General features: G+C 48.7%; 2 protein-coding genes across 3 annotated transcripts in view; both read right to left on the reverse strand.

Annotated features, from left to right (window-relative positions):
• Positions 1 to 45998: 45998 nt before the first annotated feature.
• Commd7 (COMM domain containing 7) lies at positions 45999 to 57152 on the reverse strand. 2 transcript variants are annotated; one of them, XM_055618022.1, is made up of 9 exons: positions 56949 to 57152; positions 53635 to 53685; positions 53272 to 53374; positions 49250 to 49306; positions 49129 to 49166; positions 48539 to 48629; positions 48236 to 48285; positions 47075 to 47123; positions 45999 to 46357 (listed from the first exon to the last, which is right to left on the reverse strand). In XM_055618022.1, exons 1-9 carry the CDS (start codon positions 57030 to 57032, stop codon positions 46281 to 46283), a joined length of 600 nt encoding a protein of 199 aa, XP_055473997.1. In that variant the 5' UTR covers positions 57033 to 57152; the 3' UTR covers positions 45999 to 46280. The 2 variants fall into 2 exon arrangements, with proteins under 2 accessions (XP_055473997.1, XP_055473996.1); XM_055618021.1 differs by having other exon boundaries at positions 53635 to 53688; positions 56949 to 57151.
• Positions 57153 to 69824: 12672 nt separating this feature from the next.
• Positions 69825 to 70962, reverse strand: part of LOC129684766 (uncharacterized) — a gene marked incomplete at its 5' end in the record, with an annotated part of 2530 nt that continues 1392 nt past the window's right edge. The window contains 2 exons of the mRNA XM_055618011.1: positions 69825 to 70309; positions 70523 to 70604. Coding sequence (XP_055473986.1) covers positions 69882 to 70309; positions 70523 to 70604 — 510 coding nt within the window. The remainder of the gene's footprint in view (positions 70310 to 70522; positions 70605 to 70962) is intronic.

A 70962-nucleotide genomic window follows, 5' to 3' on the forward strand; every position in this document is an offset into this window, starting at 1 on the left:
GAACCTTTTGTCTTGGAGTTGACGAGTAAACAAACCTCCACCACAGACAACAAAAGTGAAAAAATAACAATTGGCAAGGTGGTCATAGTTATCTACGAGGGAGGCTGCCTGCTGCAATGTTATTATCCTAAGGCAAGTGGGCACAGCCCCAGGGCCCGGAACCAGAAAAGCCACAACAACCTCTTACTGCTTCTGGCTGGAGCCACTGAAGGAGTGCAGTTCTGGGGCCTTGTTTGTATTGTTTTTGTTTCTTTAGCCAGGTGTGCTGTTGTAGGACTATAATCCCACCTCTTCTGAGATCAAGGAGTTCAAGGTCAGCCTTAGCCACACAGTAAGTTTGAGGTGGGCCTGAGAGACATGAGGCAGTTCTCAGTAAAAATAAGTAAGTAAGTAAATAGGACGAGTAAGATAAAGGTGAAGGCACTTACCACCAAGCCTGAAGGCCTGAGTTTGACCCGCAGGACCCACAGGTGGGAGGAGAGAACTAAGTCCTGCAAACTGTCCTCTGATCATCACATGTTCGGGGACCACAGCACATGGGCACTCCATGTGCATGTAAAAAAAATACTTAAAAGAGTTTAAAAATTTTTTTTTAAAGTTTTAAACAAATGAAGTAAAACAATGGGCCCAGTGAGATGACTCCACTGGCAAGAGTGCCTCCCACCAAGTCTGATGTTATGAGTTCCAGCCCCAGAACCCACACAGTAGAAGGCAGAAAACTGACACCCACAGGCATGCTGTCTCCTCCATACACCCCCAGACACACAAAACAAATAACTGTTTAGTGCAGTCAATCAATCAATCAATCAGGGCCTGGAGAGAGTTAACCCTCTTAACTCAGGGTTAAGAGCACTGGCTGCTCTTCCAGAGGTCCTGAGTTCAATTCCCAGCACCCACGTGGTGGCTCACGACCATCTGTAATGGGATGTGATGCCCTCTTCTGGCCTGCAGACTTACATGTAGATGGAGCACTCATGTACATAAGATATATAAACAAATAAGCCTTTCTAAGTAGCTAGATAGATGGACAGATAGATAGATCGGGAGGCAGGCAGGCAGGCAGGTGGGCAGTCGGGTTGGTTCTCGTTTTGTGGTGTGAGACTTTGAAGCCAGGGTCCTGCACATGTCAGATGAAGCTCTACCCCGAGCCGTGCTCCCCGCCTGTACTGAGGAAGTCTGCCAACAGTCCCCTTCCATAAGCGAGAGCTTTTGCTTGTGTGCACATGGACAGACATCAAGAAGTGACCAGCCCTTCAGAGTGGCTCTCTCTGGTGGGCTGACCTCCAGGTTGTGTTTCCTTTGTTTTTTAATGTTTTAATTAGCATATATTAGTTATATATAATAATTGATTTCAGAATGATGTGTTAACAATAATCCGTACTATACTATGTTTTGTTTTAAATGTTTTTACTTTATTTTGAGTATTTTGCCTGAATTCATGTGTGTGTAGCTCATGCATGTCTAGGGACTTTAGAGGGTGCTGGCTCTCCTGGAACAGGAGTGATAGACAGCCATGTGTGTTCTGGGAATCCCACCTGTGTCCTCTGCAAGACCAGAAAGTGCTTTGGACCATTAAGCCATAGCTATAACCCCTGCACTATGGATTTTGTTTTGTTTTGTTTGCTTTTTTGAGATAGGGTATCTCACTATGAATTCCTGGGTTGCCTGGAACACACAGATATCCACCTGCCTCTGCCTTAAATGCTGGGATTAAACGCACACACTACCGTACCCGGCTCCTATACTGTATTTCAATAATAGTCACATCTCATTACCTTTTCTTGTCTCCCTCCCCCTCCAACTGACCCTTCTTCCAGCTCCTTGATACTTTTCTTTCTTTCTTTTCCTTTCTTTCTCTTTTTCTCCTTCTTTCTCTTTCTTTTTATGTTTTTCCTCTTCCTCTTCCTCCTCCTCCTCTGCCTCCTTCTCTTCCTCCTTCTTCTTTTTCTTCATCCTTTCTTGTCTCTTCACTTAATGGGCTCCAGAAGACAGTCATGTTCCCATCCTGGCCTCCTCCCATACTGTACAGCCTGAGCCTCAGAGTCTCTGCTATTCGACTTTCCTGTCAAGGGCACCCATCTCCCCTTCCATATCCTCTATGAAGCCAGGGCTCTGCTGGCATCTGCTCCCCTCAGCCACCAAGGTCAGCCTGTAGAGGACCCTCTCATTCTGTCTGCCCAGGGATGTCTCACTTTGACACTGAAAGTTTTGCTTCCAAAAACCCTCCCTGGTCTGCAAACCAAGAGGATTAACCCTCCCAGCTTCTACTGGGTCTTATGAGGTAGGTAGGATGTGTTTGTCTTACTGCTGGGAGACAGCAGCCTGAGCCACCCGGGGCAGGATGGGGTTGCCTCTGTACCTCCCTACCCCTGCCTTGGCAAGGCCACAGCCCAGGCCCAAAACCTAAGTGCTGAGCCTGCCTGTGAGTGAATGTATAGGTAAAGGAAGGAACAGTGACTCTACTTCCCAGGAATCTTTGCTGAATGCCTCCTCCTCTGAGGGAGGTCCCCTGGCTACCCTGTCTCAAAGGACACCCTGCCCGTTACCCCATCTCTCTCCCTGCCTTGCATCCCTGGCATTTCTCACCAGCTAACAGGCTGTCACTGATCACTCCAGGGCACCCTCTTGTGGGTCTCTTTCTCCTCTAGGGCTGTGGCTCTCAACCTTCCTAATGCTGCCACTCTTTAATGCACGTCACGATGACCCCCACACACAAAATTGTTTTCGTTGCTACCTCATGACTGGAATTTTCTACTGTTATGAGTCATAAATACCTGATACTTAGGATATCTGATAAGCAACCCTTAGCAAAAGGGTCATTTGTCCCCCCCCCTCAAAAGGGTGGAGACCCACCAGTTGAGAATTGCTGCTTTAGAGTACGGGTTCCATGGGGTCAGGGCCTTTGTTTTCTTACTGCAAACCCCTCAGTGCCTGGAAGTATCTGGTGAGAATGAATGAGTGGGTGAATACATAAGCCTTCCTTTTCTCAGCAAATGTGAGTTCATGTGTGTGTGTGTGTGTGTGTGCGCGCGCGCACGCGCGCACGCGCGCGTGTTCATGCTCATGCACGGGAGTGCACAGAGCAGAGTTCTAGTCTAATGGCAGGAAGAACAGGAAACTGGACAAGACTCAGAAGCCAAGGACCCAGTGCTTGGGGAAGACACGCAGGACCCTATTCTTTTTGTGACCATCCAAAAGGCCAAGATCATGGACCGATGGCAGCTAATATATCCAACATGTGCTCTATCCTCATCATCACTCTGAGCATTTCTCCTGCATTTCCTCAGCTAATTCCTAAATCTCTGCTGTGTTAGTGTGTTCCCCTTCTGTAGACACTGAGGCTAGAGAGGCTGAGTAATTGGCTCAGAAGATCAAAGCAAATATGTGGGATGTCAGAATCAGACCCAAGCTTGCCCTAAGCCTGCTGTTGGAAGCTCAGTTTGAGGAGGATGGATTAAGTTCAGAGAGGCACTGTCACCTGCCCAAAGTCACAGTACTGGACAGAGGTTGGGCTGGAATTCATGCCAGGGTCCAAGGACTCCAGGGGAGACTGAGGACCCACTGATAGGCAGCCAGCATGGAGGAGGCCTGAATAGGACTGAAGGGAGGGGGCAGAGTCAGAGAGCAGGGAAGGATAGGATGCCAGCCAGCTGTGCTTGCAAGGCACAGAGCAGCTGCCTCCAATGGAGCAGGGAGGAAGCAGGCCTGAGGGGAAGGTGGAGGCTCCCTTCCCCCTCTGCCAGGCACTGGGAGCAGAGGCCCAGGCTTCTTATCTCTAATGCTCCCCCAGCACTCAGGGAGATACCTCCTGGGCTTGGAGAGGAGCAGACAGGATTAGGCCACTCCTCCTTGGCTCCCTGCAGGCGGTGGACCTGAGGCTCACAGTCCTGTCACTGAAGGACAGTTGTTCCCAGATCAGGCTCTGCTGGGGTGTGTGCCGGAGGTACCAGCACATGTTCTCTGGAGTTGTAGGGTGAGATTTGAGATTTGAGATGGAGTTCAGTATTAAGGTGTTTGCATGGGAGAGGGCTTGGGTTTGAGCCTTGGTGCAGAAAAGGAAGAGGACTAATATATTTAATTCATGCACCCACCCATAGCAGGGCGGCAAGCAGAGTACAGACGGAGAGGTTCCTCAAGACCCTAGCAGGGAGTTATTTAAGTTTCTAAGAAGATGTACAGGCACTGAGGAGATGGCCTAGCTGTTAAGAGCACTTGCTGTTCTTCCAGAGGACCTGAGTTCAGTTCCCAGCACCCATGACAGGAAGCTCACAACTGCCTGAGACCTCAGCTCCTGAGGATCCAACTCTTTATCTGGCCTCTGCAAACAATTGCACACATATGCTACACACAACACACACACACACACACACACACACACACACACACACTCATACACATATATACAACACACAATCATATACACACACACACAAATACACACACACGAATACACACACACACAACATACACTCATATACAACACACACACATACACGAGGAGGGAGGGGAGGGAAGGGAGGGAGGCATAGTGGCACATACTTTCATAAATAAAAATAAATCTTTAAAGCCAGGTGCAGTAGCGCATTCCTTTAATGCCAGCACTTGGGAGGCAGAGGCAAGCGGATCTCTGTGAGTTCAAGGCCAACCTGGTGTACAGAGTGAGTTCAAGGTCTGTCAGGACTACATGGAGAGACCCTATCCTTAAAATAAATAACTAAACTTCTAAAAAGGAACGTGAGAAGACCTCCGAGGGCTAGGACAGTATTTTAGCAGTGGAGGCTTCCTTAGCCTATCTAGGCTTGAGCCCCAACAGAAACAAAACAAGCACAAGAAAAACCACCACTGTCTCAGAGGAGGGCTCAGCCCCCGGCAGGCATAAATGGGAGAAACCTTTATTTGAAATAATGGAGTGGTCACTCCCTGCCCTGCTGGGTTTCCCTTTGCCCAGGTCTGTGGAAGCAGAATGGAGGTCCCTCAAGTAGACAGCACAACCGCCTTTCAGCCACCAAGCGGCAACAACAGCATGGCTTTTAGCCGAGCCAGTGAGCCACCAAGCTGGCTGCCAAAAGGACAGCAGTTCTGACTCACCGAGACCTTCTGACAAGACTTTGTGAGATCAAGGCCAGCCTGGTCTACATCGTGAGTCCTTCAGAAACGACAATGCCAGTGTTGACCAAGACCTCTGAAACTGAGAACCTAATAAACTTTTTCTCCCCCACATTTTTTCCCCTAGGGGATTTTGTCACATGGACAAAAGCAAACAAAAAAAACCTGACATAGTTACCTCAATGATGGAGAGGCAAAGGCTCTAAGAGTCAAAGCCACAGTTGGTGGTCATTGTCCCTGGGTGACAGAATTCAAGGGCTGGACAGAAAGGCAAGCTCCGTGCAGTAAAGATGTTTGCCATGGAAGCCTGATGACCTTTGTTCAATCCCAAAAGCGAAAGAAAGAACAGACTCCATACAACTATGCTCTGACACCCACAAGCACACATAGTGTGCGCGGATACACAGTAATAATATATAGTTTTAATATTAAAAGTCTTATCATTTTTTCTTATCTGTGTTTCTTTCCTTTTTTTAGAAGGCAGATGATGGTTCTGGGGCTAAGGAATCAAACCCAGAGCCTTAGCTGGGCATGGTGGCACAAGCCTGTAATACTAGTACCCAGGAGGCTGAGACAGGAAGACGTCTAGTTCCGTGCCAGCCTGGGTCACTCTGAGAAACCCTGCTTCAAAAACAGATGTCTCATTTTTGTTAAGTAAAGTAATCTAGACTCAGAAAGACTTGTCTTCTCTCATGTATAGAAGCTAGATTTTAAAGAGAGAGGAGAAACGGGGCTCTGTTTAGTCAGAGGAAGAGGGACAGAAGAAGAGGGACAAGATCAGGTAATGAGGGCGTCGGATGTGACCGCGGCACCTGATGTGCAGCAGTGAAAACGTTGCAGGGAAACTCACTGTCCAGTTAACATATGGAGAAGTTAGACAGGAAGCGATAGAGCCGTGCCGACGATGGTATGGGGTTTTGCATGGAGATCTTTATTGTCGCTTTTTAGAATTTTTAAAAAAGATTCAGTAATTTTTATTTTACGTGTGCAAGTGTTTGCCTGCGTTCTGTATGCTGCGCCACATGCATGTCTGATGTCCACGGAGGCATGAAGAGGACATCAGATCTCCTGGAACTGGAGTTACAGGCAGTCGTGAGTCACGATGTGGGTGCTGGGAACCAAACCTGTATCTCCCTCAAGAGCAGCGAGCACTCAGGATCACTGACATCCAGTCAGCCCTTATCTGTACTTTTTATGCGTACGGGTGTTTTGCCTGTGTGTCTGGGCGTGTGCTTGGTGCCCTCAGGGGCCAGCAGAGGGTTTTAGCTCCCCTGGAACTGGAGCTGCAGGTAGTTACTAGCGGCGGTGTGGGTGTTGGGGACCAGACCTAGGTCCTGTGCCGCAGGAACTCCTGAGCCATTCCTCCAACCCTTGGACACGGGTTTTTGCATGGCGTTGGGTACATTTGGGGTACGATTGCTGCATCTTGTCAGGGCCCTGTCTCAACCTGGAGGGACTGCCAGACTGTCTTCTCAAACACCTACACCATCTCACACTTCCACAGACACATACAATGGCTGCAATTTCACTACATCTTTGCTTACACTTGTTATCATTCATTCAACTTTTTTTTGAGACAAGGTCTCACTATGTTATCTAGGCTGACCTGAACTTAAAATTATAAGCATGGGCTACCAAGCCTGGCTTATTATTATTTTATTTATCCATCTTCTTGAGTGTGAAGTGATCTCTGGTGGCTAATGAGAATGAGTAGTTTTTTATAGCCATTTATAGCTGGGTGTGGTTGGGTGGTACAAGCTTTTAATCCCAGTAGAGGCAGAGGCAGTTGGATCTCTGTGGGTTCAAAGCCAGCCTGGTCTACATACTGAATTTCAGGCTAGGCAGAAGACATAATGAGACCTTATCTAAAACAAACAAAAATAAATAAATAAATAAATAAGTAAGTAAGTAAATAAATAAATAAATAAATAAATTGAACTGAGAATAGCACTTGCCTAGCTGGGTTTATTTTCCAGCACCACTGTGGGGGAAAATATTAATGTATTTTTTTCCCTTGATGTGGGGTCTCACTGTGTTGCCCAGACTGGCCTCAAAATTTTTAATCTCCTGCCTCAGCCTCCAGAGTGCTGGCACTCTAGGTGTGGGCCACCACCTTGGCTCCCAGGACATTTTCAGACATCTGGCCTTCTGCCCCCACTCTCAGCAGGTGAGGCGCTCACAATGCCAGCCGCACAAAGCAAGCCTTGCCGGGTCAGGTTGGGCTGAACCTGCAACAGGTGCTCAGTGAGCGTGAACAGATGGACAGACAACACACAGCACTCTCTCTAGGACTAAGGGAGCCAAAGGAAAAGAAGAAGTAGGCAGACCCAAAAGTCCGAACCCCAATCAGGAAATGGCGGAAGCTTCCACAGCTGCCCATCTAGGCCTGGCTCAGCTCCCTTCCTGCCCCCAACAGCTGCCTCCAGTTCCCACAGACCACACAGAGCACCAGGATGCTGTCAGGACAGGGGCATCTGCTAGAGCACACTAGAGAAAGGAGTTGCCAGAAAGAAGCTTTGTGGATTGAGCCAAACCAGCCTCAGGCAAGGAAGGTGAGTCCCTGCACCTGCCAAGGAGCCTGTGACCAAGAGTCAGTGAGTAGGGTCAGTGCCACTTTCAAGTGGCCTCTAACATCTCCCTGCCCACACCTAGGCAATTCTAGCACTCAGCAACCAGACGGCCTGGGTCTAGAAAATGTGTCAATTAGCTAATCAGTGGAGGAGAGCGACACTTATTGAGCAGATACTATACATTGTATTCTACAGAAAAAGTCCTGCAAGTGCTAAGGCCTCAGTTCATCCTGATAATGTTTTACAGAGGAGGAAACCAGGGACTCACAGTGGTGAGGACACAGTAGGGCTGGCCTCTGAGTTCCAGCGCTAGCTTTGCCCCGTATATTTCTACTCCCACAGAGGGCTTTGCTGCCTGGGATGAAACGCACATAATCCAAGAACTCCGCTCCACCTTGCTCCTTAGACCCTGGCTCCATGCTAACCCACACTCTCAACACTTGGGATGCAGGAAGGGAATCGGTGAAAAAATGCTGTGCTCTGACCCTGAAGGATCTGGTCCACTTGGTAGATAAAGAAACTGAGCTGGGCAATAGTGCCGCACACCTTTAATCCCAGCACTCAGGAGGCAGGGGCAGGCACATCTCTGAGTTCGAGGCCAGCCTGGTCTACAGAGCTGGTTCCAGGACAGCCCAGGCTACACAGAGAAACCCTGTCTCGAAAAACAACTACTACAACAACAAAGAACAACCAAACAAAGAAACTAGCTGCCTCATGCAGTGAGTGGTTCATACCTCTACTCTCAGCACTGGCGAGAGGTTTATAAATTTGTAGCCACGCTGGCCTTCGTGAGGAGAGAACAACAGAAGGGGCTGGGGCTGCAGTTCAATTTGATTCAATTTGACTAAGTTGGTAGAGTGCTTGCCTGCCATCTGGGTTTGATCCCCGGCACTGGATAAAAAACCTGGGGCACCCCAGCCCTCCGGAGATAGACACAAAAGGGTCTGAGGTTCAAGATCACCCCCATCTACACAGCCCAGGGCCAGCCTGGGTTACAAGAGAGCCTGACTCAAAAAGAAGGAGGGAGGTTAGGGAGAGGGGAAGGACAAAAAGAGAAGCTGACATTCGGTTTTGTCTGTCAGCACCCTGGAGAATCAGGCCGTGGTGGCTGATGGTCAGGGGGCAAGCAGATAAAGTCAGTGTCCTGAGCATGCTGAGGCACGGCCTACCGGTCCACGGTCACCCTGCCAGTGGGAAGCCCTCCTGAAAACCTGCCCTGAATTGTCCCCTGATAGACCCCTTCCCTGCATCCGCTCAGGACCCAAGAGCATTTGAGAGTCCTGCAAGTTCAAGTTTGTACTCTACTATATAGAGTATTTGAGGCCTGTCTAGGCTACATGAGACCTGTCTCAAACAAACAAACAAACAAATAAACAAAAATGAGACTGCCCAGACAGAAGGAGGAAGCAAGAGAAACAGATTTCACACAAGGGGACAGAGCAAGATGTGGCAGGAAGCCGCTTCTGCTGATCTTGACAGCCCTACCCCTCACATAGTGGTAGTCTCCAGGGCCAAGACCTCCGGCTCCCAGCTTCCGAGGGTTCTGGGCCCATGGGAAGATTGACCAGGCTGAGGGATTTCGGGCAGACAGCTGCTCCACTCTTTCTCCTCGGGGCCTCACCGGTGCTTCTGGTGACATCCGTCCTTCCTACCTCCAGGAACAGCCACTGGAGCGAGATGGAAGGCCCACATCCCCAGCTCCAACTGCCCAGGGGCTCTACTGCAGTGAGGAGGTGCAGTGACTTCCTAAAGCCGGGCAGCCTGGCAGGAGCGGGTATCAAAGGTCAGGCTGACCCTGTAACAGTTTACTAATTAACTTAGTTGCTGGGGGACCTGAGTCTAGTTGCTCAACATCTCTGTGCCTCGTTTTCCTCATCTACATGTTATTAGAGATCCCTGGGTTCACATTCTGCCTGCTTACTCTAAAACAGGGCAGAGCTCTTGGCGGATGTTTGGCAAGGGATCGGCAAGAGGATGGAAAAGACATCTGTCTAAGGATTCCTGGCAAGTGGTGTCTGGAGGTCCAAGGGTCCTGCTGAGTGTTTTCTGCCATTATGGTTATCACTGGGCTCCCCAGGGTCTATGGTTTGTATGTGCTATCCCAGCCCTTGAGAGGCTGAGGCAGGAGGATTGCAACTTCAGAGTCCACATTTGTAGCAAGTTTGAAGCTAGCTTGAGCTAACTGGCAAGACTTGGAAAGATCCTGCATGGCAACAAAACCAAACAGAACAAAACAAAACGGGATCTGGAGAGATGGCGCAGGGGTTAAGAGCTGGTGCTGCTTTTCCAGAAGACTTAAGTTCAATTTCCAGAACCCACTTCAGATGGCTTATAAGCACTTGGCACTCCACCTCCATGAAGATTCAATTTCTCTGACCCTTATGGGCACCTGTGCTCATGTGAGCATACCTAGACACAGATACACTTACACATACTTAAAAATATTAAAAACAAACTCTCTCTCTCTCTCTCTCTCCCCCTCTGTGTGTTTTTTGAGGCAGGGTTTCTCTGTGTAGCCCTGTGCCCTGTGTCCTGAACTCACTTTGCAGACCAGGTTGGCTTCCACCTGCCTCTGCCTCCCTGAGTGTTGTAATCACAGGTGTGTGCCACCTCATCTGGCTATAAAAACAACCCTAAACAAACAAACAAACAAACAAACAATCACCAGGGTCAGGCTTGGTGGCATACACCTGGAGTCTCTGCACTCAGGAGGCAGAGGCAGATCTCTGTAAGTTAGAGGACAGCCTGGTCTTCATACAAAGTTGCAGGCCAGCAAAGGCCTACACAGTGAGAGCCTGTCTTTAAGGAGGGGCATGATGGTGCATTTCCATAATCTCAGCACTCAGGAGGGCAAGGGAGGTAGACATCTGAGAGTTAGAGGCCCCCTCTAGGGACACCCTGTCTAAACAAATAAGCCTAAACAAAACCGGGGGTGGGCATGTAGCTCAGTTGGAAGAGCACTTGCTTATCATATATAAAGCCCTGGGAGAGATCCCCCAACACTGAATAACCTGAGCATGGTGGTACTTTCAACCGTAATGCCAGCATTTAGGAGTTAGAGGTAGCAGGATCAGAAGTTCAAGGTCATTCTCAGCTACATAGGGAGTTCAAGACCAGCCTTGTCTACAGAAAAGGCAAGGCCAGCTATGACGTTGGAAAGAATGGAACCTGATCCCCAACAACAACAACAACAATAATGGAACCGCCTAGAGCAGTCTAGAAATAGGCCCGAGAAACAGATCCCAGGCTGGGTGTGTGGCTCAATGAGCAAAAGCCCCTGTGAAGCTAGTATAGGCCTAGCATTCCATCCCCACACTGAAGAACAAGGCAACGAAAAGAAAGCATTTCAGAAGCCATCTTCAGGGAGAAAAACATGGGGAGAAAAGGGGGGAGTGGGGGACCGTCTGAATTCGATGTCTAGTCATCATTACTCTCCCAGAGCAGATGACATAATCTTGCAAAGACCTGCCCCTGGCCTGAGCCAAGGCCTCATGGGGACCAGTCCCTTAGTGCCTGTTGGCCCATCCTCCCCAGCTCCACCTTGCTGCCCTGTCTCTTTCTCCACCTGAATGCTGACATTGCAGTCTCCCAGCAAAGCCCCAGAATCTGGAGTGGAGTCCCAGGACGAGGCTCTCTCCTGGGCTGCAGCTTCTCTGCCAGCTTGCTGAGCCTCTGCCTGGGGAGGAGGAAGAGGAAGAAAAGTGGGAAGAAACAGAACGCAGGGTCAACGCGCTTTCTCAGCATAGAGAGCAAGTGAGACAGAGATGCCTCCACAGCTTCCAAAGGGAAAAGCAGTCTCTAAGGGTGGGGCAGCTCAGCTTCAGACCCATTCAGCTGGAGGTTTGCCCTGGGCAGGGCCCTACCTTCGACCTGCAGGGGGCCAGAGAAGGAAGCTGCTGCTGTGCAGCTTGGGCACAAGGGCCCCAGCCCCACTGGCTCCTTGAGGTTTCAACCAGGCGGCCCAGCTGTGCCCATCCCACATTCTGGGGAGGAAAATGAGTATGGGAGGGTGACAGGGGACACTTGTGGTGGTGGCCACCTCTGTGAGGGAGGCAGTTGCTCGGCCAGGAGCTGGGGGAGGGGGCACCTCCTGCGGCTAATTAAACTGAGACTGTGATGAATCGGAGAGCTTGCAGCGCACTAATTAAAGGTGCTGTGTCTTGCCTGGCAAGGATGGAAGGCACCAGAAACTCTGGAACCACCACAGGGGCCAGGCCTTCGAGGCCTCCTACTGTGCAGGTTCTGTGTTGTCCTTCTGTCCCCCGCCCCTCCTCAGAGGGCCCCCTCCCCACTTCCCTATCTCTACTGCCCACCTTGGCCTTCGGGCCTCCAACTTCCCCCGCCTTCCCACCACCCCAAATCTTCCCCAGATAAAGGCAAGCAGTGGGGAAGTGGAGACCGTGGCCTCTAGCCTGGCCCAAGGGTGGGTTCTGTGGGCACTGTGCTGAGCCTAGGCGGGGCTCCTCTTAACCCCAACTCCTAACGTGTCACTGCTGGGCTCATGAGTTCAAACCTAACACTATTAGGAACAAGGACACAAAGCGGACTTCTAGAACCTTAGTTCTTTTTTTACTTTGTTTTGGGCTTTATTTTTATCACATTGAGAGAGAGGGAGAGTTCCCAAACACCCTCTCCGGTCTTAATGATATGGTCATGTCTGGGGAAAGTTAAACAAACGACCTCTGACCCTTGATGGTTTCCACAGAGTAGAAGAAAAGACTCCAAACTGCTCAGTCCTGCCCCAAGTTGGTCCCAGGTAGAAGTGTAGCTCAGTGGCAGGAGAACTGAGTCTGAGCCTAGGGCCCTGTACTCCACTCATTTACCAATTATGTTAATGGGCATTGGAAGCAGCTGCCCTGTGCCTTGATGCCGAAGAGGTAATGATCCCACCTGGAAGAGCCACTGAGAGGCCATCAAAGGAGACAACTTGGGTGAAGCAGTCTAGAATCAGCTCTGTATGGTGTGAGCCACTGAGCCCAGGAGCACAGGGTTGGCCTGACACCAGAATTCCCCCCTTCCAGCTCCAAGAGGCTGCAGTCTGTGCCCTGGAGAGGGTGATTAGAGGGCAGGAGAGACGGCTCCATGGTTAAGAGCCCTGGGTGCTCCTCCGGAGGACTCAGGTTCAATTCTTAGCACACAACTGTCTGGAACTCTAGTACCAGGGAGACCCAACGCCCTGTTTTGACCAGACATGTGCATGGGGCACAGTCATACCGCAGGAAAACACCCATACACATAAAATATAATAAAAGGGTAAAACTTAGGTTACATTATTTTTTTTTTAATTAAAAAAAAAAAAGAGTGATTTGAAGCACACACCTTTAATCCTAACACTCGGGAGGCAGAGGCAGGCACATCTCTGAGTTGGTGGCAAGCTTGGTCTACAGAGTGAGTTCCAGGACAGCCAGGACTACACAGGGAAACCTTGTCTTGAAAAACCAAAACCAAAATGAAATAAAATAGAGAATGAATAGAGACACTGAGTAGTACGCTCCAAAAAGGGTCCTTCCATTGGAAGAGGCTACTGGATACAGAATTCAGGATCAGGGCCCACAAAGGGGACCCAAGATGAACTTAGAACTTAGCACTGAGGTCTTCCCAGTCCGGAACCAGAGAAAAAAGTCATGCATCTAGGGATATGGCTCCGGGGTAGAGCACTTGCTTAGCATATAGAAGGTCCTAGGTTCATCCCCAGTATCACCAAAGTAAATGAATTTAACTAAAGGGAAACACAGAAAGAAAAAAGGAAAAGAAAAGAAAAAGAAAGAAAAGAAAAAAAAAAAAAGTCCGGCACAGAAGACACACATTTATAATTTCAGCATTTGGGCGACAGAGGCAGGAGGGTCATGAGTTCAAGGCCATCCTTAGCTGCATAGTAAGCGGAGGCCAGTCTGAGTTGCAGCGACGACCCTGACTCAACCCTCGCCCACCCAGACCCAATGACAAGATTGCAAATACCAGGCCCTTCTGAGTGAGGGCTGCAGGGTCTCTCTATGCAAGAGCCTGAGTGGAAAATGCTGCTTGTTTTGGAGGCCAATCCGCAAATAAAAGTGTGAAGGCAACTTTCTCATCTCCTTGGAGAGAACTGCCTTGCCGGCTCTTGCGGCATGGGCTTGAACCCTTTGAGAAGTTCCCAGAATTTCAGATGCTGTGGTTTTAAAGACTGTGAGGTCCACAAGTATATCTGTGTCTGTGAAGGGGCTATGCTATCCGTCTTCATAGCCAGGTATGCTGCTAAGGAACTCTGTGGAGGAAGGAATACAGAGCCATCCTGAGACCGAGGTCCATGAAACCCTGTGGAAGCTGAGAAACTCAAGGGTGTCTGCCCCGACACTGGGAACCCTGGGACCAATCAAAGCTGGCAGGGATCTGGGGATAGTGCGCCCCCATCCCACTATCCTTGGTGTTCAGGACTCAAGTACAGGCAAGAGTAAGGCACAAAGGTTCTGGGCTTATGCAAAACGAGCAGCTTCTGGAAAACACCCTTTGGCTCAGCGTCCCCCGGGCACCCAGCCCCGAGCTCAGCCAAATGCTGGTCTGTAGCACCCTCCGGTGGCTGTTCTGGGAAGTGGCGGACACAGAAGCCGCTGTTTGTTTAAGGTTGGGTGGGGCCGGTCATTATGGAAGAGCGAACAACCCTTCCCGGACACAGGAGAAAACAGGCCCAGGGAAGGGCAGTGGTTGCATACTCAGTGCCGGCTCAAAACTGAAACCAGAGTGCCTCTGTACCAAGCAGCTTTTCACGGAGGTCTTCAAACATCCTACACTCAGCTGCCACCGTGCTTGCTGAGCATGCACAAGTGCCTGGGTGCAGTCCCCAGAACTGCATAAAACTGGGCATGGCTGGCATGCACCTGCAGTCCCAGCCCTTAGGAGCTGGAAGTGGAATGATCAGAACTTCAAGGTCACTGTTAGCCACATCCGGAGGCCAGCCTGGGGGAAGGAGGGAGGTAGTGAGGAAGGAGGAGGGGCATAGAGTGCTTAGAAATAAAGTTAACATAAGAAGTAACAATCTATGCCCTGAAAACTAGAAGACATTGTTTAAAATGTTTAAATAACCCAAGCTGGTGACATAAACCATATTCTTGAATCTGGGGACCTAAGATTGTTAAGATGATTAGACTCCACATTTGTCTTCAAACTAACACAACCCCCATCACCATTCCGGCTTGGGTTTGGTTTATTTATTTATTGTTCATTTGTTTGTTGACATGGTGTGTGTGTGTGTGTGTGTGTGTGTGTGTGTGTGTGTTTGTGTGTGTGTGTGCATCTGTGCACATGTGTGTATGTGTGTGTGTGTTACTGAGGATCACACCAGGCTCTGTGTACACTCCTCGAATGCTCTAATACTGAGCTTCATCCCCAGCCAGAAAGTTGGTTCCTTTTAGACAAGAAAAAGTGAACGGTAAAATTCACGCAGACACTCAGGAGACTTAAATGGTGATCTTAAGAAGGAACAACAGTGAACAAGATACAGGCGCTGCGATCACAGACTCAGGCAGCTCTGGGTACCTGCACTGGCTCTGCCTGAGAGCCTTCCAGCAGGGGCCCGACTCCCCACCTCTTGGTACTGCAGGTTCAGGGAGAGGGGGAGTTATTGGCTTCAGTTGTGCATCCATTGGTGACTATACCAGGCTCCAGTGAACAACTCCACTGCAATGGTCCTGCAGATGGCCCTGTTTGTGACTAAACGAGTCACAAACCAAAGCCAAGGGTCACGAAGTTGGAGACAGGTGGGTAGGAGCGCTGCCTGAGGGAGAACATGATAATTTCTTCCTTCCTTCCCTCCTTCCTTCCTTCCTTCCTTCCTTCCTTCCTTCCTTCCTTCCTTCCTTCTGCTTTTTTTAAGATTTATTTATTTATTATTTATACAGTACTCAGCTTGTGTGTATGCATACACACCAGAAGAGGGCACTAGATCTCAGTATCGATGGTGGTGAGCCACCATGTGGTTGCTGGGAATTGAACTCAGGACCTTTAAGGAAGAGCAGACATTGCTCTTAACTGCTGAGCTATCTCTCCAGCCCCCTTTCTTCCTTCCTACCATTTGTTTGATTGTTTGTTTTGACAGGCTCTCACTATGTACATGTGGCTGGCCTAGAGCTTGCTATGCAGCTCAGGATAGATTTGAACTCACAGAGGTCCTCCTGCCTCCTAAGTTTTGAAATTAAAGGCATGTGCCACCATACCTTGCCCAATACTATTTTTAAAGATTGGTTGGGTATCATGTCTAGGCCTTTAGATCCAACACTGGGGAAGCAGAGGTAGGCAGATCTCTGTGATTCAAGGCCAGCCTGGTTTACATGAGTCCCAGACTAACTAGGATTGCATGGTGAGCCTCTGTCAAAAGACAAAAAGAAGGGCTGGAGAGATGGCTCAGTGGTTAAGAGCATTCTTTGCTCTTCCAGGGGATCTAGGTTCAATTCCCAACAACCACAAGGCAGATCACAACTGTCTGTAACACCAATTCCAAGGGATCTGACTAATGCACATAAAATAAATTATTAAAAAAAAAAAAACAAAAACACTGGCTGGTGTTTCAGAGGTCATGAGTTCAATTCCCAGCAACCACATGGTAGCTCACAACCATCTGTATTGGAATCGGATTCCCTCTTCTGGTGTGTGTGTGTGTGTGTGTGTGTGTGTGTGTGTGTGTGTGTAAAAACAAAAATAAATAAATAAATCTTTGAGAGAGAGAGAGAGAGAGAGGAGAAGACAAAGAAGAAGGAAATAAAGAAACGGTTTTGTAGGTACGATACTTCCCATTGCAAAATTTCTCAGGGTTCTGTAGTAACTGAAGAGACGACATGGGAGCTGGGCGTGGTGGCGCACACCTTTAGTCCCAGCACTCGGGAGGCAGAGGCAGGAGGATCTCTGTGAGGTCAAGGACAGCCTGGTCTACAGAGTGAGTTCCAAGACTGCCATGGCTACACACAGAAAAACCCTATCTCAAAAAACAGAGAGAGAGAGAGAGAGAGAGCCATGGGTAGAGATAAGTAGAGCAGAGAGAGCCCAGGATAGACCTTCTCATCTGAGGTCATCTGATCAACAAAGGCAGCAAGTCACTTCACCAGGGAAAAAGCTTCTGGACAAACAGAGCAGCAGACAAGAGTCACATGGGAAGGAGACCGGACCCCTACCTCACACAGCACAAAAATTAACTGATGATGGGTCACGAGTTGACTAAGTGGCAAGACCCTGTTTCAAGAGAGAAAAAAGAATCAAGAGAAAAGAGACGCGTTCACATAAGTGCTTCTGCAGCTGTTCGCAGCAGTATTATTCATGGCTTAAAAAGTCCCTCAAGTCTCTGGAGAGGCAGAGACGGGCCACAGTTAAGAGTACTTGCTCTTCCAGGGGACCCGAGTATGCTACTCAGCACGCACACGGCAGCTCACAGGTACAGGGCTCCAACGGTCTCTTCTGACCTCCAAGGGCACCAGGCATGCATGTGGTGCACAGACAAACATCCAGCCACAGACCCACACACATACAACTAGAAATTTTAAATTAAAAAAAAAAAAAAGTCCCTCAAATGAAAGCTGGGGAGACAGTGGGTGCTGGGAATAGAACCCAGGTCCTCTGCAAGAGCAATATGCCTGTTAGGTGCCGAGTCATTTTTCCAGCCCCTCTTCTTTGTTTTTCCTAGGCCTATCCTTTGGACCTATGACTTTATTTCTAGAAAATTCTTTGAGGAATCATTCAAGTGTGGCAGAACATACTATAAAGATTTTAACAGCAATGTAGTTTGTAACAGCAAAACCATGAAAATAATTTGTGGCTGTGAGCAGGTATATCCACTTCCACGGCAGAACAATGACATCATTTTAAAAAGTAGGAACAAGGGGCTGGACAGATGGCTCAGTGGTTAAGAGCACTATCTGCTCTTTCAAAGGACCAGGATTCAATTCCCAGCCACCACACGGCAGCTCACAACTGTCTGTAACGCCAATTCCAGGGGATCTGACACCTTTACACCAATGCACATAAAATAAAAAAGAAATAAATTTTTAAAAAGATTTTTTAAAAAGTATGAACAATAAAAGTAATAATGAAAAATAAATTTAAAAGATTTATTATTTATACAGTGTTCTGCCTGCAGGCCAGAAGAGGGTACCAGATCTCACTATAGATGGTTATGAGCCACCATGTGGTTGCTGGGACTTGAACTCAGGACCCTTTGGAAGAACAGCCAATGTTCTTAACCTCTGAGCCATCTCTCCAGCCCCAGTATAAACTCTTAACTCCTTTCATCTCTCTAGCTCATTCTCATTTATAAAAAGCAAATATCATAGGATCTTGTAGTTGCAAAAACAAACAAAAATTCTACTAACATGCCCAACACACCTGAAAGTTTGAGGAGTAGAAAACTGGTTTGTTGCTGCTGTTGTTGTTATTGTTTGTTTGGTGGTGGTTTTTGTTTTGTTTTGTTCAAGACAGGGTTTTTCTGTGTAGCCTTGGCTGTCTTGGATTCCCTTTGTAGACCAGGCTGGCCTTGAACTCACAGAGATCCGCCTGCCTCTGCTTCCCCTAGTGCTGGGATTACAGGCTTTGTTTGTTGTTTTTTGACAAAGTTTTAGGTAGTTCAGGCTAGCCTCAAACTTGCTATGTAGAAAGAGATTACCTTGAACCCCTGATCCTCCTTCCTCCTCCTCCCAAGGCTGGCTCTTTAATTTTACTGAAAACTTTTCCCCTATAATGAACAAGAATTACTTTTTATATCCAGAAAGAAAAAAGAAAAGTCATAAAGCATTTTGTGGGCCTTCTGTTGGAGCAGAGACAGTGTGAACAGGAACAGAAGGCTGTGAGACACTGAGGCCAAGGGTCATTGCCTGCCAGATGAGACCCTAGTGGCTAGCCACCATCCTGAGGCCCAGCCCCCACTGAGGCTTGCTTCCCAGGGGCCATCAGGGGAGCTGGTGGCAGCTGCTGAACCACCTCACCCTGTGCCAAGGACTCGGTTGTGCAGTTCTAGTTTGATGAAGGTTATGCTGCCCCTTCTGTTGTCCTATTGTGGTTAAAGAGGAGAAACCCTGGGCAGGCCGCCTGAGGCAGAGGCAGATCCTCACTCTGGCTTTGCTCCTACCAGCAAAAACCTCCACATAACATTGGCCAAGTGAGCAGTCTGTGTGTCAGACTCACACCCTGTGAATCACACAGTCTGTTTCTGTTCCGCGTGACCTGGGGCAAATGACAGCTCTCCAGCTTCACTGTGCAGAGGGCTAAGCTGAAGGCCGGGGCACCTCGTGACTAGCCAGGGGCTCACCATGCTGCACCTAGAACAACCGCTGTGGACCCAGCCAGACCTCTCAAGAGTGACCTCACGGGCATTTCCAGGAACCCCAGGAAGTAGCTGCCCTAGCTTCCAGGATGACAGGGAGAAGAAAGCCATAGCGCTCAGAGTGTACAGCAGGCCCAGGTACAGGGCCAGCCCCGGCTCTGGGCCAGAGGCCTCTCCTGTCCGCAAGGCAGTATTGGGTCATTTCACTGTAAGTGTGAGAGCGTGAGTGACAGTGGCCAAGCTGCCACCTCTAGGAGGATTTCATCCCCTCCTGTTAGGGAACTTTATCCATCCCCTATTTGAAGCCTGGAGTTGGAGGCAAGGCACCTGTCAATCCCAGCACAGAAGGTGGAGCCCAGCTTGGGCTACATGAGCGCCCTTCGGAAAAGAACCAAGCCAAAGAACCACATGACAGATAAGTGAATAAGGTGAAGCCTGAGGGTGGGAGGTGCAGGGAACAGCCACACCACCACACCCCTCCCCCGCCCCGCCACACCCCATGCGCGAGGCCTCTGTGCACATTTGCCACGCAGTCTCTGGCCCAGCTGAGAGCTGGCAGAGCCAAGCAGAGAGGGCAGATGGGAGAGCAACTCTGCAGAGGAGCCAGGCTCCTCTCCCAGCTGGGCCCCAGGTGCAGCCTGTGCCCTTCCCAGCAGGAGAAGGGCGTGAGTGACAGAACCAAGGCAAGGTGCCAGGGATAGCTGCCAGGGTCTCAAGAGATCCCTCCACTGCCTCCCAGCTAACCTCAGCACAAGACCATCCCGTGGCCCTCCAGTTGATCAGTCAGCTGACTCAGGCTAAGGGAGACACACCATAGACAGATGCCAGGCCCTGCCGCCGGAGGTGCCCACCACCTGACCAAGCTAGGCAAGGTGGCCCTGAGCCTCACATCGGCCTCGTTTTCCAGACAAGATAACAGGCTCAGAGAAGGCAAGTAACTTCTATAAAATCACATAGCCAGGACGCTCCAATGTTCCTGGTAGTCATTTTGAGCTAGGAAGGAGAATAGGAAGGAACCAACACCCCCATCTGGTCTACAAACAATAAAATACTTTTTCAAAGAGCCACCGAGGCAAGTGGAGCTCACCACAGGTCTTCACCGGCTAATGTTTTGAGACAGGGTCTCTCTTTGTAGCTCTGACTGGCCTGGAGCTTTTTTAAAGAAACTAATCTTTATTTAACGTGTATGGGTATTTCACCTCCATGCACGTCTGTGTGCCCATATGGGAATCAGCCCCTGGTGCTGGTAGGATGCTTGCCTAGCCTAGAATGCTGCCGAGGCCTGAAGGGTCTGCACTCTTCCTGCCTCCGCCTCTTCAGTGCTTGGATTACAGGCACCACACCCATTTTTTACCATTTTTTTTTTTTTTTTTAGGGGAGGAGGCTGTTGGGAAGTAGCAATGCTGGGAATTGAACTGAGGCCTCTGTGTGTGCTACTCAAACACTCTACCATCTGAGCTACACCTCCAGCCCTTAAGTTTTTCAATTAATTAATTAATGTATCGCTTACTTACTTGTTTGTGTGTGTGTGTGTGCACATACGCCCATGGAAGCCGGAAGAGGGCATGGGATGCCCTGGAGATGGAGTTACAGGCAGTTGTAAGCCACCTGACGCTGTGCTAGGCAGCGGTCGTCAGGAAGATGGACAAGACCTCCTGACTGTTGATGCATCTTGCCAAACCCTTGCTTTTGGTTTTGGGTATTTTGTTTATATGCTATTGTTTTTTAGTCCATCTTAACCAATGATCCAAAGTGACCTTGAATTTGAGATCATCTGACCTTAACCTCTGGAATGTTGGGATCACAGATGTGTGCCAGTATGCCTGGCTCCTGGATTTATATTTTTTAAGAATAATTTTTAAACTACTAAATTCCTTTGGGGGAGAATTAAAATAGAATGAAGAAAAGGAAATAGGAAGATGGCTAAATAAATTATTAATAGACTATTATAGAATCATTAAATAACTTTAAAGAAAATTGTAATGCTGAGGCAAAACACTCCCAGAACGGCCAAGTGTAGGAAAGGCAGCTATGGCACAGGAGTTCCGTGGCAGTGCAAGGCGTCCTCCAGCAGAAAGCCTTCGAAAAGATGTCCCGGCCGCCCATCAGGCACCACAGCAGCCATCTCCATCTCCCGCCACTGGCTAACATGTGGTTTCTCCTTTCTACTTTCTGTAGTTTCCTGATTTTTCAGTAAGTGTAAACTGCTTTTATGATTGAACAGAGAACAATACAGAGAAAGATACATAGTCACAGCTAGAGAGGTAGGCAGATATAAATAGGTATGGATATAGAGATATAGATAAATGAATTGGGATGAAGGTTAGATGTTCCCTGAAACCTCAGGTGGGACATGACATCCTGGGCTCTGTCCTCATGGGCCAAACTACAGGAGACCAACAGCAGCCTCACAGAGGCCCAGGTTTCACCAGATGTCTCTACCACGGAGGATCAGCAATGTGATGCTACCCTGGAGGAATCCAGAGGCTCTGGGACCTCTGGGGGTCACTTGTGAGCCATAAATTTCCTGCCTTTCAAGGATAGGGATCTAGAATATTCCTCAGCTGTCTTCTTTGTTTCCTGCTTTGCTCTGGGAACTGCTGATGCAGCAAGAAGGCTGGGGAGAAGCTGACCCTTGTCTCCCTGGGAGGCATCAGGCCCCTCCCAGGCGCCTGAGAAGACTCTCGGCTTTTCAGGTAGAAACGGATGCCAGGCCTACCTGATCCCTGGGTGCTTCCAAACCTGACACTCTTGGATTCTTTGAACCTGGGCAGTGAAATCCAGCCTGAGGGCACTGGTTCCCAGCTTAGAAAAGCTACCTGGGGCAGAGGCCTTGGGTTCAATCCCCAGCACCACACTTACACAAACAAATGAGCAAATTGACTAATTGACTAGGCAAAACTCAGCCAAGGATGGGCCACGTAAGCTCCTTCAAAAGCAGTGTTCGGAAAAGTGAGGCCAGAAATACAGCATGTGCTGTTTGGTGGCAGAAAGGTTATCCTCCTGGGTTCCCTACCCCAGCCCTGCGTGATGGCACCCCAGAAAGCTTTTTCTTCCTGGGACGGGGGAGCCTAGGCTGCAGAACAAATTTCCAGAGGGTGGGCTCTCAGCCAGATGGAGTCCCACTGTTGGGTGTTGGGAACACCCTCAGAACTGTGTCCTTGTTCCCTTCCCAGTGACAGCCATCCACCCCTCCAGGCCCTGGAAGCTTCTTTCTGCCTGTCTCCTGCGTGTGCTTGTACACATGTGAGCTCACGGCACAGCTTTGTGCAGTGGGTTCTCCTTCCCCGTGTATGAACTCTGAAGCTTGAACTCAGGTCATCGGGCCTACCTGCCAAGTGCTCTTACCCACACAGCCATCTCACTTGCTCTCCAGAAGACCAGAAGAGACACCGTCTCTTTCAGATCTGGCCAAATTTGGGGTGAAGAGAGAGCATGGGGTGATGAGTCAGAGGGCCCCTGCCAAGGCTATGCCCTGTTTATGTACCCCGATGACCGGTGGGCCGACAGATGTGGCAGGGCACCAGTTACTGTGACAACCCAGAAGGCCTGAGGTCTGTGTGTCCCCAAACTTCATCCTGTCAGTACTGTCCACACAGCCTGCCCTCTGGTCCTCCTCATCTAGGCAATGAGGGACTCTTCACAGAGAATGGCGCTGAGCACCCTGTCAAGGTCACTGCACTGTCACAGCAAGGCTGAGTTAATTCTGGGGCTCCTCACTGAAGCCAAGTCCATGCCGGCCACATCCACATCACTGAGGCCCCGCCACTTGACACCAGAGGCCAAAGAGGCCTGAGGGAGACTCACACAGCAAGTTCCAGGAGTCTCTCCTCAGGCCCCATCCCTGTGGCAGGTCTTGCTTCATAACCCCTCACCAGCAGTAGGTGTAGCCTGGGACTATGGACTCGGCCCTTGCCAGGCCCCTGAACTTCAGGCTGAACAAGGCAGCTGCTCTGTCCTTCCTCCCTCCTGATGCACCAGGGATGTCAAATCATCTTGGCTTCGGGGGTCAGGTGCAAGAGCCAGATCTTAAGAGCCTCCTAAGAGTGACAGTGCCACTGAGGCACAGTGACAGGGATTGAAGTGAGGTTGTGAGCAGATCTGAGGGAAGCTGGGTGCCTGGGAGATCGCTTGCTCCCCCCACACTGACCACTCGCTCCCCCCCACACTGACCACTCGCTCCCCCCCCACACTGACCACTCGCTCTTCCCACACACTGATCACTCGCTTCCTACCCCCGCCACACACACTGAGGAAATTGGCTTTCCTACAAGGCTCCTCTGCCTGAGGCTGGGAAGAACTAGTTGGAGCTTGTGTGTACATGGCGATGCAAGGGAAAAAGGACTGCAAGCCAGTGAAGAAAAATTCAATTTCTAAAATAAAACTTAAAAAAAAATTATTAAGACTGGGCATGGTGATGAACAACTTTAATCCCAGCATTTAGGAGGCAGAGGCAGGTGGATCTCTCTGGGTTTGGAGCCAGCCTGGTCTACAAAGAAAGGTCCAGGCAGCTAAGGCTACACAGTGAGACCCTGCCTCAAACAAATATTTATTTTCACTTACACAAATGTATGCACACCTGGATGAGTTTATATGCGTTACACGAATTATGTAGAGCCTTTGGAATTGCAGGCAGCTGTGGGCCACCTGATACGGGTTCTAGGAATCTAACCAGGGTCCAGTGCAGGGACAGTAAGAACTCTTAACCACTGAGCCATCTCTCCAGCCCCCAGAGCCAAATCTTTAGCCCAAGCTACAGAAACATTTGAGGCAGGCATGGGGCACACACCTGTAACCCCAGCTATTTAGTGGTGGAGATAAGAGGGGAGTGAGTTCAAGGCTACCCCAATCTACACAGTAAGACTACTTCAGGATAACAAAAGAACGAGAGCCAGGTCTGGTGTCTCACACCTGTGATCTCAGTGCTTGGGAAGTGGAGGCAAGAGGATCAGGAGTTCAATACCATCCTCAGCTGCATAGTGAGTTTGGAGCTAGCCTACACTACATGAAATCTTCCAAAGAAAGAAAAAAGATGATTTTTTTTTTTCAAAGAAAAAAGCTGGTCGTGGTGGCACATGCCTTTAATCCCAGCACTCAAGGAGGCAGAGGCTGGTGGATTGCTGTGAGTTTGAGGCCAGCCTGGTCTACAAAGCAAGACTAAGATAGCCAAGGCTACACAGAGAAACCATGTCTTGAGAAACAAAACATAAATAATAAGGAGAAAGAAGAAAAAAGGACTTCTAGGAGACTCTTGTTACACTCTGTAGGCCTCCCATGATGATGGTGGAAGTGAGGGTGATGTGAGCCTGCACGGGGCCAGTCCTGGAAGACAGCCATCTTCAGCCTCAGCTGGTGGAGCCAGGAAGGACTAGAGAGTCATCTTCGCCAGGACACAGACAGAACCTGGTTCCTTGGAGCAGAAGCTGGAGATGGGCCGGAGGAGTATGCTGTCCCTAAAGAGAGGTGCAGAGCTAAGCAGCCATTTTGCCCAAGCAGGAAAACTGAGGCTTCAACAGGAGTGGTGGCCTCACAGAAGTGAAGCCATAAAGCTGGCCAAGTAAAGTTCAGGAAGGAGGGGAGGTGCAGGGCATGGCGCTTAGTGGGAGACCTGCACCCCATGAAAACTGCTTTACCTCAGCTGCAGGAACTGGAGGCTGGCTGCCAGTGACAAACCAGAGGCAGGGAAAGCAGCAAGCCCAGGCCAGGGAAGCTGAGTCAGATGAGCACAACCCAGAGGCTGCTCCCTGAGGACAAAAGGACTGCCAGGAAGCCCAGCCTACAGAGCCAGCCCCCTGCTGGTGTGAGCGCCAGGAGCTTTGCAACGTGGTAGAGGAGCCCGCAGCTCTTAAGTCTCGTCTTGTGCCTGCATGGTCTTAGGAGGTGGACAAAAGTCAATATAATACGCACTAATAAGACAGCCTTGTTGGATTGCGGCTTTGAGATCCAGCGTCTGGAACGAACAGCTCCTCCTCGTCTAGACTGGATGCATTTCAAGTTCTCAGCCCCCGCATGGTCACTGTGGCCACTGGTTTGGACAGCGTGAGTCTGGCGTGCGGTGAGCAGAGGGGAGTAGTGGTGGGATGGCCAGACAGCAGCCAGGGGTCACCTTGGATGTCATTCCAAGTGCGTAGGGAGCAATAGCAGGGTACCTCCATGCCATCCAATTGCTGTGCCTAGATGGTGCCCAGTTTCTGCATCTGCGAGTGAAACTGATTGCGGGCAGGGATGCTGACCAGTGAAGCTGCTGAGAACACTGACCAGTGAAGCAGCTGGGAATACTGACAAGACGCTGGACAGGCAAGAGGGCAGGACAGCAGGACACAGGCTGGCCTTCCTCTTTCTGACCAAAGCCACCCTTCCCTACAGCTGCATCTTCCCAGGAGTCCAGCAGGCTTCATTTAATGAAGCCCCAAAGAACCTAACCACACACATTTTGTCAAGGGTCCAGAATTGTAATGCTGGCCACATTCTGTCTCTCAGAAAATGAAAGGCCAAATTGCCGAGCGACAAAAGAAAAAGCCCGTTCCTGTGTAGACTCACGTGCACTCCCAGGTAGAGATGAGGTAGGCACTGGGGCCGGCCCATCTCAGGGAGTTCCTTCTCCTCCTGTAAGTAGCTTCCTGACCTTGGGCAAGATGCTTAGCCCTTCTGGGCATCTGTGTCCTCCAGCGTATATCAGCACATTAGTCATTCCTGGGGCTTGTAGCTCTTGGGAGGAGTAACAGAGCTAATGCCTATGGAAGTGCTTTGCGGGGGCTGGAGAGGCGGCTCTGGAGAAGAGTGCAATCTGTCTTCCAGAGGGCCTGGGCTCATTCTCTGCACCCATCTCAGGGTCTCACAACCTCCTGTAACTCCAGTTCCAGGATCTAAAGCCTCCACACAGGTACACAACCCCAGGTACATATGCATTTTTTTTTGCAAGACAGACAGGGTGTCCCTGTGTAGCCCTGGCTGTCCTGGACTTGCTTTGTAGACCAGGCTGCCTCGAATTTACAGAGATCTACCTGCCTCTGCCTTCCCCAATCCTGGAATCACAGTCATGCGCTACCATGCCCAGCTGATATGCATATTTTAAAAATCATTTTAAAAATTTATTTGAAGGGGCTGAAGAGATGGCTCAGTGGTTAGGAACAATGTCTGCTCTGCCAGAGCCCTGGGGTTCAATTCCTAGTACATACACGGCAGCACATGGCTGTCTGTAAGTCCAGTTCCAGGATTTGACACCCTCACACAGACACGCATGCAGGCGAAACACCAATGCACATAAAATAAGCAAATAAATACACACATACATATATACATAAATAAAGAAAGTAATTTGGCTGCTCAGTGGTAAGTGCACACATTCAATCCCGAACTGGGGAGGCAGAGGTAGGCAGACCCCTAAGAGTTCAAGGCCAGCCTGGTCTACAGAGTGAGTTCTAGGACAGTCAGGGCTACCCAGAGAAACTCTATCTCTCAAAAAAAAAAAAAAAGTTTGAGCACATAGAAGGCACTCGTGTATGAAAATGTCAGTTTAACTCTGACCTCCACACAAACTGCTCTGGCACATGTAATCGCTCCCTCTCTCTCTCTCTCTCTCTCTCTCTCCTCTCTCTCTCTCTCTCTCATACACACACACACACACACACACACACACAAATAAAATGTAACAGATTATTTTGTTATTTCATTTCTTTTTTTTTTTTGAGGCAGGATATCACTATGTAGCTCTGGCTGTCCTAGAACTCATAATGTTGATGACGCTGGCCTCACACTCATAGAGATTTACCTGTGTGTATGTACTGTGATTCCAGATTTTAGTAAGCTGATTCCATGTCTTTAAATCCCAGCACTTGGGAGGCAGAGGTTGTGTTTGAGGCCAGCCCAGTCTACATTGTGAGTTTCCAGGTCAGCCAAGACTACATAGTGAGCCCCCGTCTCAAAAAAGAAAAAGAAAAGAAAAGCGTTGTGGTGTGTATGAATGTTGTAACCCATTACTGTGCATAATTAATAATGCTGACAAGCTGGGCGTGGTGGCGCATGCCTTTGATCCTGGTGCCCAGGGGTCTGAGGCACTGTGAGTTTGAGGCCAGCCTGGTCTACAAAGTGAGTCCAAGACAGCCAGGGCTTGATATACAGAGAAACCCTGTCTCAAAAACAAAACAACAAACAAACAAACAAATATACATATACATATATATATATATGCTAACAAAGAATATTAAAACTTTAAAAATTAAAAACCAAGTAAAAAATAGAGCTCTTTTTTACTCAATGGCTAAGAGCACATAGTCACGTACTACTCTGCTCGTCCAGAGGATCCAAGGTCAGTTCCCAGTGCCAACGTCTGGCGGCTCACAACTGCCTAACATGCTAGTTGGAGGGGGTCCAACCCCCCGGTCTCCTCAGGCGCCCTGCACTCACCTGCACACGTGCATGCACACACCTAGGCACGCACACAAATGAGCACGATACATAGTTTAAGATAATAAAATTTAAACCAATCCATAAAAATGGGGGCTAGAGATGCTGAGCCGAGACAAGCACGTGCCGCTTTGCAGAGGATCTGACTCCCTCTTCTGGCCCCCTTGGCATCTGCACACACCCATACCCACACACCTGCAATTAAAAAGAAAATTAAATCTTTTAAAAGGGGCTGGGAGTGTAGCTCACTGGACAGAGTGTTCACCAGGCATGCAGGAAGCGCTCATTCCCAGCGAGGTACAAACCAGAAGTCCCTACCGTCCCAGCGCTCAGGAAGAAGAGTCAGGAAGATCAGGAATTCAAGGTAGTCCTTAGCTATATCATGAGTCTGAGGCTGACCTGGGCTATATGAGACTCTACACACATACACACACACAAGGACACACACAGGCACGCACAGCAAAAAAGTATAGCTCAGTTGTTCAAACCCTTACCTAACACACAGGAGGCCCTGGATTCAACCCCCCAGGACTGGGTGAAGGAGGGGACACACACAGTGCCACAGTCCACAAGGCTCTGGTGACCTGTGCTTTTCTGTAGGACTGCTGGATGCTCTGCCATGAGCTCATCCTGCACATCCTGCCCTTGGCCATTTGGCTCCGTTTGCAATGACATGTTTATAAGACTCTTCAGGTGCCTGGAGATACACTGGCCTTTGCCTGCTGTGATGTCTCAACACGAGTAAGAGAGCCAGGTTCTGGGAGGCACACAAGCCATGTGCTTGCTGGCGAGGGAATGAGGAGCTGCAATCAGAAGGGCTAGGCAGGAGGCTGCGGTGAGTATGCCATGGAGGCAGGCGGGGCTTAGGGGTCAGACAGGCTTGGGAAGAAAAGTTCTCCTCGAAGCACTGGCTGCATGACCTCAGCAGGCCCTTTGCCTGGTCAGCCCTGACAGCACTACTTTCCCTAGTATCTGCCAGCTCAGCTGCAAACAGGTCTGGCTATTCTGGAAGAATAAACTGCTGGCAATGGATGCAGAAAGGCTACAATGTGCAGAGAAAAACAAATCAGTCCCGTTGTTGATGCTCTGGCTGTCTCCTTCTCCTCCTCTTCCTCTTTGTTAGGGTCCTTGTTATGGTGGCTCAGGCTGGCCTTGAACTCATTGTCTAGTTTGAGCTGACCTGAGTTCGAGGCCAGCCTCATCTATAGAGTGAGTTCCAGAACAACCAGAACTGCACAAAGAAAACCTGCCTCAAAAAACCAAAACAAAAAACCAAAAACAAACGAGTGTGTGCCACTACATCCAGCCTGCTTTTTCCTTTAGTTATTTATCTTTTTTGTGGAGGGTGGTGGAGGCAGGGTAGCCCAGGCTGGCCTGAACTATGTAGGCAAGGATAGCTTCTACTTCCCTAGTGCTGGTACTAAAGGCATGTGCCGCCATGCCTAGCTCCCTTTTTCTTTTGAGATGGGTTCTTGCTGAGTATCTGAGAATGGCCTCAGACTTGCGGCCAGCCTCTTGACTCAGCCTCCTGAGTGCTGGGATTATGAGCAGGTACTACCATGCCTAGCTCTAAGCCTCAAACTTTGTGTCTGCGTGTGTATGTATACATGTATAGAAGTATGTGCAGAGGCCAGAGGTCAGTATGGGGTGTCTTCCTAACTCCACCTTACTTTTTGAGACAGGGTCTCTCATTGAACCTAGAGCTAACTGTTTCAGCAAGCTGAGTTGGCCACGGAGCTCTAGGCACACCCTTGGCTTTTTTTATTTTATTTTTATTATTATTTTTTTCTTCCAAACATGGTGCTGGGGATCCAAACTGAGGCCCTTGTTCCTGTGTGGCAAGCGCTTAATTTACTGGTGCATCTTCTCAGGCCAAACTAGCTATTTCTCCAGGGGCCAACTCTGTGTCTTCTGCCTACCTCAGGTCCAGGACCCTCCTCGAAGGCCTCACTTCTTTCTACAGACATGCCAGAGTTCTCACATGCATGAGTCCTCATATACACAGCCACCAGGGGGCAGCAGCAAGCCAGGGCGGCAAGGACACAATGATGTGGCCCATCCTTGTTCTGATCTGGGAGCCCAAGGAACTAGAATGCTCCCTGCTGTCTGCTACCCTTCCAGAGTCCAGGCAGGCAGAAGCTGGACATGGTGGCACACTCGGAAGGCAGAGGCAGACAGAGCTCTACTAGCTTGAGGCCAGCCTGGTCTATGTAGCAAGTAGCAAGTGCCAGGCCAACCAAGGCTATATAGCAAAGTCCCTTCTTATGACTTAGGGATGAATTATGCCCACGGTGGGTGGGGCACTGCGTCACCACTAAGGGACAGTAGAGAACCTTAGGAAACCCACTCATTCACTCATTGGACAAATATTTATTCAAGCCAGATGTGGTGACTAGGTCCAGTACTGGGGAGGCCGAAGTAAGAGGACTGCCGCACCTTGAGGGCAGCCTGGGCTAGGGAATAAATTCCAGGGTACCCTGAGCTGTAGAGTAAGACACTGACCCACTGACTCAAAAAAGCAAACAAGCCAGGCAGCGGTGGCACACGCCTTTAGTCCCAGCATTTGGGAGACAGAGGCAGGTGGATCTCAGAGTTCAAGGCCAGCCTGGTCTATAGGCAGCCAGGGCCATATGAAGAAACCCTGTCTCAAACAAAAACAAAAGCAACAACAGCAAAACATAACAAAACAAAACACACACATACACATACACACACAAACCCTAAAGACAAGGTAGCATATGCTTATAATCTCAGTGTGTGAGAGGTAAAAGCTGGAGGATCTGTGTTTGTTTCAAAGGCAGATAGGATTATATGACAGCCCGTCTCAAAACAAAAAACTCCGAGCTTTGCGCTGGGGAAAGACAATAAAAAAAGGCAACACAGAAAGCTCTAAAACATAGTGGGGCGTGAAATGAGACAAACAAGCAGCCAGGGAAGGCCTCTCAGAGAAAAGGACAGTGGAGCTGAGACCCGACAATGAGGAGTTTGCCCAAGGGTCAAAACAGAGCTATGACACTGAAGCCACAGAGAGGAGGGCCAGAAAACCAGGCCACCGGAAGCTGCAGAGCTGGACCTCGCAGGACGGTGTAACAGAAAAACTCAGGCACGGAACCAGGCTGTGACATGACCGTGCAGCGGTTAAAAGCTGCTTTCCCAGCTGCTGCTCAACCAGCCCTGTTTCCATGGCCTTTATTCACACGGCCTGTGAGTCCAACACACACACCTGGCAGGGGCTGTGACACCTGGGAGGCCCGGGGAGCACCAGCTGTCACGAAGGAGCAGTCTAAAAGGCTGAATTGGACCCTGGTGTCTTTCAAACAGGGCATAGTGCCCCCAAGCCCCCAAATACTGATGAAGCCAACAGCACCTGCGTCTCCTTCACACCCAGCGCTTCTTCTGGTCCTCGATGCTCCATGCTGAGAACTGCCTTGCTGCAAACAGCGGCCTAGGTGGTACTGTCAGCATCGTATGCCCTCTAAAGAGCCCGAGCCTGGGGCCTCACAACCTCCACACAGTAGCTGGTGAAGGCCGTTTTGTAGCTCTATAGCTACAGAGCCAGCTCAGCTCAGCCTTCCAAGATGCAAGCTTGTAGGGCAGTGTGTCAAATGTCCTTGGCAACCCGGAGGCTGTTGCTTGCCAGCTTGCCAGTCTACCTGTCAGTGCCATACGCCTGTATCCAGCAGCCACACGCCAAGCACCGCCCAGGATAAGGGACCTTCCACCAAGCCAGCAGGGGGAGGTGTGGGGGAACAGTGGGGCTGGGCTGCCAGGCTTGATTTATCAGTTCTCACAGAGGGCAGAAAACCTCAGCCAGGATGTGGCAGGTGTGAGGAGAAGAGGAAGCAGGAAGCATACAGCCACACTCTTCCCTGTGCCCCGGTGACATCCCTGCCTCTTCTGGCATCCAGGCCTTCCTAAACGACCACGACACTGGACGCTGCCAAGAGGAACCTGAGGCAGAGGGGAACAGAGAACAACCTTGGGTTCAATCCCTAATACCATAAAAATGGGAGCAACAGGGAGAAGGACCTCATTCCCTCTCTCTCCTTGGAGAGTATCAGTTCTTTGCACAAGTAATGGGTGTCAGCTGTGGGTCTTGAGAGTCCAGAACTCCAGGAAACGGAATGTCTAGTTAGAGGGAAACAGGCCTCTGAAGAATTAAGAGCAGGGATGAAAGTCCCCACCAGAGCATCATGGGGGGGAAACAAAGAGATGCTGTCTGACATCTGGAGGTCAGTGTCTATCACAATGCAAAAGGAGGCTTGGACAGGGTAAAACGCCATGACAACAGCTGGTACCGTTACCCAGCCACGGTAACTGTCCAGAAGGACTGCTCACGGTCACTACCACCGGTCCCATGTGCTTCCCGAATTCACTCCTCCAGAGTAGGTATTGCACTTGTGGAAACAGTCACATTGGCCTGGCTCCTGGCCAGGATGAGTGGGGCTGGAGGGAGAAGGAGTAGGCACACGGACTCAGAGATAGTCGCCTAGGTAAGGCGGGAGCAGCTTCCAGGCCCGTTTGTTCATTTTTTAGGCCTCCCTCCCTCCCTCCCTCCCTCCCCCCCTCCCTCCCTCCCTCCCCCCCTCTTTCTGTTTCTTTCTCTGTCTCTGTGCCTCTGTCTCTCTGTGTATCTCTGTCTCTCTCTCTCATGTTGTCAAACTGGCCTCAGATTTAAAAAGCTGGCCTTGAACTCCCAATCTTCTTTTCTACACCACCCAAGGGACAGGATCACAGGCATGCGCCACCACTGCCACTCATGGAACCTTTAATCTTGTTTTTCCTTCCCTTGGCTGGTAGGACGGGGCTCTTTCCAGAGACTTGGCACAAAATTCCAGGGCTTGGCCTGCTGACAAGGCAGTGGGAGGAAGCCTGTGCCAGAGGCTCCTCAGAACTCAATTGTCTAGGTCCTGCAGCGACAGCCTCCTCCCCACTCCATTCTACACATCCTGCAAGTGGCTTCCCAGAATCTATCATCACAGATGACCTGCTGGAGGGTACCTGCTGGAGCTAGTGATCCCCCTGCCACAGGGAGTCCCAGGCCTGCACGCATCACCTGTGCAGAGGGCAGTAGCAAAGCCAAACTTCGGCAGGGCTTTCTGGGCTTGTCTCAGCGCTCTTTACTGAGCCAAGTGAGGCCCACAGAGTGAATAAAGGTTAGACTGAGGAAGGTGCCCTGCAGGCCAGACTCTTCTGGCAACTAGGTCTTGAATCTTCTCAAAACCTCATGAACTCATGCAGAAGGAAAGACCCTTTTCACTAGCGGGGACCTCCAGAGCCCTGACTGCCCTTAGTTCCTGTCTCTGTTTCTCTCTTCACTTACGGAGACCAGTCTGGCCTCAAAGTAATTGTAGCTGAGGCTAGTCTTGAATCCCTACTTTTCCTGTACCCTCCCATCTTTCCTTCCAAGTGCTGGGATAACAGGCACAAGCCAAGATGGCTGACTTCTTTTACTTTAGTTTTGTGTTTGCTGTTGTTGTTTTGAGGCAGAGTTTCACTGTGTCACTTTGACTAGTCTGGAGTCCTCTATGTAGACCAGGCTAACCCCAAACTCAGAGATCCTCCTGCCTCTGTCTGCCAAGTGCTTGGATTAAGGCATGTGACTATACCAGTATGGTTTTTGTTTGTTTGTTTTGATTTGATTTTAAATACCTGGCCCTAGGGTTGTTGTTGTTTTTTGTTTGTTTGTTTGTTTTTTTAAGATTTATTTATTTATTCTCTATATAATGATCTGCAAGCATGATGCCAGAAGAGGGCACCAGATCTCAGAGATGGCTGAGAGTCAGAATGCTGGCTAGCCTAGAACTCACTATGTAGGCCAAGCTGGTTTTGAACTAGCTATGTTCCTCCTGCTTCTACTTCCTGGGGATGACAGGTGTGAGCCACCATCTCAAAGCCACCCAGGCTTTAAGATGGGCCTGAACACCCCCCCATCCCCACTGCCCATACACAGAAACACAAACACATATATAAACATACATACATACACACACACACACCACCACCACCACCACCACCACCACCACCACCACAGCCAAAAGCACAGGGTTTCTGCCAGTAAAGATTTCTCTGAACCTAAGGAATATTCCTAGATTCAGTTCGAGAATGCTCTGTAGCGGGATCTGGGGCAGGCACAAGGTGGAGAAGACAGAATCCTCCCTCATCTCCATCTCCCCCTCCTGCTCTCCTTCCTGCTCTGCCCTCACTCTGCTCCCACCCTGCCTTCTGCTTCTAGGCCTGGCAGCTGAGGCCTGTGTGGAGCAAGAGTGTGACCCCTCCCACGGCACCTCTGCAGCGGGCAGGGCAGGCTCTGAGCAGGCAGTGGCGCTGAAAGCTGCTGACGGCAGCCCTCCTAAGGAGGAGGGAGCTTGGAGCCAGAGACAGAGGAGGAGAAGCCCAGTGGCTCTGCTCCTCCCCCACTGCCACCCTGACAAGCTAAGAGAAGCTGGGGGGTGGAGGAGAAAAACCGCCAAAGACCACCAGTGTCCCAGGCAGCCTCATTCTGAGCTGCAGGCCTTTCCGTCTCTGTCTCTGAAGCCAGGTGCCCCGAAGCAGATTAGGCGCCGGAAAAGAGGCCTGTTCCCCAACCCTTGCAGCCTCTGGCTGGGGCTGAGTCAGTCCTGTCAGGAAATCATTCATAAAAATGACACCTTTGCAGGGCCCTGTCCTTAGCCACACAGCCACTGGGCCTGAGCCCCTGTTTCCAGCTCCCCCAGACCTCTTTTTCCTCCTCCTAGAACTAAACAGATGAGAGCAAGTGAAATAAGGCCAGCTCAGCCCAGTAAATCAATGCTGGCAGATCGCCTGCCCTGGGGACAAGAATAAAGAAGGACTTCACTCAATTATGTACATACAAGCAAATGTCATTGACAGCTTCCAAAGGTTTCCAGTGCCATATGGCGGTGGGCATTTATTTATTTAGTTTATATGTGGACATCTAGAGTAAAGTCTCCTAGGGCACTGTCTGGGCCCAGCTTGGTACATATACCTGGGCCAGTCTACCTTAAAGGAAATCTGTGGAAGGGAGTGACCAGCCCAAGGTTACAGGAGACTCCCAGAGGTAGGTAACACCAGTGGAACCTGGGAGCTAATCCTAACAGGAAGAATCGAGGTCTTAATTTCAGCCCTGTGTATCTGTCCCCGCTGACTTCTGTCCTCTTACCTTTGTTTTCTCTCACCCTTTGTTTCCCAGAGACACAAAGTATGTGCTGGCCTCAGGGCTTTTGCAGGTGCCATTCCTCTGTGCCTCATTACCAAGTCAGGCTTCTCATCATCTCGCAAGACTAGATCCTATCAGCTTCTCAAACAGACCTTTCCTGAACACCATACCCTCCCTCTCCACGTTATTTCCAGTTCCCCTCCTACAGCCCACCCCTAATGTGCACTCCTGTAACCCAGCCATTCAGGAGGCTGAGGAATGCCTTTTTGAGATTAGTCTGGGAAACTCAGTGAGATATCTCAAAAGAAGAAGTAAGCTGCTGGGGAGCCGGCTCAGTGAGAGTGCTTGCTTGGCAAGCATGGGGACCGGACTTGAAATCCCCAGCACCCATGTCTAAAGCTGGGCCTGACTGCACCCTGTAACTGTTGCTCAGTGAAAGACATTAACAGGAAGTTCACTTAGGGCTTGCTGGCTGCAAGCTCAGCTCCAGGAGGTTCACTTAGAGCTTGCTGACCGCAAGCTCAGCTCCAGGTTCTGGGAGGGACCCTATCTCAAAGTAATAAGGTGGAGATGACAGAACACAGCACCTCATCCGGCCTCCACACGTACAAGCACATGCACCCACACACAGGTAAGCACACACCACACGCATATACACTACACATATAAACACACAATCAGACAAAGCCCCCCAAATAAAACGCTATGTCTGGGGAGATGGCTCATTGGGTAGAGTGCTTGCACGGTAAAGCAGGACCTGTGGGTGACACCTACCTGTTATCCCAGGCCCTACGATGAAGTGGGAGCAAAGACAAAGGAATTCCCACAGGCTCACAGACCAGAGGGCCTGGCTATAATGTACAGTGGCAAACAGCACAAGATTCTGTCTCCAACAAACTGGAAGATGAGGACCCACCCCCTAGGTCATTCTCTGACCTCAGTAAGCTCAGCAGGGAAGTGAGCTCAGCCACTCACTCAGTCACACATTCGAAGACACCTGCACACATACACACCCCTACACCTACTTGAGCATCACGTGCACAGGGAGGTGAGGAGCATGTCCTGGAGGCCTAGAGAACAGGCCCAGCTTTGGGCAAGAGGGAAGGAAGCCAGGAGATGGTCAGGGCCAGGGCCCACTAGGAGATCTTTAGGATAAGTAAAGAGTGAATAAATGAAGGGCTTGGGAGTAGATAAATGGTAGAATGCTGGCTTAGCATGCTTGAGGCCAAAGGTGCTTGGAAAAACAGGCCAGTTCCAGCTACTACATGCTTCTTTATCGACCTGCAGTCTACCATTTCCCTGGGTAAAGTGAGCCCACCAAGTTGACTTTGTCTACCACGGTGCCCCAAAGGCCTGGAACAACCAGAGCCACTTAAGATCACCTCCCAGTGAAAACAGAAGTTGAGTCCCTTCGGCCATTCCTGCGTCATCCGTTCCTTCTGGTGCCTCATGATCCACCTGCATTGCACCTCTACCTGGGCCCCTGTGTGCATCCTCCAGTGGACACTGACCATGCTGCCCTGGAGAAGGTGAGCACCTGCTGACAAGCAAGGCTCTGTAATGCCCAGCACCTGACACACAGCCTGGCACACAGGCTGCCTGGGGAGCAGAAGGAAGCAAGGCCAAGTTTTCATATCTCTTTCACCAGGCTGGGAAGACGTCAGAGAGGCAGGGAGGCATCAGTGGGGCTCAGAGGAGACCAAGGATCACAAGGTTGACATGGGGACAGAAATCCCGAGGACAGACAGAAACTAAAAAGAGATGGTGGGCAGTTTGTTTAAAACCAAAATGCTGAGGTCAGGCATGGTGGCACACGCCTTTAATTCTAGCACTCAGGAGGCAAAGGTAGGTAGATCTCTGTGAGTTCGAGGCCAGCCTAGTCTACAAATAGAGTCCAGACAGCCAAGGTTCTACAAAGAAACCCTGTCTTGAAAACGACAACAACAACAACAAACTAAAATAACAATCAAAATGCTAGGGTTGGAGGGATGGCTCAGAGGTTAAGAACACTGGCTGTTCTTCTAGAGCACCTGGGTTTGCTTTTCAGAACCTACATCAGGTGACACATGCCTATAATATTAGGAAGTATATGACACCCTCTTCTGGCCCCCGTGGGCACTGTAGTGTAGTCACACAAGGCATCCATTCACATTGACATGTACACATCAATAAAACTAAAACAAAAACAAGCCAGTGGTGGCGGCACAAGCCTCTAATACCAGTTTTCAGTACGCAGAGATGGGCAAATCTCTGTGAATTTGAGGCTAGCCGGGTCTCTAGAATGAGTTCCAGGACAGATAGGGCTACATGGAGAAACCTTGTTTTGAAAACAAAAACAAAAAGGGAACAAAACCCTCAAAAACTCCAAATGCTACCAATCTGTGAATTTCTGAGCAACATAGTCTAGTTCTAAGAGCCTCAATTTTTCCATCTGTACAGTGGAGGCAGATGATTATAGTTCTGACTCAGTGAGAAACATAAAGAGGGCAGTAACATAAATTCTCAAATATAAAACACTCAGTGCAGGTCCAGCACCAAGAATCATCCAGTACATTTTCCCCAATAAAGCCTAAACAAAACAAGATGAAAATAATAAACAGAATCATCCAGCAAATTCTGGCAATCATTCATGCTTAGAATACCAGTGCTTAGATCACACAGCTACAGCCTTCTGGGGACAGCAGATATTTATTTGGCTGTAGAAGAAGACAAGGAAGGGGGATGGCAACGAAGCCCACAAAGTATGGAACTTCTGGCTAGGGAGATCACCAGAGGACATGAGTTTGGATCCCCTGCACATACAAAATCATGGGCATTCCACCGTTGGGGAGGCAGAGACAGGAAGATCAGATCCGTGCCCAGGCAATCTAGTTGAATCAGTGAGGTCCAGGTTCAGTGAGAGACAGTCTCAACCAAACAAGGAAAGGAAGGCAGGCAACAACTTGTGAAGGTGCAGGGAAGAGGCTCAGTAGTTAGAGCTCTTGCCTCAAAAGCTGTAGAGAGGAGCGGAGCTCTGATACTTACAACCCACATGAAGCCAGGTGGGGTTACAGCTTGCCAGGAATTCCAACACTGGACAAATGTAGGCAGGAAGTCCCTAGAGCAAGCTGCCATACTAGCCTATCAGTGAGCTCTGAGCTCAACTGAGAGACCTTGCCTCAATAAATAAGATGGAGAGCAATTATTGAAAATATGTCAACCTTAATCCTTCACACACCACATCATATACACAGGAAAAAGGTCAGGGAAAAATGAAGAACAGTGGAGAAAGATAGCGGATATCAAATTCTGCTTTCTACGTGTGCACACACACACCACAGATGCTCACACAGTCTCGTATACACACACAAAGAATAAAACTTCATGGGATAATACTCCAGAGTCAGAGGTAGGAGGATCTCTGTGAATCTGAGGCCAGGCCAGTCTACATAGTGAATTCCAGGCCAGCCAAGGCTACAGAGTAAGACCCTGTCTCCAAACGAACAAACAAACAAACAAAACAAAATTTGATGGGAGATGGAGTGATGGCTCAGCAGTTAAAAGCACTGGCTGTTCTTTCAGAGGACCTGGGTTAGGTTTCCGGCCCCCACAGGATGGCTTACAATGGTCTATACCTCCAGTATCGGGGATCCGATGCGATGCCTTCTACTGACTTCTTCTGGTACCAGGCATGAATGCAGTGCACATACATAGCCGAAGGCAAATACTCACACAGAGAAAATAAAAACAGATAGCTAGGTGTGATAGGGCAGGCCTTTAATCCCAGCACTTGGGAGGCTGAGGCAGGCGTCTATCTGTGAGTTTGAGGACAGCCTGGGTCTATAGAGAGAGACACTGTCTCAATAAACAAATACATAAACTCTTTAATAAATGAAAATATGGAGAGAGAAAGACACTGGAAGTCGACCAAGCCTACCCTTGAGCTACACACACACACACAGGCACACACATCACCTTCACACGTGTGTACACATATACCAATGTGTGCTCATGTACACACATGAATGGGCACACAAACAGGTACACACACACACACCACTGTTGGCAATGTCGGAATTAATTCCTGCTTGCTGCTTGTTTGGTTGGTTTTTGAGGCAGGTAGCCCAGGCTGGCCTGGAACTTTTTATGTAGTCAAGGATATCCTTGGATTCCTGCTCTTTTTATCCCAACTCCTAAGAGCTATAATCCCTATATTTTGTAGTTGGGGGAAGCACTCAGAAAGAGAGGAAGAATCTCGAAGGGACAAGGGGACACCACTATCCAGGATTTACACAGGAAGGGGCAGGGTGTTGGGGTGGGGGCTCCTTCAAGGCCATTGAGGAGAACTTGATAGAGTTTCAGGGAAGTAGCAGATGCCTGAGATTTCTAAGGACCTGGAGTCTGACACACTTCCAGCATCTTGGCTGCGTTCCATGCAAAATCTCCTTTCGAGTATTTTGGGATCAGCAAAAACCCTGGCAGTCTCCTGGCTGAGCACTTGCGGAAGCCCCAGGGGCATTGTCTAGGAAATGGAGTCCATCTGTTTAGGATTCATTTGCACTTACCTCTCTTCACCAAGCTGCTTTGAAGTGAAAGCAGCCTTGTTCCGTAAACCTCTGTAAGCCCTTATTTAGTCACCAGGAGTAGTGGGCCTCCCAGAGGCCCAGGCAGCCGGGGCTCCCTCCACGCACAGGTTATGGGAAGGGAAGGGAAAGTGCAGATCAAAAGTGACCCCTGTAACCCCTGCCCCTAGAGCCTGTCAGGGCAACTCAGACCCTACCTGCAGAGCTCAGGCTTGCCTCGAGGCCTCCTAGATTACTCATGCCCACTGCTCCCTGGACACTGGAGCATCACTCACAGCCTGTCCACCAGGATTCATGATTCCCAGTGGGCTGCTCAAGTTTCTCAAACTCGATTTCATGTTCTCCAAGGATGGAGGCCTGTCTCTGAAGTCACTGTACTCCAGCACCCCTGGGCACCACCCCTCATACAATTATAGAAACCACCACCACTTTAGTGTACCCCAAAACTGTAGCAAAGATCCAATAAGAATGTTAACCCCCAAAGGGACAAGCTGGCAGGTTTGAACCTGCGGCCTCTGCTCAGAGACAAAGCTGGCAGGATTGAGCCTAGCAGGTGTAGAGGGAAGAAAGGCTCTGCCCCGTGTCCATAGTCCTGCCACCCATACCCAGCCCAGGAGTCCGTACACTGCAGCGATGCGACCCTCTCCTCCAGAGAGATAGAAATGATGACACATTCCCTTAGCCAAGAAAACAGAGCCCTGGAACCCAAAGCGGCTGAGTTCCAAATGGCTCTTTGTGAGGGGTAGGGTGGTCCAGAAGACATCTCTAACTTCAAGTAGACTTTGATGCCCTAAACTCATGCACAAGTACCCCTACTGAAGTCAGCTGTTGTCATGAAGAGCACAAGAGGCTGGCGAGATGGCTCACAGGGTACAGGACCACCAGTCCTAACCACCTCAGATCAGTTCCTGGGACCTACACAGTAGGAGAAAAACAGCTTTTTGTTTGTTTGTTTTTCGAGACAGAGTTTCCCTGTGTACCCTTGGCTGTCCTTGGACTCAAGAGATCTGCCTGCCTCTGCCTCCCCAAGTGCTGGGGTCACAGGGGTACACCACCATGCCTGGTGAGAAAACCAAACTTTCTCAAGTTGGCTTCTGACCCTCCACCTTATGGCGGCAATGCATGTGTCTGTCCACACACAAACACACAATAAGTAAGTGTCAAAGAAAACCGGGCCTGGAGGATGGTTCAGCAGTTAAGCAAACTTACTGTTCTTTCGGAGGAGTTTGGTTCGCGGCACCTACATAGCGGCCCACACTGTAACTCCGGGGTCAGGGATCTGATGCTCTCTTCTGGCCTCCTGGGCACCAAGCATACACATGGTGCACAGCTATCCATGTGTGTAAAACGGTCATTCACATAAGATAATGTATCAGCTCCTTAAGGTAAGACGTAGAACAATGAAGATGTGAGGGAAAGAGCAGAGCTGAAACACACTGAGAGCAGGCAGGGCTTCCTGCGTTAGCAAACCTCTGGCCACAAGCTCTCAGGCAGGTGAGGACCAGAACCCTGGAAACACACCAGTAGCTCTCTGGCTGGTGAGCAGGCTTTGGGCTCAGTGCTCTGTGCAGTGACTCTGAGCCTGTGGCACCATTCACAAATGAAGAAGCAGATTCTAGTAGGTTGCGGCAGTTGCTTCGGGTCACAGCGGCAGATGGGGCCGGCACTGGAGCCCAAGCTGCTTGACCTGAAGCTGTGCACTGCTGGTGCCTGCGTGGCAGTGATGAAGGCCCCACTGGGCGTCAGGTGCTGGAAGCACCAGGAGTGATGACTCAAGCACTTGCAAGGCAGAGGCAGAAGGATCCCCCGAGCCTAATAGCTCGTTTGCTGTGAATTCCAGGCCAACCGTACTGACGCATAGTAAAAACGACACAGCAAAAAAAGGCAGCACCGAGGACAGGTGGTCTCGTGATATAGCTTCTCTAGCATGGCCACCTGCTAGGAGGGGGATGGGACAGAGTGCTCAGAGAAGTGGGCAGAGGAGGCTGCCAGGGGTTGGCCTCTACCCTGGATACCACGCAGAGCCACGAGCATTTGGATGTCAGACCTGCCCAGAAGAATACTCAGAGAAAACAGGTGAGACTGTATAAGGGTCAAGACTTAACAGGGCTACCAGGAAGCAGCCACAACTCACCTGATTAACCAGAATCCGCTCCAAGGCTGCCGAGGGTATGACTCTTACAGCCAGAATAAGGCCAGCTCTGAATGACTTGGTTTCAGCATAGTCCTGATTCCAGGTCCCATTGGTCCCATTTCTGAATCAATTAAGGAGTCACTGACCACAGGACAGTACTGGGTGACCACTGGTCAGCAGCCACTCTCCAGGCCCGAGTTTCCCTTTCTGTAATATGTGAGGTTTGATTTTGTACGTGTGTATAGGTGCACATGCACCTGTGTGTACAGAGGCTGGAGGCCCACTTCAGGTGTCATTCATTTCTTGTGGTGCTGTCCACCTTTTTCAACTCACAAGAGACCCACCTGCTTCTGTCTCCCCAGTGCACACTTTGGTTTTTAATATGGGCTCTGGGGATGGAACTCAGGTCTTCATACACGCTAGGCAAACAGTCTACCACTAAGCAGTGTTCTTAGGCCATGTGTTTCCATGTTGATTTTTGGAATTAGGCTGTCACGTAATCCAGGTTGGCTTAGAACTTGCTCTGTAGCCGAGGATGAAGCTGACCTTCTGAAACCCCTGCCTTTACTTATGGAGTGCACCATCAAGCTGAGTTTACTTGGTGCAGGGGTCACACTTGGCTTCCGAATGCTAAGTGATCACTGTCCTAGTTGAGCCATATCCCCAGCCTCAGTCCCAAGCTATCGGTATGCTTCACTGTGCATTCCAGGATGGCTCTGAACTTGCAGCAATCTTCCTGTGTTAGCCTCCCAGGTGCTAGGAGTGCAGGTGTGTGCCACTACAGCTGCCCTAACAAGAATGGCTCTGGCTTTAACATCCTATAAACTGGCCTGGAGCTCACTGTATAGACCAGGCTGTACTTCGGCCTTTGCCTCCTGGGTGCTGAGATTAAAGGTCCCACCATGCCCTCTGTGAGTTTTTACATTACATTCTCAGGGTTCACTGAGAATCTCCTGAGGACTCAGGAGCACACCTGGACCCTGCCTAAAGGCACTGACCTGTCCCTGGAACTTCTGATGGAGACCTTGGTGGTGGTGGGAACAAAGATTCAAACATCAAAAGTTTCAGAGCATCCAGGGTGACACAGAAAGGCCTGTGTCAATCAACAAAGGAGATGAACAAGTCGCAACACTGAACCAGCAGGGCAGTTTGGCACTATGATGGCTAGACCACGTCGCCCAGTTGGTTAAAAATGCCATTCTGGATGTTTCTGGTGAAGGTGTTCTTGGGATGGAATTAAATTTAAATTAGGGGAGTTGGAGTCCTTCAGACTCCCTCCACTGTGAGTAGCCTCATCTTAATAGTGTAGGATATGACTATAAAAATCCTGACCTCCCCCAAGCAAGAAGGAATTTGCCAATAGTCAACCCTAGGAATGGGACTATAGCTCTTTTTTGGGTCTTGGCTGTCATCTACCCTAAGACTTCTCAAACCCCAGTAATCCTGACAGCCAATCCTTTAAGATGAAACAGCTCTGCTTGGCCTGATGGCACAAACCTGTAATCTCAGCATTTGAGAGTTGGAGGCAGGAGGGTGAGGTGTTCAAAGCCATCCTCAGACATACAGTGAGTTCCAGGATCAGCCTAGGTTACACAAGACTGTCTCAAAATGCCACAAATATGGAAAGAAAACAAAACCAAGCACACATACAGACACACTGATAGACATATGTACATCTTGATGGCTCTGGCCCCTGGAGAACCCTGATGAATACTGGCATTAACCCAAGTAGCAAATACTATAACACATGCTTTACAGCCACAGTAAGGATAGAGGGTTTTGTTTTTTGTTGTTGTTTTTCGAGACAGGGTTTCTCTGAGTAATAGTCCTGGCTGTCACGGACACGTTTTGTAGACCAGGCTGGCCTTGAACTCACAAAGATCTGCCTGCTTCTGACTCCCAAGATGGGAGATATTTTATGCGCTGCCATGAAAAAGATCTCTAACATAAATCAATATACTGGTTTATATGTTTGAGACAGGGTCTCTCTATGTAGCCCTCATTGTTTTGGGACTCACTACATAGATCAGGCCTGCCTCTGCCACCTGAGTGCTGGGATTAAAGGCAGGTGCCACCTCGATTCAATAAATAACTTGCTCAATAAAATACTTGTAACATGCAATAATTTAAAAAACGATGGTGCACACCTGCAGTCTGAATCTGTAATCCCTGAGTGCACTATGTGTAAACTGGAGAGTTTCAAGTGTCAGGGCATCCAGGGCTAGACAGAAAGACCTTGTGTCAAACAAGGAAGAGGAGACAGGCAAGTTGTAGCATTGAACGTATCCACCAGCAGGAAGCTGGCTGAAGAGAGGCAGCTCTTGCTGCTGCTAAGGAGGAAGCTCTGTGTTCACTGGAAGAAGCAAGGCACAAGTTGTGTGAGGATAATCCACACAACAGATACGTACAGATGCAAATGCAAGAAAGAGCTCCACAGCCCAGAGCAAGCAACAGATCCCCTCTGGGAAGTAACTGGGAAGAGAAGTGGGAGGGAGTCCCCATGTCTACTCCTGCTGCCGAGATGGCTCAGCAGTTAAAGGGTCTGGTTACCTAGCCTGAAGTTCTGAGTTCCATCCCTGGAGGGGCCCACTCCTGAGGTTGCCTTCTGGTTCCACTAGTGCCCAGACATGACCCTGCCCGTTCCACATAAATAAGTAAACGTGGGCTGGGAATGTGGTTATGTAAAGTGCTTGCCTAACAGGAAGACCTAGGTTTGATCCCTCGTAAGATTTGGAGTGGAGTACATTCTTGTAATCCCAGCACTCATTTGGGAGGGTAAGGTAGGAGGCCAGCCTGGGCTATCCAGTGAGCACAAAGCCATCAAAAAATGCATTAACTACATCCTATCTCAAATAAGTTTCCTTTCTGGTGAAAGCCAAAGTTGGATTTTTTTTTTTTTTTTTTTTTCAAAGACAGGGTTTCTCCATGTAGCCTTGGCTGTCCTGGACTCACTTTTTAGACCAGCCTGGCCTCAAGCTCACAGATATCCACCTGCCTCTTCTTCCCTGAGTGCCGGGGTTACAGGTATGCACCTAACTGCCTGATCAAAGTTGGAATTTTTAAGCACTATTCAAGAAATCAAGTTAAAGATATTTTGAAAGACTTATGTATTTATTTATTTAATGTATATGAGAGCTTTATCTGTATGTACACCTGCAGGCCAGAAGAGGGCACCAGATCCCTGTATACATGGTTGTGAGCCACCATGGTGTTTGCTGGGAATTGAACTCAGGACTGGAAGAACAGCCAGTGCTCTTAACATCTGAGCCATCTCTCCAGGCTGAAAGATTCTTTTATTATTATTATTATCTTTAATTATGTGTGTGTGCAAGTTAGTGTAGGTTCCCATGGAGGCCAACGGCATTAAATTCCCTGGAGCTGGAGTTACAGAGGGTTGTGCGCCACCATATTGGCGCTGGAAACCAAATACAGGCCCTTTATTTAAGCAGCCAGTGCTCTTAACTGCTCAGGCATTTCTCTAGATGTTTTTTGTTGTTGTTGTTTTGTTTTCAAGACAGGGTTTCTCTGTGTAGCCCTGGCTGGTTCTGGAACTCACTCTGTAGACAGGCTGTCCTCTAGATCCAACAGCCTCTGCCTCCCACATGCTGACATGCTGGGATTAAATCTGTGCACCACCACCACCCAGCTGCTCGTTTTGTTTATTTATTTTTTGTTTTTTTTTAGGCCAGCCTGGTCTACAGAAAGAGTACCAGGACATCAAGGGCTATACAGAGAAACTCTGTCAAGAAAAAACATCGTTAATTTTATTCATTTACTTACTGTGTGTGCATGAGTGTGTAACGGTGTGTATAAGTCAGACTACAACTGTGGGAGTCAGTTTTCTCCTTCTACCATGTGGGACCTGGTGGGACTGAACTCAAGGTTGTCAGGCATTAGGGTAGGGGTATTTACCTGCTAAGCCATCTCACCCCCCTGGTTCTTTTTTGTTGAGACAGGGCTCATGTAGCCAGGCTGACCACCATGGCAGGTTTTATGAACTATTGGAGAGTAAATCCAGGTTTTATTTAGGTTAGGCAAACACTTTACCAACTGAGCTATACCAGCCTCCAGTGGTTTGTTTTTTTTAAGATTTATTTCATTTGTATTTCGAGTGTGTGTATGTGTATGTGTATGTGTATGCATGAAAGCATATGTGTGTCTGCCCTTGGAGTCAGAAGAAGGTGTGAGGTGCTGGAGTTACAGGCCGTTGTAAGCCTCCAGATGCGGGTACTGGGAACAGAGCAACTCGGGTCTTCTCAAAGAGCAGGAAGCACTCTTAACCACAGGGCCATCAATCTAGACCCCATGGCTGGCTTGGTTTGAGACAGAATCTCACTTTGTTGCCCTGGCTGACCTCTAACTTTAGTGATCTTCCTGTCTCTGCCTCCTCAGTGCCAGGGCTACAGGCGTATGCCACTATACTTAGCTCAGATGACTCTAAAACCTGTGGAGAAAAAGATAGTAGATTCAGAGCTTTCTTTAGAAACGGTTTTTCTTTTAAGTTATCATTCGACCAAAAGGTGGTTGGCCTTCTGGACCAAAACAATCTAAGATGGCCTCAGAAGGCTACTTCTTTAAAACACAAAGGGACAAACCAGAAACAGTGACAGGGCCTGGCCCCAGTTCTTCCCAGAGAAGACTAGGCACAGACTTTACACAGATGACTCAGTAGATACTGGCTGGCAATGCCATCCCCCTGCCATGTGAAATAGAGGGGACCGCTCCAGATAAGCCATCCACATGACCTGCCTCTTCCTCAGCCACAAGCAAGCACTGAACAGTCTGACTGAAGGAACCATTTGTTTACTGTTTAATGGGAGGTAACAATAACCCCCTCCCAAAAGAAAGAAAACAGTCCCAGACGCAAGGGCTGTCAGAGGATTCAGGTGTAAAGTCAACCCAGATGGGGGTGGTGGCTCCCCAGAGGGGCTTACAGAAGAACCACACAGGACACCACATATTCAACCCTGGTGTCTTCAGAAACCCATTGCACCTGGACTCCCAGGGCAGCTGAACCCCTGGAGCAGCCTTTAGAGAAGAGGCAGGAACAGAACAAGAAACAGGATCAGCTAAGGCACTCCATGCTGGCTCGGACTCGCTCCATCTCATGCAGGAAGCTGTAGAACTGAGGCAAGGTTAATTCTGGAGAGAGAAAATTTAGTTTGAGATCAGTGTTTCCAATGCCATAGAATCACCCAGGAAGACCCATTTCTACTGGTGCTTGTGGTTTGTTTATTCATTTGACGGGAGCAGGCCTGGGCCTTGTTTGCAGCAGAGCTCCACCTCCAGGCTCACACCCATTTCCTCTGGTACATCTCAGCAGTCTTTTCTTTCTCTTTGCACTGCTGGCAACCAAACCCGGGCCTATAGCAGGCCAGGCCAGGCCCCATTCAGCTCCATGCAGCCCCATTCAGCTCCATGCAGCTCCATGCAGCTCCATGCAGCCCCATTCAGCTCCATGCAGCTAAGTGGCTCCTGGTACATAACCCATCAGAAAAAGGGACCGACAGTCTTGACCATGCAAGGGTCTCAGCTCCAAAAAACTGAAGTGTGTATATGTCGTCACACAGAAGCATGGAGGGATTCACAGCGGGCATTCACTACAGGGGTTTCTGCCTCCATTCTACTCCCAGCCTCATCCTTTACCCTTCTACTCAGAGTATCCAACCTCCCAACAGCTTAGTAACTGCTCTGGCACTATGCTTTAAGAGAGGGAAGGAAGTGGGTGGCTGCTCTACAGCCTGGTGATAACCTTGTCTTAGAGAGATGGGTTATGTCAGCCTGTCTTCACCCATCTTCACCAGCCCACGTGACTGAAGGAAAGATGTGGAAAGCTTAAAAATGGGGTTACAGACTCACCTATATACAAATTTTCAGTTTGTTTTCCTTTCTTAAGCACCAACTTTAACTAAGAAGGGAAAAAAAAGAGATAGTAAAGGAAATATAAATACATACATACATATATATATACATACACACAAACTTTCAAATTAAAATGATGGGCCCACAAGATGGCTTGGTGGGTAAAGTGCTTCCCACATGAGCCTGGTGACTGGGTTTGGTCCCTGGCAGCCCACGGAGAGGTGGAAGAACAAGGCTGTCCTCTGGCCTCCACATCCAGGATGCTCATGAGCACCCTACCCATTTCTCTCTCACACAGTAATAGTTACAAAGGGAAAAAAATTAAATGACATAGAGAAAATATATTCCTCTAAACCTTTTCACCTAATCACATCCCAAAGCTTCCCAGGCTCTCAAGGAGACTAAACCCCGGGCTACACCCCAGCCCCAAGATAGGCTTCTAACTTAGGAGTTATGTGAAGTGGACTGAATTGTCCATGTAAAAAAGCCTAACAGTCCCTGAAGCAACTCAACTTTTATGACTAACAGCAAGATGAGCTCCTCTGAAGGCAGGCACCTTGTAGAGCGTATCCTCGGCTGATCACGCTGCTCTGAGACATGCAGGACACTTTATGGGGAACAACACTTAAGAAGATATCAAACCTGTGGTGGTTTGAATGAAAGTGCCCGCCACAGGCTCTTTATGTCTGAATGCTTAGCCACCAAAGCAGAACTCTTTGATAGGATTAGGAGGTAAGGTCTTGTTGGAGGAAGTGTGTCCCGGGGGTGGGGCTTGCTCTCTCTGCTGCCTGCAGATCAGGGATGTGGGAGTCTCAGCTACTTCTCCAGCACTAGGTCTGCCTGCTGTCCTGATAAGGACGGACTAAGCCTCTGAGGCTGAAAGCAAGCCCCCAGTTAAATGTTTTCGTATGCAAGGGTTGCCTCGGTCATGCTGTCTCATCACGGCTTGAACACTGACTAAGACAAAACCCGATGCAGCTTTAATAAAATAAAAAGAGAGAGAGAGAGAACATGCCTTATGAAGCCCAAACTGGCCTTGAACTTTTGATGTTCAAATTCCTGATGGTGAGAGGTTACAGGCCTGGGCCACCATGCCCAGCTTTTAATAACTTTTAACCAGGTTGAAATCCTCCATGTTGCCACTGACCACAAACTTACCTGTAAAAATATGCTTCCCACTTTCTCTAGTTCACTGCTTCCAGACGTCACTGTGACACACACAAAAGGACACTAAGTGACTGACTGAGGACTTCTAAAGAGCGCAGTTTAGTAGGCTGTCCCGAGCAGCCATGTTGGTGTGAATATGAGCCAGAAAGAAGGTACCAGGAATGGAGATGGCTGGCCCCCAATAATGTCTCAGATCAAGGACAAGTCTCCTCCCACCCCGGGCTCTCCAAAAGTCTTGGCAATCCAGTCCCAGGACAGCTAGACAAGTAAATAGGAAGGGACCCATCTAGTTACCTCCAAACCTCCACTCCATATCAATCAGCTGGTTGATCATCAGGGTCTGACCCATGGCCCACTGTGCCAGGGCTGGGGCATTCTGCTTCCACTGGAAGAAAAGTAAAGGCCAACAGCATCAGAGTCATCACCCCTATCTCTCTGCTCCAAGCGCAGCGCTCATCAAACAACAGATAGGGAAAAAAGCAGAACCAATGGCTGAGTCTACCTGTATGCACATATCCAAGACAAGGCGGGAATACAATCTTTTCAACTGGGCATTGTGAAGCCCAGCTGACCTTGGATTTGTTATGTAGCTGAGGCTGGCCTTGAGCCCCACTCCCAGTCCTGGGATTACAGGCAGGCACCGGCTACACCCAATTTCAATTTTCTTTTTTCATCCCAAGATTTAATCCAATTGGAACAATGGAATTAATATTTGTCAAATTAAAGGAGAAAAAAATAGGGCTACCCTAAGCAGAGCTGGTTGGCAGCTGCAGGTGTGTTGTTGAGAAGCTGAAGGAAGAATGGGATGTTTTTGTCTTGCTCAGCATTTTTTCCCCCTTTTCTTTTCAGGAAATATAAGCCAGGACCTTAACCTTGAATTATACCTTTTCAGAAAAGTAAGTGGCTTTCTCCTCACCAAGACCTGTGAGAGAACACAAGAATAATTAACATAACAAAGAGCTCCGAGGTCTCCTCCTCCCCAGGCAACCCTAGGTAAAGACCTACCTAGAGTCAGGAGATCAGTCCGCACTTGCTCTGCAGTGAGGCCCCTCTTCAGCGCACCTTGGAGGCAGGGGAGAAGTCATAAAGTGTAAATGAAAGCATTGCACAGTGGGTAGGATTTGTTGGACCCAACCTACACAGAACACAAAAGCAATAGGCTTCAGGAAGGTCTCAAGTGGATGGGGAGAAAATGCAGCCCTGAAACCACTCCATTTGTTCACTGCACAGTAGGGTCAGTCACCCTCCAGATGGTGGACTGCAGTACTGAGCAATGCGACAGTCCTCGAGACCCATGGCAGCCTGGCGTTTAGTTAAAGTCTGAGTGTAGCCGGCATTGTGGTGCCTGCCTTTAATTCTAGCACTGGGGAGGCAGAGGCAGATGGATCTCTGAGTTGAGGCCAGTCTGGTCTACAGAGCAATTTTCAAGACAGTCAGCAGGGGTACACAGAGAAACTCTATCTTAAAAAAAAAAAAGGCCTTGTGGGACTGGAGAGATGGCTTGAGTCTTGCAGAGGACTTGAGTTCAGATCCCAGAGCCCATCTGGGGTAATCCACAACCCCCTGAAACTCTGGATCCAATGTCTCCTGCTTGTGAGGGCACCTACACTCATGCCCATATACCCCCATACCAGATCTACATACATACACATAACTAAATGAAAACCAAAGGCATTGTGAATGTGACAGTGTAGTTCAGTGGTAGAGGGTTTGCCTAGTATTAGCAAGGCCCTCAAAAGAAAAAGAAAAAAAAAAAAAAAAAAAAAAAAGGAAAAACTCATATACACACATAAAAATAAACAAGTGAACCAAAAAATAATTAAAAAAAAATTTTTTTTTTTCATTTTGTGTTTTGAGTCAGTCTTATATAGCCCAGGATGGCTACAAACTTACTGTATAGCTGAGGATATCCTTGATTTGTTTTTTTGTTTTATTTTGTTTTGTTTTTTTTTTCTTTGTGTAGACTTGGCTGTCCTGGACTTGCTTGTTCTTGATCTTTTGATCCTCCCACTCCTACCTCAGGGAGTGATGGAATGGCATGTACCAACTTCCCTACCCCTCCCTTTCTTCCTTCCTTCTTTCCTTCCTTTCCTTTCTTTTTCTTTCTTGTGAAGCTGGTAGAACTGTTGGCTATACAATCTGTGACCAGTGTTCAGTAGGGATTGTTCTTTCATCCTATCTGATTACAGACAAAACACCTTGGAGAGTAGGGATGGGAAATTACCTTTTAATAGAAAATAATGTCAGTAACAACCACCTTCAAGGCCGGACAGCTTGCTAGAGATTTAAAGCAGCAGCTGACACAGGTCCCTGAACAAGTCCTTATAGATGAGAACCAGGAAAGGCAGCTGCCACTCGACTCAGCATCTATTATCTTTTCTCCACCTATTGTGCTTTGTTTCCCCTGGTGCTAGAGATTAAACCTAGGGCCTGTGCACTCCAGACAGGTGCTCTGCCACTAAGCCATTTATCACCAACTCATCTTTTCTTTACTCTTCCAACAATGAAACCCAGGAGCACCCTCTGCTCCATTTCATCCCAGAAGAAGGTGATGATTAGAAGTGAAGGAGTGGGCAAGAAGCACAGGAAACCCCACCCACCAGGAACCAAATAAATGCCCGCTAGGGCCCTATCAGGCCCCTGCTGAGCTGGAGAACAATGGTCATAAGGGAACACAAGGCTGCAGACAATGAGGAACCAAGAATACTGCAGGCAAGATTTCCTTTCAGATAGAGTAGTGGCCTGTGCTTATCTTTCAGTGATAGATAACTAGGCGTTTGGGAATGAAATGTCTGCTACTTGCTTCAAACGAATCCAGTCTGGAGAGCAGTGAGATGTGAGGGCAAGGGAGGAACAACTCAGTTAAGGTTCGTAATTATTCCAGGGCGATTGGATTTTGTTCTGTTTTCTTTCTTCCTTTTTGTTTGTTTGTTTTTTTTTTTTTTGTTTTTTTGAGACAGGGTTTCTCTGTGTAGCCCTGGCTATCTTGGAACTCACTCTGTAGCCCTGGCTGGTCTTGAATCAGAGGTCCACCTACCTTTGCCTCCTCAGTGCTGGGATTAAAGATGTGCACTACCACCACCCAGCAAGTAGATGTTTTTAAGAACTACATAAAAAGCTAGACACAGTGGACTTACCTTTAATCACAGCATTCTGGATACAGTGGCAGACAGATCTCTGAGATCCAGGCCAGCCTGGTCCACATAGCAAGTGCTAGCCAGTAACGGCTACACACTGAGACCCTATCTCAAAACCTCAAAAACCAAACCAAACAAACAAAACCCACACACAGCTGGGCAGTGATATTTCCATGAAATGCAAAAAAAAAAAAAAAAAAAAAAAAAAAAAAAAAAAAAAAAAAAAAAAATCACTTCTAGAGACATGAACAAAAAAGGCACACAAAATGTAAGCCCTCCTGGGCAAGGTGGCTCACAATGTGACCCTGTGTAGTCAGAGGCTGAGGTGGGAGGACTTCTGTTCAGAGCTACCCTGGGCTAACTGAATAGCTTTGTCAGTAAAGTGCCGTCTAAGTGTGGGGACTCGAGATAGACCCCCTAGAGCCCACTTAGTAAAGCCGGGCATGGTGATGCTCACTTGTAATCCTACCACTGGGGGCCTGGAGTCTCAGTGGTGCTTGGCTCTGAACACCTCACACACGAGCATGTGCACACTCATGTCCCTGCACATACACAAACATGCAAAAACAATGGCAACAAACAAAAAGGAAAAAGAAAAGAAAAAAACTGCATTAAAAAAGCCCATTATCTGCCAGGCGTGGTGGCACATGCCTGTAATCCCAGCACCCTGGGAGGCAGAGACAGGAGGATCTCTGTGAGTTTGAGGCCAGCCTGCTCTACATAGTGAGTCCAGGATAGCCAAGGCTACAAAGAGAAACAAAACAAACAAACAAACAAACAAACAAAGTGATTACTCTGCTATACATGGTGGATCTCTATGAATTCAAGGCCACATTGATCTGCATGCATTGTGAGCTCCAAGACAGTCAAGACTACATGGAGAGACGTTATCTCAAAATAAGCAAACAAACAAATAAAAATCATTATGGGCTAAGGGTTAGGAGAATAGCTTTTAGCATGGGGGAGGCCCTGGGGTCTAGTCCCAGCATCACATCATAAGAGAAAAAGAGCCAGCTGTGGTAGGGCATGCTGGCATGATCTCCGAGGCTGAGGCAGGAGGATCTCTGTGAGCATCCTGTTCTTACATAGAGAATTTCAAAACTGGTAAGGCTACACAGAGAACTCTCTACACAGTGAACTCTACACAGTGAACTCCGTCTCAGAGAGACAGAGACTCAAGTGACAGTGTAAATCCTATCCTTTACTTTCTGGGCGTAGGGAATGAGGATGCAGACCCAGCCTTGAGCTGTCCTCCTCTGCATGGCTCCTCTGCTATGTCAGCAAGCTGCACCTGGGCATCCTCTGAGAATATTACAAGTCCCTCAGATAAAATGACACAGTATTAGCATATAATCAATGTGCACTGCATACTCTGAAGTACCTCTCGGTTTCTTATACTCCCTAACATATTGTAACCACACGTAAATGCTAGTTATACCAATTTCTTTTGGGAATAATAAAGAAAATCATGTCTGTCCATGTCGCATATAGTCACAATTTTTTTTCAAGACAGGGCTTCTCTGTGTAGTCCTGGCTATCCTGGACTCACTTTGTAGATCAGGCTGGCCTACAACTCTCAGAGATCTGCCTGCCTCTGCCTCCCTGAGAGCTGCGATTAAAGCCACATGCAGCCACAGCTGGCTTGGGCATAATTTTTAAAAAAATGTTTAAGGTGTATGCTATCACTCCTGAACTTAAAAAAAAATATTATAATCCTTGGATGGTTGGTTGAGTCCACAGACACAGTCCACTGAGCATTCGAAGAGCTGTGCCATTTACCTCCACAGCTATATTCCGCTGTAGACTGCATGCCCTGCCATGTCTGGCTACTTACTGCTTAGAGGGCTCCCTAACAAAGGAAGGTGCAGGAGGAAGTCAGAGTCAACTCACCATTTGGAACCAGAAGGAGACTTTTCATGATGCTTTTGAGGGGACCAAGACTGATCTGATTGGTGGCGGCAAATTCAGAGAGCTGAGCCAGAAAGCGCTCCACCTGCAGAGGGGACAGGCCTTTATTTAAAGGCCTTATTTAGCCTTTAAAAAGATTTATTTTATTTAGGTGCATGCATAATCGGCCTACATGTATGTTTCATAGGATCTGTGAAACAAGAATTGCAGAGGGTTGTGAGCTGCCATGTGGGTTGTGGGAACTGAATTTGAGTCCTTTGTAAGAGCAGCCAGTGCCCGGACATTCTTCTCTAAGTTGTCAGGCCGTTATGGCAAAACCCCCTTATCTCAAAATGCCTTACTCACCTCTCTGGGCTCAGTTAGGAAATGGAAAAGCACTTCTGTCAGGTCTGAGAACTGCTGCAAAAGGACAACACAGAGAGAGCATCAGCACCATTACTGTTCCCCAATGCCGATCACCCGGGATGGCCCTCACTGTGCCTACCTCACCCTATGTCCCCTCTCCACTCAGTGTGTCACACATCACTCAACTGCAGGTTTTGAGAGAGAAGAATGGTTTCAGACAGGCTTGATGACCTATATTTAACTTATTTTATTAATTCTTTGAAAACTTTACACAGTGTGTTTTGATCATGTTCATCCCTTCCCCCTTTATTATGTGTTTATTTGAGTGTGTGTCTATGGGTCAGTCTAGAGGACAGCTTTCAAGAGCTGCTACTTGCCTTTTACCTTGTTGAGGCAGGGTCTCACTTTTTGTTTTTGTTTTTGAGACAGAGTCTCATTGTGTAGTCCTGACTGGCCTGAAGCTTGATATATAAACCAGGCTGGCCTCGAACTCAAAGAGATCCACCAGTTTCTGCCTCCTGAATGCTGGAATTAAAGGCCAAATGTTTATAGTAAGTATTAGGGGGTGGGGAGAAGCCAGAAAATATAGGTAGGCAAAATAGATGAAAAAAGAAGCCCTTTGATGTCTTGCCATAAGATGTTTCTGTGGTGGCTTGGTTCTGGTTTTGTTGTATTTTGAGAGAGTGTGTCACTGTGTAGTGCTAATTTGTAGACTGAGGCCAGCCTGATCTACACTGTGAGTTGTAGGCCAGCCAAGGCTCCACAGTCTCTTGTTCCTTCTGCTGAAACTCTACATTCCGTGTGTGTGTGTGTGTGTGTGTGTGTGTGTGTGTGTATGTGTATGTGTGTGTGGTGGTGGTGGTGGTGGTGGTGGTAAAAACAGGAGAGCACACACCTACATTTTGCAGCCTTGATAAGAAACAGAAATTTCCCTAGTGTTTCTCACTATGGCTGTTTATCTACACAGAATCTTAATTATCATTAAATGCACATTAAGTAATTGTTGTTTAAGTCTTCTTACATTGCTGTCTTGCCCAGGAATGCTCATCAGCTACTTATCACAAGTAAACATCAGAAGAGATGCTCAAGATCATTCTAGACAAAAGTCACAGGGAAATGTTAACCAGTGAAAGGCGATACCCCTTCATTTACTGGCTCTGCAAACGGAAGTCTGGGGACACAAGCTGCACACTGATGGCTCTAGGGAATATTGGCCAACCTTCCCAGAGGACAATGGCATAATGCATGTCCAATTCTAATGACAATCACAGCCCTAGAACCAGGAATTCCATTGCAAAGAGTATGTGGCTCATATCTGTTCCACCCATGCTTACATAAGAGTTTTTCCCTTCAGAGTATTGTTCACATGAACAAATAAATAAGAGAAATTCAGCCAGGCACAGTAGTGCACTCTTGAAAGCCCAGCACTCAGGGAAGCAGAGGCAGGAAGCAAGCTTGCACTCAAACAAGGCCAAGCATAGTGGTACAGGCATAGCATCCTAGCCTTGGAAGGCAGAGGGAGGAGGATTGCTTTCAGTTCCAGACCAGTCAGGGTTACAAAGACCTTGTCTGGGGGCTGGAGAGATGGCTTAGAGGAAAAGCCTGCCTTTCTGCAGGTCCTGAGTTCAATTCCCAGCAACCACAGGGTGGCTCACAACCATCTGTAAAGAGATCTTGTGCAGGCTTCTGGGATACAGGTGTACATGCAGAAAAAACACTGTATACATAATAAATAAATAAATAAATAAATAAATAAATAAATAAATAAATCTTAAAAAAAGAAAAAAAAAAAAAAAAAAAAAAAAAAAAAAAGACCTTGTCTGAAAATAAGGGAAAAAACACAACAGCAAACTACCACACAGAACTAAGTGTGGATTAATAGATATTTGAGCATGGTGCCACACACCTGTAATCCCAACACTTGGGGAAGCTGAGGAACTTGAATTTGAGAACAGTCAGGGAACACAGAGACCTATCTCAAGGGGGTGAGTGAGGATCTTGTGGCTGGCAAGATGGCTCAGTTGGCAAAGGCACTTGCTGCTAAGCCTGATGGCCTGAGTTCAGTCCCTGGAACCTGCACATTTGGAGACAATTAAAGCCAACTCCTATAGGTTATTCTCTGACTTCTCACACAACATATACAATGTAATGGTTTTTTAATAACCTTTTTCTTTTTTAAAAAAGATTTATTTACTTATTATTTATAGTGTATTTTTAAAAGGATTCATTTATTTACATATACCGTGGCTACACGTACACCTAAAAAGGAGAAGAGGGCACCGATCTCATAGGTGGTTATAAGTCACCATGTGGTTGCTGGGAACTGAACTCAGGACCTTCGGAAGAGCAGCCGGTGTTCTTAACCTCTGAGCCATCTCTCCAGTCCCCTAAAATAACCTTTTTCATTTTTTGTTTTTGTTTTTCAAGACAGGTTTTTCTGTGCAGCGTTAGCTGTCCTGAACTCGATTTGTAGACTAGGCTGGCCTTGAACTCAGAGATCCACCTGCCTCTGCCTCCCAGAGTGCTGGGATCACAGGTGTAGGCCACCAGGCCCAGAAAAAAGAACCTTTTTTAAAAACAGTAGAATCAACCTCTTCTCTCTGCAAATGGAAGCCTTCCAGAGAAGAGTGGTAACAGCAAAAATTAGTCCTCCCTGGCATTAAGATATTTGGTTGTGAATTCTTGGTTTCAGACTTGCCATTTTTCTGCCTTAGCCTTTCAAGTGGTGGCATGACCAGGCATGCACTGCCAACAGATCCTTTTTTTTTTTTTTTTTTTGTTTATTTATTTTGAGACAGGCTCTCACTATGCAGGTCTGGATGGCTGAAACTCATTATGTAGAAGAGACTGTTTTTGAATTACAGAGATCGACCTGCCTTCCTAATGCTGGTGAGCAGGTCTCTGCCCTGCAGAGTTTGGTTTTTAGTCCTCAAACAGGCCTAAGTGTGTGGGGAGCCCTCACTTGGCTAATTCCTGCAGTGTGAACAGGAGGTGGCATTCCAAGCTCTGCAACAGGGATGGGACCTCCAAAGGCAGGCACACCATTCCTTTCCTGGCCTGGAAAGGGGTGTGGTCACCGGTCCTGTCTGAGCCTCTTCCGGCTCAGGCCCAGGGCCCTACTCGGGCCTGGCCATACTGACACCCACACCCGGCTTGCAGTTCGACTTGCCCTCCTTAATATGTTCAACCACCCGGCCCCTCGGAACTCCTCATTCCCCTCTTTTAGGATGTTACAAATCTGATCCCCAGCTGTCCCCACCTCCGGGGTGAGTCAGCCCACTCCCGAGCCCCTCCCACGCTCAGGCGAGGCCCACCTGCGCGCCCAGCTGGTTCAGCTGCTGCATGTCACCGCGAACAGCCTCCGGCACCGGGTCCTGCGTGCAGTGCAGGCGGCCCATGGCGCCAGGAGCCCCTCAGCCCAGCAGCAGCGCTCGCTTCCTCCTCCCGGGTCTCGGGTCTCGCTGCACTTCGGCAACTGCACTTTCGCCACACTCCCAGCCACCGTCCACAGGACAGCGCACGCGCGGCCGCCGGGCTTCAGGAACTGCCTTGAGCATCCCAGTAGGATTCCAAATCTCTGCCAGGGTGACCCTGTATAAAGCGCTTGTCCCATCTGAGCCTCAGTTTCACTGAATAGTGTTATCTAGGGTGACTACTGGGGTTTTCATCCTCCAAAACCTTCAAAGCCTGGAGCACAGGTATTCCTCACTGACTGGTTGCTGTCCATACCATTGCTGTTAAGCATAGGGTAAATCTACCTATTGAATATATTTACCGTTTCTCTATCTCTTCTATATATTTGGTGCGGAGGAGGGTTCCCAGATCTTTGCATAGGCTTGGGAGGCTGTGCTACATCAACAGTCCCACTCCTCCCCCGCCCCCCCAGCAAATAAGTAATGCCCACCAGAAGCCAAGCACTAGTAACAGGGAAGGGCCATCCTATCCCTCTGAGAGCCTACACTACACCAGAGTGAAGCAGCAGACCTGAATCTTGGACAGGCACTAGTGTCATCTAGACAATTTGGTGCAACTGCCAATTGCTCTGAGCCGAGAAGTTTGGTGAGCAGCCGATAATGTACATTTTCTACGAATTCCCAGGAACTATACTTTGAGAGTCTTGGAATAGAGGAATACAGCTCTGGACAGGGCAGTGGCCAGAAGGGTTGACAGACAGACCCACTGTAGCCATGCTAGGACTGGGGTAAAGCTCAGCACTTGCCCAGTATGTCCACCCCCGGAACTCAATTCCTGGCAGGGTGGGACTACCCAACCCTGTGTTCTCTTAGTCGCAGAAGCTCTCAGCCCCTGGGTGAGTGCTGACTCAGCTTCATTGGACAATTAAAAAATGGAGGTATGCTCCCTGGGTCCTAAAGCCTGCCCTACACCGAAACAAGCACTGTATTTGTCTCCAGGTCTAGCCGGAGAGTATCCTAGAAGCTTGGGGGTAGAATTGCCTGTCCTTCTGGTACAGGTTTTGGCTTTTACACTTCCTTTAAAGTTTCCCTTTGGAAAATGTTGATGAAAATCCTCTATCCAGAGACCAAGCATGTGTGTTCAGCCCACAGGGCACATGTGGCCAAAGATAGCTATGAATTGTCCCAACACAAAACTATAAGCTTACTTAAAACATGAAACTGGGTGTGGCGGTGCACGCCTTTGATCCCAGCACTCAAGAGGCAGAGATAGGTGGATGTTTGTGAATTTGAGGTCAGCCTGGTCTACAAAGTGGGTTCCAGGTCAGCCAAAGCTACATAGAAACCCAATCTCAAAAAAAAACAAACAAACACCCTTTTTGTTATAAACTTTTTTTGGTAGTTTTCTCTTGTAACTTAATTGCTCAATTCTCAAGCCTCAAGTGTGAACTTTGGAGATGACAATGTCCTGTGGCAGTGTCAAATGGGTGGACATCCCTAGGAGTGAGTCCTTCTTTCTTTCTCTCTCACCCTTGCCTGCCCTTGTCCTCAAGACCTAGCCATGTAGCTGCCGGGAACTATGTAGACCAGGAACCAGGCTAGCCTTGAGTTTGCAGTGTATCCTCTGGTCTCTGCCTCCTAAGTGCTGGGATTACAGGACTGCCTGTGCCACTGTGCTTGCTCCTTTCTCATCTCATTTAGACTCTGAAGGGACTCACCATATATTCTAGGTTGGTCTCAATTTTGTTTTAAATTTGAGACAGGTTTCTCTGTGTAGCCCTGGCTATCTGGTAACTTGCTTTGTGGACCAAGCTGGCTTGGAACTCAAGGATCTGCCTGTCTCTGCCAGCCTCAAAATCTTAATCCTTGTTGTCTCAGTTCCAAGTACTGAGATTTCAGGCCTTTGTCACCGTGGTCTCTAGTCATTTTATTCCACCATTCACCTTAAAAAATATTGACTACTTGTTGTGGGGCGGTGTGAAGACGCTGGCTGATTGAGCCTACACTGAGAAATACAACAGGAATCTCAGGCTTAGGGGACTAGTCAGGATCAAGCTCATAGCCTATTGCATGCTGGGTAATTGCTCTACAACTACACACTCCTGTCCCTCAGGATCTGCATTAGCACAAGCAGACCTTCTGTCTGATAGGATTACAGGCCACCATGCCAGGTTTATGAGGACCTGGGGGTGGATCTTAAGGCCCCATTCATGCTAGGTAAACACTACCTATGGAGCTCCACTCCAGCTCCTCCTAATGATCAGATTTTATGTGTTGGGCTTTAAGTAACTGAATGCACAACACGTGTAAAGATATACTCTGTATTGTCTGTATATCAGTCCCTCCTTATTACTTCTTTTCTAACTTTTGTGATCCCAGGAACATAGCTTTGTTCCTATTCTAATGTTAATCACATTCTTGCTCATTTTTATACTTTTGGATTTTTTCTGAGACAGGATCAGTGTCTGGTGAGGCTGCCAAGCCTGAGGATTTGACGTTGATCTTTGAGATATGCAAGTGGAATATTGCATATCCCGCTCCACAAGCTGTACTCTTACCTTCATGCACACAGATAAAAATAAATAAATAAATACATTTAGTAAGTGCCAGGGTCTCATGTAACCCAGGCTGACCTTGACCTTACTGAACAGCAAAGGCTGCCTTCAGCTCTTGAATCTTCTGATTTTAGGTGAATGCTGCCATGCTTACTCTTTATTTTATTTTATTGCTTTATCTTATTTTATACGTATAAGCGTTTTGCCTTGTGCATGTATGTGCACCCCTTGTGTGTCTGATGTCTGCAGGAATCCGAAGAGAGTACTGGATCCCCTGTAACTGGAGTTACTGATGGAAATTATGGGTGGTTGTGAGCCACCATGTGACTACGGGGGCCCTTACCGAGATCCTGTACAGGACAAGTGCTCTTAACTGCTGAACCATCTCTCTAGCCCTTATTATATTCTTTAGAGACAGGGTCTTACAACATAACCCTGACTAGCCTGAAATTTAACAGCCTGACCAAGTTTAGGCTGACCTCAGAGGGATCATCCCAACATCCTGACTGTTGGGATCACAGGTACAAGCCACCTCTTTTCCTGCCTCTGCCTCCAGAGTGCTGATAGTATCACGGGTATACACCACCGCACCTAACTTTCCTCTTTTTATTAGGAACTTCCTAAGTCACAGAGGCAACACAGCAGGCTCCCTTTTTACTCTCTAAGCTTTCTGTGTTCGGTTTTGGTCTTAAAATATTGAATGAAGATTTTTAGAAAAATACCACTCTATACGTTTTAAATTGAACACCATTCTGAGTAGTAATGATTCTTTGGGCAACTCAATCTGTTTTACCCTTTGTTCGGCCTTATCACACTGTGTATGCTGGTTGCCTCTCAGGCTAGGTTTTTTCTTTCACCTTGCTTTTTGAGCTAGGGTCTCAGTTCATGGCCCTGAATAGCCTGGAACTCATTGCATAGATCAGGGTAGCTTTGAATTTATGGCTGCCTTCTTGTCTTTGTTGCCCAAGTGCTGGGAGTACAGAGTGCTGAACCACACCCGAACATAACCCTTTTGTTTGTTTTTCAGCACAGGGTTTCTCTGTGTAGTCCTCGCTGTCTTGGAACTCACTCTGGAGCCCTGGCTGGCCTTGAATCAGGTCCACCTATCTCTGCCTCCTGAGTGCTGGGATTAAAGACTTGTGCCACCACCGCCCAGCAAGTAGGATGTTTTTAAGAACTACATAAAAAGCTAGACACAGTGTCACTTGCCTTTAATCACAGCACTTTGGATACAGAGGCAAGCAGATCTTGAGATCCAGGCCAGCCTGGTCTACATAGCAAGTTCTAGGCAGTAAAGGCTACACAGTGAGACCTTATCTCAAAATCTTCAAAACCAAACAAAACTAAACAAACAAGCAAAAACAAACCAAAACAAAAAAACCCCATACACAGCCGAACAGTGATATTTTCATGAAATACAATAAAAAAATCATTTCTAGAGACATGAATAAAAAAGGCACACAAAATATAAGCCCTCCTGGGCAAGGTGGCTCACAATGTGACCCCAATAGTCAGAGGGTGAGGTGGGAGGACTTTTGACAATTCAAAGCTATTCTGGGCTATATAGCAAATATTCTGCTAGCAGGAGCTACACAGTGAGACACTGTCTCAAAACAAACAAACAAGCCGGCTTTTTTTTTTTTTTTTTTTTTTTTTTTTTTTTTTTTAAATAGGGAAATCTCATGTCTGCTGCCACAGCATATCTGGCAGTGTAGAGGACTGATGAAGAAAAACTATAGGGAGCATGAAGTACACCTGTAAGCCCAGTTTTTGGAAAGCAGAGGCAGGAGAAATCTCTGTGAGTTCCATGTCAGCCTGGTCTAGGTATTAAGTTCCAGGCCAACCAAAGGTATACAGTAAGACCCTGTCTCACTGTATAAACAAAAACAAAGCGCACACACACACACACACACACACACACACACACACACACACACAAAACGTTTTATCTCAGGTGTGGAGGAGAGCAGGACCTTCCCAGTGGTCACTGAGTGTTTTAGGAGCGACCCATCCTGGATGTGCGGAGGATACTCTGTTTTTTTGGCCTCCGTAGACCCGTTCAGGAAGGAGAAAGTGCAAGTAACAGTAGCAGGAAATGCATGGCCAGAGGCCTCCCTTCCACAGGACCTCCTGCCCCCACTGCAGACTTAATGAGGGACTTGCTCCCTTCATTCACTTTATAATGTCCCTCTCTCTCCCCTTCCACAGCTCTCAAGTGAAAAGCCTTGTAAAGTAGGGGCTGCTCAGGTGGGGATTCCTACTGTGAAGCTCACCAGGGACCACACTTTCCCTCTGGGGAAAGATCTGAGCTCCCTGCTCTAAAGGCTGCCTAAGGGAACTAAGCTTTTAAGTGTGCTATTGTTGTAAATTCTTATTTGATCGAGAGAAATAATATCCCTTGTCACCTTTGCCTGGTTTGTCTGGCTTCAGGATTCCTCCAGTTTCCAAACATTGCATCCCAGTCAGGCCTCACTTTGGGCCTAAGAGCCATTTCCCAAAAGGTCTAGATGGCTTCATGTCTTGTTTCTAGCAAAAGAATTGAACAACAAAACTCAAAGGATATTTTTTCCCTCTCTGTTGTTGTCCTCACCTTAATCTCAGACTTAGCACCTTTGTCCCAACAGCACTTCAAAAATGCAAAAATTCTGTTGGCTAAGAGTCTTGCTACCTCTTGTCAGCTCCTAGTTTGAGGGTAGCAGTGATAATGCCCAGTACCTTTCGGAAATCTCACCCCTCATTTCAAATTCATGGGCGGAATTACTTTGCCTGAGAAAATGAGGCCTAGCTTCTCCATTGTCTGCTTTGTTTTTCTCTTTGGAACAATTATAATGTGAATGCCTGGCATGACCCCATGAAGAATTGCAAAGTTGGTCTCTGCTGGAGGCTGTGAACCAGGCTTGGGGTTAAACCTAAAAATGTTACGTGAAGGACGGTTTCTTCTAAAATACTTTGCTCCTCTGAGATATGGAGGAGCCCATTCAATCACTCAACCAACCAACCAACGAACCAATCAATCAATCAGGAAGGTAGTGGATATTTATTAAGCACCTACTCTGTGCTGGGAGCAAGAGGAATGGTTCCTTTTTAGACTGTGTGTCTAATGAGCTGACGTAACACTGTTAGTTTGATTTTTTTTTTTTTTTAACTGGGGATTGAACCCAGGACCTAGTGATTAGCATACATTGTTTGAAAAACCACCTAAAGCCATTGCAACCGGAAAGAAATCTAGGAGGTGAGTGACTGTTGGCGGGTTTCATGGGCTGTAGGCAGCCAGTGAGGGGAAGGAGAGATGCAGAGAGGCCTGAAATATGAGCAAATTAGCTAAGCAGTGGTGACACACACCTTTAATCCCAGCACTTGAGAGGTAGAGGCAGGTGGATCTCTATGAGGCCAGCCCGGTCTATGAGTGAGGTCCAGGACAGCCAAGGCTACACAGAGAAACCCTGTCTCAAAAAAATCAACACATACACACAAAACAAACAAACAAAAAAACCAACCAGTCCTTAATCCTACCTAATCAGGTGCTGGGCAGTGACCTAACAGGGGTGAGGGTGGGATCCTTAGGGGAGTGCAGAGCCTGTCCTTCCTGAATTCTCCAAGTAGCCCTCCTCTAGGTCATTGTTCCAAGCCCAGCCTAAGCAGGGTTGTTTGCAGGCTGTGAATGTGGATTTCAGGGAGCTTGGAGGAGGAAGCACATAGTGCAGCAATAAGGACTGGTTTGAACTGGGGTTTTTAGCAGTGGAAGGCTGAGCTCAATGGTAGAGTGCTTGCTGAGCATGTGCAAAACCCTGGGATCTATCCCCAACACTACAAAAATACAGTAAAATAAAACAAAATAAAATAGTCCGGAGCAGGGAGAGTCTGAACTCTGAACAGCATCAGAAGTAGGCTCCGGATATAGGGCATGTAGCCAAGGGCAATAGGGAGATCCAGGGCCTCAGTCCCTACCATGATGTCTGCACTCCAGAGAGGGAAAACCACAGGCTTCCCTAGGTCTCCCAGAATAAACTTGACTGCTGTCTTTTGCCCTTATCCAACTCTTCCCTCTTGAGGGTCAAGCCCAAGTCCCTTACCCATTCCTTCCCTCTTGGGGGTCTAAGAAGTTTCAGGGAAGGGAGCTGTCTGAAGGCTGTGGGGCGGCACACGTGGGGAGATGATAATGAAGGATAGCTTTAGGAGACAGGTGTTTACTGAGTGCCTAATTTGGAGTAGAGGTGGTGTCTGCCCTTAGTAAGCAGAAGTTACATCAGGAGGGCAGGAGTGTTGGCTTAGTAAGTGTGAGGCCATGGCTTCCAGCCCCCATCCATAACCAACAACAACAAATTGATGAAAGCTAATCTAGCCAGTACTGTTCAAGAAAATAGTCAGTGACCCATGGGAGCATTGCAGGGAGGTTTAAACGAAAGGACCAGGGCAAGAGGCATTGAAAATGAAAAATGAGGAGCTCTCTTAGCAAGTGAAGATGGCCTCTAATGACACAACAATCAAACCTGAGTACTTTACAATAGGGTTCTTTCACTTACAGGAGCTGGGAGAACCCCTGCAGTCACCCTGCAAAATGGGCCTCACTCCCATTATTATTCCAATCAAAGCTGGGATGGGGTCTGATTCCTCAGTTTGGTACACAAGGAGGGAGAGGGTAAGCAAGGTGGCTGTATTATCCCAGCCCTGCCACCCGGCCAGCTGCGACTCTCAGACAAACCTTCTCCCCTAGTTGAGCCTTAGTTGCCTCAACTGTAAAACGGGGCTCTTCACATTTGAGGCAGTGAGTGAAGACCTTGAGTGAAATGGGCTAGCCTTGAACGCCGGGTGCCAGGGGACAGGGATAGAAAGAGGCAGGAGAAAGTTCAGTGGAGCGGAACACCATTTCCATCGACGTTGTCATTAACTGTAATTTATTTGTGCGCGGATGTGAGTCCGCACCATGTGACCTCAGGCACCCATGTTCTCCTGCCACAACTTGTGTGGAGATTAGAGGACAAATTTCCAGATTCACTCTTTCCACCATGTGATGCCCGGGAATTGAACTCTGGCCATTAGGTTTGGTGGCAAGCACCTTTACCTGCTGCCCCCACCCCATTTTGAAACAAAATCTTCAGTATTCCTGCCCTCCATCTCCCGTGGCTGAGAATGACCTTGACTTATTTTAAATGAATATACTTTTATTCACACGCATGTGTATGTGACTGCATGAGTTTGTGTGCACCACACGCATGCAGGAACAGGAGTTATGAGCAGTTGGGAGCTGCCTGGGGTTAAAGGCATGGGCCACCATTCCTGATCACCCACCTTGAATTTTTGATCCGCTTGGCTTTGTCTCTCTCAGGAGTGCTGGAATGACGGGCATGGGTTATTATGTCTGGTTTTATTGCCCTATGGCACTGTGGTTTTATATGACAACATTTTAATGAGCTTTCAATGAGCCAGGCACTGTGTAAGATACCTTCCATGTATTTAATCACATAATTCTTCAACAAACTTTGAAGTAGTTAAAATTACCATCTCTGCTTTAAGGACGACTGAGGCATATAGAATCTAGGGTCAGATACTCATTAAAATCCTCACCTCGTAGTGATCACCAGTATGTATTAGGCATTGTCAAAAACTTCACGGTTATGCTGGGAATGTCGCTCAGTGGTAGAGTGCTTGCCTAGCATGTGCAAGGTTCTGAGTTTAGTTCTCAGCACTGCTAAATTAATTAATTAATTAATCATTAAGTCGGGTAGTGGTGGCACATGTCTTTAGTCCCAGCGCTGCGGAGGCAAAGGTAGGTAGATATCTGAGTTTGAGGCCAGCCTGGTCTACAGAATGAGTTTCGGACAGCAAGAGCTACACAGAAAAGTCCTGTTTTGAAAAACAAAAACAAACAAACAAACAAACAAATAAAAACTCTCAGCTGTCCAAAGATAGCAGGACTGAACACAGATATTGACCCATGGCTTGAGCGGAAGTCTATTGGTATTCATTCAGCAGCAGAAGGGGGAGTAGGAAGTGTGTACGCATAAGTAACTTTCTTTTTAGACAGTGTCATGTAGCCCAGGATGGCCCTGAACCCTGATCCGCTTGCACCACTCAAGACTTGAGATTACAACAGTGGGGTGACTATACTCAGCTGTGGAGGAAAGGGTGGTTGCTGTTTTGCATTGTTTTGGGGCAGGGTCTTGCTGTAGCTGTGGCTGCTTTGGCTTGGAACTTGTGGAGATCCTGTTGCTTCTGTCTCCCAAGTGTTGTGGTGACAGGTGCCCTCCACACCTGTTTTTTGGTTCTTGCTGTTGCTTGAGACCGGGCCCTGCTGGTTTTGAAACCCAACTAATCCACCTGCCTCTGTGTTCAGATTGCTGGGATAGCAGGTGTGTGACACCTAGCTTTAATATACTTAAATAAAACAAACAAACAAATTGCAAACCCACATTTGTGTATTTATCTTGTGTATGTATGGGTGTGTGTGCCACAGCACAGGTGTGGAGGTCAGGGGACAACTTGCTGGAGTTTGTTTCCACCTTCCATCATGTATGTGGGGGTCCCAGGGATCACACTCAGATCCCAGGCTTGGTGGCAAGTGTCTTTCTCTGATGAGCATATTTGTTTGTTTGTGTTTTAAGATTAATTTGTATTTTATATGCATGAGTCTTTTGCCTGTATGTTTGCCCGAGTTCCACATGTGTACTTGGTTTTTGAGGAGGCCAGAAAGAAGATGTTGGATTCCCTGGAGCTGGAGTTAGACATGGCTGTGGTGCTGGGAATCTAACCTGGCCCGTCGGGAGAGCACCCAGTGCTCCGAACTGCTGCACCATCTCTTCCGCTCTTGGTTGCTTTTGTTTTTGTTTTTTGTTTTTTTTTTTTTTGAGCAGAGGCTCTTGTAGAGTAGAATGGCCTTGTTCTGTGGGGGAACTTGAATTCCTAATCTTTCCTACTTCCGCCTCCCAAGTGCTGAATTTACTAGCAGGCATAGTTTTAATGTATGTTTTACGATATCACTTTATTCGATAGACTCCCTTATGAATAAGACAGTTTTCGTTTGTTTGATTTTTGAAACAGGGTCTCATTATGTATCACTGGCTTACTTAAAACTCCCAATGCAGGCCAGGCTGGCCTTGAGCTCACAGAGATTCTCCTGCCTCTCAAGTGTCGGGACTTAAAGGTGTACACCACCCCTGGCTCTTGAATACCAAAATTTAACTTCAGAGGGCTCCTGAGGTGGCTCAGTGGGCAAAGGTGCTTGTTGTCAAGTGTGAGGAGCTGAGTTCACTCTCCAGAACCCACACAGTTGAAAAATTGTCCTCTGACCTCCAGCTCCACATAAATAAATGAAAAATGATTAAAAAAAAACACAAAGCCACAAATTTTTAAAAGTCATAAGACGAGTGCAAGGAATATACAAAATTTTAATGGCAGAGTACCCATTTGTCTATATTTTGCCTCATTTGCCTTCAAATCTGCCTCCTGCATACATATGCATTTATTTTCCTGAATGAGAGGGTAAACAGGTGTCATTATACTCTTTTCCTAGTTGCTTCCTGTTTGTTAAGAGCAAGGACACCCCTTTGTATATGGGCTTTCTTCTTCTTTGTTGAAGGAGAGGGGGAGGTTTTTCGCTATAAGGCCCAGGCTTATCCTGAACTCTCTTTGTAGGCCAGTCTGCCTCAGACTCCTGGCAATCCTGCCACCTCCACCTCCCAAGAGCTAGAGCTGAAAACATCTGCCACGAACCCCAGCTTGTTTTGTCTCTTGAACGTAAAACAAATGGGCTTCAGTCACAGATGTCTGTGTGCCTAGGGTGCTGGGGATGGAGGCCCTGGGCCTTGCACACGGTAGGCAAGCCCTCTACCCATATTGCTGCACATCCAGCCCTCATCTCCCAAATGCACAGCGATACCATCATGGTTGTCATGGTCGTGGTCAGTTACTCCTTATAGTAAACACTGCTGGCAAGGCTCCGGGACAGGTGGGTCCGTCATCAAGGTCATGCCATATATGCCTCCCTCTCCCTGGCTTTTGCTTCGCTTCTCCAAAGCTCAGGCTGATGGGCCTGCTCTGCCTTTTCACAGGATAGGGGTCACAGTCTTGTGGCTCAGGTGAGCTGATCAATACAGCCAATGAATTCTCAAACTGTAAAGGTTTGTCCTCTCTGAAGAGTATTGGCTTTCTTTCGACAGGGGCTCACTGCCTAACCCTGGCAGACCTGGAACTGGCAATGGAGATTAGGCTGGTCAGCTTCCAACTCACAGAGATCCTCCTGCCTCTGCCTCTGAAGTGCTGGCACTAAAAGGTGTGCACCACCACATCCCCCTGGAGGTGGCTTTCTCTCTTTCCCTCTTTCTTTCTCTCTCTCTCTTTCTTCCTTCCTTCCTTCCTTTTTTTCTTTCTTTTATTTTGTGTATATGGGTGTTTTACTTTCATGTATGTCTGCAAAAGCCAGAAGAGGGTGTCACAACCCCTGGAACTGGAGTTACATGCTTTCGAGCTGCCATGTGGGTGCTGGGAACTGAACCCCTGCTCCTCTGGAAGATAAGCCAGTGCTCATGACCATGGAGTCATTTGTCCAGCTCTGCAGCTAGTTTTTGTACTCTCATTTTACTGAACTTTTTTTTCTGGCTGTGGGGGGAGGGGGATTTAGACATGGTGTCAGACAGCCCAGTCTTGCCTGGCACTGGCCATGTAGCTGAGGAAGGCCTTGAATTCCTTACCTGTCAGTGCTGGGACTCCAGGCAGGAGGTACCAGGCCCTGATTCTCCTGATCATTATGGCCCTTCCCAAAGGGCAGACCAAGACCACTTGCTCAGCCGGACTCCTTCAAGGCATCCTCTTTCTGCACCATCTTCTGGGACACACTTTAGAGCTGTTGCCAGGATGGCTCAGAAGTTCCTGCTGTTTCTCCTCCCCATGGGACCAGGCCCAGGCTGGACTCTGCTTTAAGTGTTTTTTTCTTTTGTCTCTTGGCCTGTCTACTTTTTTTTTTTTTTTTTTTTAAGGCGGAACAGGACCCAGAAAGTGTTGAAAATTGAAGTTCCCAAAGTAGCCACCGTTTGCTCATTTACTCACTAACCAAGGAGAGGTGTAGGGGGAAAGCTGTGTTTAACTCAAGTTGGAGCCCGGGGGCGGGAAACCTGTGGAGAGTCATTCATTCCACAAACTTCTGTCCACTTAGTCCCTTTTGATGCTAGGCCCCCTATGGGCCTGTGTCCCCTAGAGACAGAAAAGTATGGTTTCGATCTTCCTAGAGTGGGCACCCCCCGCCCCACGGGAGCTGCAGACAAGAGATAGAAAACAATCTCAGATAGGTTTCAGTGTTTATAGGAACACAAGTAGCTAGAGAAATTCGAAGACCGCTGTGTGTAGTGCAGTAATACGTCTTCCTGTGACAGATCTGGGGAAACAGAGTCTAAGAGGAGGGAAGAGGCTAAAGTTCCCACCGTAAGGAAAATGCTTGGTTTGTTGGAGGAACAGCGAAGCGGAGAAGAGGTTGGAGTTAAGTCAGGGAGCCAGCAGGGCAGGCGATTCTTGAAAGCCAAGCCTGCACGTGCTTTGCCTTGTAGTTAGTCTTTGCAATCGTTCTGTTTATTCTTTTAACATGTTTATTTAGTATCTACTTTGGTGTTCACCATCTAATGTATGGAGACAGACAACAAGAAAATAAACATAAACGCCAGCTGCCCATCACAAAATCATAAATATTTGTGTTTCTCCAATGGTTCAGAGAGGGACATGGCGGAGGCAGCCCTAAGCTTCAGAGTAGGGCTCCTCCCCAGCTGGCACGGGAACCCAGGTAGTAGAGGAAGCACGAATGCTTCTTCCTCCAAGGCCTCCTTTCCCCTCAAGATGGCTGACAAAGGCCAAGCTGGGTGAAGGCAGGAAGCAGTAGAGGGGTTCCCAGCGGGGGACCACCACAGTGTCCTGGGCAGTCTTTCAGCAGAGGGGCGGTGGACAAGCCAAGGCAGGGTTGCTGTGTGACTCCAGTGGGAGCTCTTCCCTCTCTGAGCCTCACATCCAGACCTGCGAGGGTGTGCTTGCGTGTGCGTGGAGGGCGTGGGCTCAGGGTCGGGGCACACGATAGAGGGTCTCAGGTAGAGGGCTGGGCGCTATCCAGAGCTCCCGTGGGTTCGGATCATCCGGGAGGGTGACCGGCCGGGCGTAGGGGGCCAGGGGCGGAACCCGAGGAGGCGGGGTGAGGAAGCTCGGGAGGGATTTCAAATCTCCCTCGCCCGTCCCCTCGGCTCGGCCAGCCGGTGAGTGGCTGCGGCGGGGGCGCCCCCGGGCGAGGGCGGGGCGAGGGCCGGGGCTACAAGGGCAGCGGCGCCGCCCCCTCCCCACCCACTCCCGTGCGCGCCGGCTCGCAGCGTTCTCGCCGCCGCCGCTCGCCTCGCAGCCTCAGTCCGCGTGGACGCCCCCGCCGAGTGCCCCTCTCGAACCCGGCTGGCCCGCTGGCTCGAGGGCGAGCGCACGGCCGCTCTCGGCCGGCAGCGCGGGGGTTAAGCGGCCCAAGTAAACGTAGCGAGGTGATCGGCGCCGGAGATTCGCGAGCCCGGCACCCCGCGCCGCCCGCCGGCCACGACCCGCGGCGCGATCGCGGCGCCGCGCCACGACCAGCCTCGCGACAGGTGAGCGCCCCGCGCCTCGAGGGCGCCCCCAGGGCCCTGGGCCCTGGGGCTGTGGGGTGGGTGCAGGGACGGCAGGTCCCCCGGCGGCGCCTGGAAGTTTGCGGAGACCCTGGAGGGACGGAGCGCGTGGCGCTTAGCGGGACGGGGACCGGGCACGGGGACAGAGGAAGCAACGCCCCCGCTGCACCCCGCCACTCTGAAGAGTTGAGGGGAGGAGGCGTACAGCTTGCTGGAGTCCAGAGTTGAGATACTTGGGAATGGAGTGGGGTCCGAGTGGTGGCTTTCCCAGGGACCAAGTGTCCTTACTTGGCTTGTGTCTTACCCGGAGCCTCCTCAGGAAGGGATGGTCGGGATGTAGACGAAGAAGTTGTCCCATTAAGGTGGCGTTTCCTTTTCACTTGAAACTAGCATGACGGGCATCCCCGGGTTTGGATGGCGCCGTGGATACCAGCGAGTGGGCATGCGAGATGGGCGTTGTCCCGGGGGGTCCTCCGGAGCAGAGCCACCTGAGCTGAGGCGCGGCCGGCTGCTGGGAGGGGCTGGCTGACTACACCTGGCCGGGGAGGAGCCAGCCGGGGGCGGTGCCTCCCCGTGCCAGCTGCCCTAGGGGCTCATTTTTCATTCTTAGCTGTCTTCCGGTGTAAGGTAGCCCCACTTCCCAATCCATACACGAGGCCCTAAATTGAATAAAAAAAATCTCTGCCTCCACTTCCTAGTAGGCAATAGTCTGACCTTCAGGGATTGCTTAGGGGTGCTTGTGGA

This window comes from Psammomys obesus, unplaced genomic scaffold (genome assembly GCF_907164565.1).
Source record: "Psammomys obesus unplaced genomic scaffold, mPsaObe1.curated_primary_1811, whole genome shotgun sequence".
Taxonomy (NCBI): domain Eukaryota; kingdom Metazoa; phylum Chordata; class Mammalia; order Rodentia; family Muridae; genus Psammomys; species Psammomys obesus.

What these genes read in the sequence shown, in the direction of transcription:
- Commd7 (XM_055618021.1), bottom strand. Translation starts at nt 57,032, where the DNA reads ATGGGCCGCCTGCACTGCACGCAGGACCCGGTGCCGGAGGCTGTTCGC. An exon ending in TATGGAGTGGAGGTTTGGAG is followed by an intron (nt 48,286 to 48,538) that starts GTAACTAGATGG and finishes TGTGTGTCACAG; the next exon opens with TGACGTCTGGAAGCAGTGAA. An exon ending in TGGGAAGCATATTTTTACAG is followed by an intron (nt 47,124 to 48,235) that starts GTAAGTTTGTGG and finishes TTCCCTTCTTAG; the next exon opens with TTAAAGTTGGTGCTTAAGAA.